This window comes from Lissotriton vulgaris, chromosome 12 (genome assembly GCF_964263255.1).
Source record: "Lissotriton vulgaris chromosome 12, aLisVul1.2, whole genome shotgun sequence".
NCBI lineage: Eukaryota > Metazoa > Chordata > Amphibia > Caudata > Salamandridae > Lissotriton > Lissotriton vulgaris.
Genome location: NC_141700.1, coordinates 352,062,429 through 352,134,517, shown reverse-complemented (window position 1 = coordinate 352,134,517; position 72,089 = coordinate 352,062,429).

Below are 72,089 nucleotides of genomic sequence, written 5' to 3'. Positions count from 1 at the left end.
CATTGAACCAAACAAGCCTGCCTAATTATAATTCAAAAGTTGAGATTTGGGTGGGGTCTCCTTTTATGAAGCTGCACATTAAAGGATGTCAGACTGCAATAAGCAGCAGACCTCTGAACCCTGCTTTCATTTTTGCATACAAGGTCACTGAGACTGCTGCATTGGCTCAGGACAGAGGATACATGCCTCAATAGATTGAGATTTGGGTAACTAACATTGAATCGTTCTAACTTTACAATGGTCCTAGGGGGTCAATCTGCCAACCATAGTTCAAGCAACAACAACCTCTTCACATTGCATGGAGATTAGGAACAAGCTCAACTTCAATATCGGATTGAACCCAAACAAACTGCCCATCAGAAACCACCTGAAAAGGTATCTGTTTAGATCAATCAATAAATTTGGATTTGTAAAGAGCTGCTTATCACCCATAAGGATGTCAGGTGCTGAGGGGTAGCTGCTGCAAGGCCTGGTCAATTGAACAACCAGGTTTTTAGCCTGCTCCTAAACTCCTGTAGGGATGGGGAGGTACAGAGGTGGAGGGGGAGGCCGCTCCAGGCCTTGGCGGCCAGGTGGGAGAAGGAGCGGCCACAGCTACTGCTTCGGTCGCAGCGGGGAGTGTGGACAAAGGAGGGAGATGTGGAGCGTAGATGTCTGACAGGTTGGTGGAAGTTCAGCTTGTGGTTAAGGTAGGCTGGTCCTTCGTTGTACAGGGTCTAGTAGGCATGGGTCAGCATTTCTAACTGGCACCTCTCGTGGATGGGGTGCCAGTGAAGTTTTCTCAGGTGAGAGGTGATGTTCGTTCACCTTAGGAGGTCAAGGACGAGCCTGGATGCTGTGTTGGTGAGAAGGGCCTGGGTGACGGTGAGTCTAGTGCTGAAGGTGACCACTATAAGATTTTCCAGAGCATGTGGAGAGTGAGGAAGCAGGTTGAGGACACTGCATGTATCTGTTTTTTCATGGTGAGCTTGCTGTCTAGTAGGATGCCAAGAATTCTAGCTATGTTCTGAGGGTTCAGGTGGGGGGCTGAGTTCTGCCGAAGATGAGTGCCTCTGTTTTGTCTGTGTTGAGTTTGAGGCAGTTTCTTTGCATCCAGCTGGCAACTCTGGTCATGCAAGTGTGGAAGTTGGCTTTGGTTTTCTTGGGGTCTGCGGATAGGGAGAGGATGAGCTGAGTGTCATCAGTGTATGATATGATGTTCATGCCGTGGTATCTGACCAGGCTGGCCAGAGGGGCCATGTATGTGTTGAACAGGGTTGAACTCAATGAGGACCCTTGGGGAGCACCACAGATGATGTTGTTTGGACTGAGGTGTAGGGTGGGAAGCGGAAGCTCTGGGTTCTTCCGGTGAGGAAAAATGCGATCGATTTGAGGGCATCCCCTCGGATCCTCATCTGGTTGAGTCTGAGGGTGTAGTGAGACACGGTTTTGAAGGCTGCTGAGAGATCAAGGAGGATTAGGGCTACGGCTTCACCCTGGTCTAGGAGAGACCTGATGTTGTCAGTGGCTGTGAGTAAGGCAGTTTCTGTGCTGTGATTTGAGCAGAACCCTGATTGGGATGGGTCCAGGAGGTAGTTGTTCTCAAGGTAGTTTGTGAGTTGCTGGTTGATTGTCTTTTCCAGAACTTTTTAAGAAAAAGTGAGCAGGGAGATGGGCCAATAGTTCTTGAGCTCTTCTGGGTCTGCGGAAGGTTTTATGAGTAGTTGCTTGACTTCTGCATGTTTCAATTCCACTGAAAAGGAGGGAGAGTTGATCAAGGTGAGTGCCTTGCTAATGGTGATTTTCCCTACGTTGAACATGTGCTGGGGCAGGGGTCCCTGGGTGCTCCTGAGTGTATGTAGCGCACAACGGTGGCAGTGGTCTGCTTTGTGAGATGGTCCCACGATATGATCCTTGGGTTTGAGTTGGAGTCAGTCAGGTTGAGGAGGCTGTGGATTCTGTTAATGGGTCGTTGGGGATTGAAATGTTCGTAGATGGTGGAGATTGTGATGTGAAAGCAGTCTGCAAGTGTGTCGCAGAGCTCCTGAGAAGGGTTGACGTGTTCTCGGATTCTACGGGGTGGGAGAACTCTTTTATGATGCTGAAGAGTTCCTTGTGGTTAGAGCTGGCTTCAAGGCAGGTGAACAAGGAGTCCATTTTTGCTTTTTTGTGAAATTTCATTCAAATGCGTTTCAGGGCGCGCAATGAAATTCCTTTTATTTATTTATTTGCTTACATTACTCCAGTCGGCCGTGAGCCGGAGTTTACTCCCCCCCACGCTGCCCCGCCCCACCGCTCTGCGGCACTCCCTCCATGAGCTGCTACTGGAACAGCTAAGGTAAATGTTGGCAAAAAGAGACATAAGTTAAGTTTACTGTTGGAAAAAAGGAGGCAAAGGTTACAATTAAGGGCCCGATTCTGATGAGGGTTGGAAAGCTTCCCGACCCATTCGGTTTGGAAATGGTTTCAGACCCACTCGGTTAGGGAGAGTCCGACTGACGGCGTACGATGCATCCGGATGCCTCCCGATACGATTTGGTTTGACTCCCATTGACTTCAATGGGAGCATATGTTCCTAACCGTGCATCATAATTGGCCATTCGGTCGAGAAGACACGTTCCCGATCCGATTTGGAAGGATCAAATGCCATTCGGAGGCCTTCCTAACCGCATCAGAATCAGGCCCTAGGTGGGAATGCTTTCCTAATTGCATTAGAATCAGGCCCTACGTTGGAAAAAGGAGGCAAAATTTAAGGTGGATATTGGAAAAAGGAGGCAAAAATTAAGGTTAATGTTGTAAAAAAGGAGGCAAAGGTTACAATTAGGTTGGAAAAAATGAGGCAAAAGTTAAAGTGAATATTGGAAAAAGGAGGCAAAAGTTAAGGTTAATGTTGGAAAAAATAGAAGGGAAAGGTTACAGTTAGGCTGGCAAAAGAAGACAAAAGTTCATTTAAATTTTGGGACAAGTTGGGAAAAGTTACGAAAAAGGAGGCAAAGTTACAGTCACGGTGTAAAGGGGAGAAGGGTCAAAAGATATCACAGATTGCGCGGAGGAAAAGCAAGGACATCAGAACTGGCAGCGTGGTACAGGTTCTAGTGGGGACACCAGCTTGCAGCATTGGTGGGGAGTTACCCCAATTGCCTGATAATGGCCATCATGTAACAACTGTGATATGAACCCCTTGTGCTGGACTCAAACTGGCTGAAGCATTCTTTAGATTTGTCACCCTCATTTCACTTTCTGCATACTTACTCCACTTCCATAAGCCTCCAATAGCATAACTCGATTCGATTCAAAGTCTTTATTCCGCACAATCATAATGGGCCCTAAAAGTACACAGAGAAACAATAGACAAAAGACAATAGATAATAAGGCATAACATGGATATACAATTTACGGAATTGAAACAATACAGTTAAAAAGAAAAATCCCGGGCATCAACCTCACACTGGCTGTTATATAATACTTAATATAAAAGTTTTTCAGATTCGAATCGCATCCCATATATAAAGTGCAGTGGTAAGGCATATAGAGGGAGTCCCCAAAGCACATAAGTATCGTAAAGCAGCATTGTGGTCCTGATATTCTGTGCAAGGAAAATCGATTTCAGATAATGTTTCATTAGGCCATCATAGAATCTGCAAAATAAAATGAAGTGCTGTGTGCTTTGCTTCGAAATGCCATCGCATAGGCAAGGGGTCATATCCGTAGACCATTGCTTACTAATAGGGAAGGTAACTAAAGAATTTACTAAGCCCAGCCACAGCCTGGTTAAAACAAAACAGTGCTGGGTATTAGTCACCCAAGACAAGTATGGTTGATATCCCACCAAAGAAATGTTCGAAATGTAGGAAACAACCATGGAATCTCCTTCTTATCAAATACTAACATGCGATATAGGTCATGCGGTATGGGCATATCAAACAATAATTTAACATTTTCTTTGATGTAAGAGAGCCAGAAGGTTTTAAAAGCCTGATCTTAAGCTAAACAACCTAAATAATTGATTTAGTAAAACGTGTTTCAGCTTTAGCCCAGATAGAATACCAAAGTAGTATAGGCTTCAACAAAAGTGAGTCCTCCAGGTAAGTTAGCCCAGCGCTCTTATGGACAATAAAGGCTGGTATGGAGGCCGGGGTACACAGCAAATGCTTAAGAAAAACACTCTCCTCAACCTGAAGGGGGCAGCTGGGTATAAAGCCCAAAAGGCCTCTGCCAAAAGTGGCAGTCACCAACGTTTTCCCCTTGTATATATTAATTATTTCTTTAACTTGTCGGCTGTCAAGTTTGTGGGAGAACCTAAAGACTCCTACTCCTTCACATACTTGGCTCATTTTTTAATGGGCATTTGTATCTTTTAAGATCATGAGACCATGAGCCATCATAGTGGTATTAAATTCCCAAGTAACAAAATGAATTCTCCATCTTGATCAGGGCGCCCCCCCCAATTTAAAATGTCCCACACTTCTGCTTTTTTCCCCACAGACCATTGTATACATTTTAGATTTATTGATCTTCATTTATCTGGCCTCCATAATATCACAAAATGTGTCCATCAGTTCCTGCACTTTGACTGGAGTCCTACAAAACAGCTCAGTGTCGTCGGCATACAACAACATGGGGGACCGAACAACCGGCATCCATGGGTGCATCAGCTTGCTGAGCCTGAAGGACACCATCCGATAAAAAGGGAAAACAAATAAGGTGCCAAAAGGCAAATCTGTCTAGTTCCCCTCTTATTTTAAATGAAGGCGGACATTCCCCATCAGGGGCGTCTCGCAAATCGGTTCTCATACAGCCAGGATAGAAAAATAACTATATTCTCAGGGACACCAAGAGAGAGCAAGATAGGCCGTAGAATCGAGTGGTCAACCAAATCAAAGGCGTTTCTGAGATCAGTTAACCTTAATTAAAGATACCCTAATTTAGCTTTAGTTTATTTCCCAATGAGAAGGTCAAGATTCACGTACTGTTCCACTGTCCCCAACCACCTCATGAAACCATACAGAGCATGTGACAGGATAGTTATCCCCTACCCACTGCTCTAACCTCTGCAGAAGAACCCTACCCATCATTTTGGCCGAGGAATCCAGGAGGGAGATGGGACGATAACACTTTGGGTCAAATTTGCTAAGCACTATGACTGAATCAGCCCAACTAGAATGTTTTGTGGCCTCAGCAGCCGAGTTAAGCACTCGGGTCAAAATGGGGCCCCATAATTCTCTCATTGCTCCAAAGGCATCAACTGGGACACCATTGGGCCCAGTGCCTTAACCCCGGCACTATGTTCTGTGACTAGGAGAACCTGATCCAAAATAATATCCAAAGGACTACAGCATATTTGGTTCACACTCCCTCCAAATACTGTTGGAGCGTTATCCTTAAGGGAGTCACAAATATCCGAAAAATGGTCGACCCATGCTTCTTTGGGAAACACATTAAGTAAATTCAGGAACAGTGTCATTTTTTAAGAATTGAACATTCACTATGCTCCAAAACAGTGAAACATCATTCGTCTTGGCTGCCTGAATCAAATTTGACCAGGCCTTCTCTCTTACCACATTATTCCTGGAAGAGATAACCACATTATAATTAATTCTTAATTGCTTGATAACTAAATAGTCCCTGGGGGAACTATGCTAGGTGGCCCCTAGACATTTGGATGCCCGAGTTTACAAATGATCAAACCAACCATGACTCCTTATAGCTATTCATCTAGAAGGTTCTGTAAGTAGAGTATTAAGGGTCCTGCCAATAGTTCCAAAAGCAAACAACAACCTATTGCAATCCACCTCACTACACAGGTAGTAATTAAACTTGGATGAACTCCTGGATACCAACCTCTGCAGCACGCAGTAAGGGTCGACCCCTGTCCATTCAGTATGGACATTGTTGGTCCTAACTGAGGTAACATTAACAACACAAAAAAATTCTGTAGAGCTCTCTGTATGGAGAAACATAAGTACAACTAATGGGTTATGGTCACTCACAGCAGTCAGAATAATTCTAGAACTGAGAACCTGGTCGTTAGCAGTGGAGGATATCAAAATATAATCAATGGTGGTATGGGCTTCTCTGCCAAAGAAAGAGGGAATCTGGTCATTACCCTCCATATTACCGCTGTCCAATAGAAAAAAATCACACTTAAAAAGTCAAACATTCAAAGATTTCCCATTAACATTAAGTGTAAAGTGTAATATTCCTACACCCACTATATCAGTTAGACCACACACTCATCTTGCTGGAAGAGGGCATTTCAGTATATTAAAATTGCCAACCCAAAAAAAGGCATTTATCACACATCTCAGGCCTACATGACAAGGGTCATCGGCTCATACCTATAAATCTGTCCTGATGATGGTCTTTTAATTAATTCAAACAAGACCGAAACGTCAACCTTCACGTCCACTCCTGCTATCATTGACACGTTGCATTCAGTATCTCACTGTAAATTCAACAGTAGTCACTGTATTATATGTAATAGCTGGGACGTTATTCTTTTGTACTATTGGATCAATTGATGTTTTCCCTGTACATTGGAATTTTGTATGTTTTATTCTGTAAACTGATGAATCAACCCTGACAATTTTCTATAAATAATAATAATTTGGATATCTAAGCATTTTTCGTGTTGCATCTTTTTCTTTTCGCTGTTTGGCTAGTGTGGTAGCTTCACAGAGTTGACTTTTGCATGGTCTAAAATAGCTTGACTGCAGAATACATTACAGCCACTGATGAATACAGTTAGGATCTATAACTCTATTTATTAGAGATCCTTTTTGCTGCAAACAATATCGTGAAACAAATCCCTTGCTGGCATCTTTTTGTGATACAACCCCAAAAAAAGACATTTATCACACATCTCAGGCCTACATCAAGGGCATGGACATTGTCACTAGTGGAAGAGTCAAAAGCATTATTGTAATAATTACCTACCATCAAATCAGATCCGCCCTTAAATGATAACCATAAAAATGTAAAGTAAGAAAAAACAGAAACAGACTATTTAATAGTGACAGGTAAATTGTAGATTAGAATCTGCAACCCACCTTTAGCCGGACCTGCTAAAGATGGTGTGGCTGCTGTAAAAAAGGCAGAAAATCTATATACATGAGTTGAATCCACGTACTTTTTTTTCCTCGAGGGAAATTACATCCAAAACTGCAATTATATTGTGCAAGTCCGGGGAACTTAGTTTACTTTGAAGCCCAAAAACATTACATGAAGTGACACATCCCTTCATAGCCTAGATGTTTTAACCTAAATGGTGAAACAGAATAGATTGGTAAGCCTAAATGAGTATGCTTTGATGGAGAATGGGGTTTAAAGGGGACCCAGCTATGGGACTGGATCGAGAAATGGAGGCTGGAAAGTGTGGTCAGTCAAAATATCCACACGGCTAGAAGAGGAGAATTCATCAGAGGTTTTAAGCTATCAATCTCCTGCAAAGTACTCAAGGCCTGAAACTTATTGGACAATGGGATGTGAGATAGACAATCAACAGGAAACGTCCTGATTGTGTTGTAAAACATTAAATGGTTCTGCCACATGATGTAAGAGATGAAGACCTAGATAAGGACTGTCCTGTGAACATAGGTTGTTTAAAATTAATAAATTAATGATGATACAGTCCCCCTTTAAAGATTGCTTGGTTGGTCCAATCCACCCAACCCTTTTCTTAGCAGAACTTGGTTAACTTTGGAGATCAGGAAAACAAACTTAGATTGGAGCCAATGGTGGCATTTATTCCTTAACTGGGCGGGTGATTCGATTGTGCCAGAGGGTAAGAGGGGCACATTGGCCATTGCTGCCACATAAGGGCAATAGCAGGGGTAAAATTGATGGTTACTAAATTAGAAAAGTCCCCCTCATTGCTTTGTCCCTTCATGTTTTCAGGGATTTGGGAGGGACCACTAAACAAAGATTCAAATGGTCAGAAATTACCAGGGTTTTCATGCCGCAGCATTAAGACGAATTGTTTGGGGCTGGCTAGTCAGAATCAACTCCCCCACTGGACTAGGAGGTTCTCTTCCACCACGCGGTCCAGGGGCTATTTCATTTTGGCAAAATTGGAGAGGGTCATGATGCGGTGCAGAGGGTGATGGAGCAAGGTTTCGCACGTAAAGAGACTTGCTCGATTCAATCCTCTCTAAATAACACAAAATGCATTAATAAACATGTTTCGTATTTCTAATAATGCACCACACAACATTTCTAGTATCTAGGGGAAGCTTTCCTATGTGATTTTACTAACAGTAACTCTAGTGATCTAAAATGGCCGTCACAATGTGGGATCTTTACTGCACATGCGTCTGTCACACTCATGTGACAAGACATACTCTCTGCTTTGGTGGGAAATCTTTGCTTCTGTGCACTAGAACTAAAAATGGCTGCTCTATGTTTCACATGCTAAATGCTTGCACTGCTGCTCGTACTAAACCCTGTTCGTCCGGCCTAATCACTACTGCTATAGTTAAAATAAAGTAAGGGGAATAGAGTAGAGATAATTGGTATACAGTGCATTCATGTATTAATTGTTCTAAAACTGTTTCTCTTTAATTTTGCTACTAGCTCGTATTGGGCCTGATGTTACCTCGCTATACTCCATTTTGAAAGAACTGCGCCAGCGCAGAAGAACCTAAGAGTCCTCAAGTCATGGCATTGAACCGGTGCCACCAACAGACTTGTCTGTAAAACTCATGAGAACTTCACCCTTCAACCTCTCAAAGGAAGCTCGGATGTACCTAAAAGTTATACATTGAATTTGTTATTAAAAAATCCATTGTTGGGTGGAATAAAAGTGCGTGGGAAAATAAAGCTAAGGGAGGGAACATTAATTTGAATATTTAAATGAAACCTAACTGGTATGGTATGATGACCTCTCCTTGCTTTTGACCAATCAAATTTAGGGAATACACAAACTTGCAACATTGTGGGGTGGTACACTGCCCTGGAAAATGGTATATCTAAGGTAGGCTTAGCTAGTTAGATTGTCCGACCTGTCCGAATAGCTAACCTGTCACTGACCCAACGTACTCAATAGGCGATCGAGAGCAGAGGTGCTGGCGGAGCACTCTGTCAGAAGATTCGATAACCCTATCGGGGTTCTGGGAAGGAGTTTGATAACCCAATCGGGGTCCGACTGTTAGCTGCAGAGAGGGGTGTGACGCTGGCGTTGCACTTTAGCTGTGGGTGCTGGTCCTGACCTGCGGTGGTCCTGTCCTGATCCAATTTGGTCCGTACTTGTCCTGATTCTGGTCTGCACCTGTCCTGTCCTGTTGGCACCTGAACTATCGGGAGTCCTGTCCTTGATTCCAGCCCGTGGCCAGGGTTGGTTTTCACACCATTCTTGGTAAAAATAAGATTATGTGGGTATGTTATTTTACTTTTTCCCTTTTCTTACCCTTCCTGGTTTCAATGCTTAAAGAAAGTCTTGTAATATTTTCACATCATCTTTGCTTTGATTATTTTCTTCCTAATTGAACAAGCTTTACTTGAATTGGCATGGACTCTGACATTTAAGAATTTACATAGATAAAGTGTTTAAACCGTTCCTGAGTCTGTGGTTATTTTATGAATACAAATGTTTATTTACTACCTATTATTCTAACTCCCTTGATCCCTTAGGACTCTAGGTTCCGGTGACTAGGATTGGTAAGTCAATGGTATAGGTCCTAAAAAGTTTAATTAAATCCTGATTAAGTGTAGGTTTACCTGTTCAAAGTGTGTATGTTTTATGGGCCCAGGTGAGTATGGTAAAATGAGCATGTGAGCCCGCGCTCTATCAAGGGGATGTTGACCGAATGACCATCTTTAAAACAGGTGATGGAAGGGTTTGGTTGGATACAAACATGTCAGAGACCAAAAACAGAACTGTTGAGTGTGTAAATTGAACCCCATCCCCAACTGAACCAACAGGGGGCAAGGTCTTAAAACTATGCAGAAAATCTTCCATCCACCCCAAATGTTTATTAATAGGGGAAAGTAGTGGTTAGGGTTTAGTTAAGATAGGTAGTTAGTCGTGTATTGTTTATTTGATTTGTACTGATTTTATATATTAACCAAAACTTGTTTGTATTTTTTTATGTTTGTTTGGAATCCCCGGGGGCAGAATAGCGGTGGTAAATGGAAGCCACACTGCAGTGAGGTCACTTGCCTAAGGAATTAAGTGTGTATAAAGTTAGGTAGAACTTGAAGCACTGGTTAGGGATTTTCTGTTTAAATGTGTGAATAAATTATAGCAAAACAGTTCGCTGGTGAGACTTTGGCCTTATATCACCTAGAAAGGGTACCAGGCTCTTTGATGCTTGTGTGAAGAATAAGCGGAAGGGATTTACTCGCAGGGTATGAAGAGTAAGCGGAAGGGATTTACTCGCAGTGAGAGAAATTATTCTTTCCTTTGAATTTAGTCACTTGGGCACAGTGGCGAATGTTTTCACGTTGTTAATTAATAAATATTGCATTTAAAAGTGAGAAGAAATACGTTTTCGTATTACCTTGCAAAGGAGGGTGTCAGTTGCGGTGCTGCGCTGACGTCACCAAGAGCCGCACTGGTATTGGTTGAGACAGCGGGTGTGCAGCTGAGGTAATAATTGTAAAGGAGGGGTGAGTGCAGGAGCGTGGGGAACTTGTCTCATGAAAAAAGCTGCGCAATTATTGGTCAAAATTTATTGAATACTAAACACTGATTGGTTCTTGAAAATTAGAAACGTGCTGGTATTAGTGAAGCATTTAGTAAACAATTGAGTATAGCTGCATATTAAATTTATCGGTGCAAATCATATGTGGCATAGAGATCCAGCAATTATAGGAAACAGCCCCGATCGGAGGTACTTAGGGTTTGCGCAAGAGCAATACATAATAGGAAGACCTCATATCATGTACAGAGGAAAGAGAAAAATGTCGCTTTTTAAGAAAATTAAGAATTTCTTTAAGAAAGATAAAACGATTAAAACAAGAGAAGAGATTATTATTCCACCACCAAATACGCCTGCATCATACATGATGGTAATAAGGGGTTATAACACTTGTGTGTGATTAGAAAACTGGATGGAGTACACTAAAGATGATGGTGTTTTAGCATTTCCAGAAAATTGTACTTTTAATGGTAGAATTTTGTATAATTTGAGAACACCCATGAATAAATTAGATCCCAGACCTACATTGACCCAGTACGAAGCATTAGAAGAATGGGAAACTGAGGCATTTGAGCGAGATAGACCTAGAAGTGACAGAAATCGGAGTACATTTTATCCTAGATTTCCTATAGAGACAAGAGATAAGCAAATGAGGAAATGGAGACAGTCTAAGTTAGTGGAAGGATGTTATCCCGTACTAACATTGGAAGAACCATCAGGAAGCAAGTGCACAGAAAAAAGGAAGAATTTAATGACTAGTGGTGACTCAGATGATGATTATCTAGAAGATTTATTAATGAAAAATCCACTAACTTACCATGAGGAAGCAAGTAGTGATAACCCTAGTGCCCCGTTCCTAACACCACCTTTGGATCCACGAGTGGTACATGAGCCTTCACTAGAAAAGGTCTTACAGGAAAGAGAAATAGAGGCAATAAATAAACATAGAAATTAATTAATTCAGAAAATTTCCCAGTTAAATACAAGTCCTGAAGCCTTGACTATACTGGTAACTATAAGTCCTGTTGTTCCTTTGTATTGAGATAAACAAATCTGACCTAAAACTCCTGTTCTTACCACACCTGCAGTAAAACCTAGAAAAGAAACCTTGATTATTGATGACCAAGCATGTGAGTTCGAATCAGTAGTATCCCTAATGGATTTACCTATAAGAGAACCCGGAAGGAGTTCAAACAGGAAAATACTCCCGGAAGCCATAGGGAAGTAAGAATGGAAACATCCTCAGGAACAAGAAGTGCTACTGTACTAACCCCAGAAGAAATAGAGAGGTGGTCTCGAGAAATAGAAAAGCCAAAATCACAGCCAAAAGCATTGGATATTTTCAAATTAAGGGTTGAATTGGAAGAATTGCTCTACCTAAAATCTCCACATCAGGGGGATCCCGCTATCTATCAAGTAATCAAGTATATCCTTCACTTGAATGAATAAGAGGTTCCGGCCGGCGGGACTAGTTTTTAATCATTGTCCCTTACAGGTAATCCACAAACTTTCTCTTAGAAACAAGACCAGATAAATAGAACAATACTAACAGATTACTTATATTGAGTGGTGGGGAGCCTATCCACATTCTCAATGTGAGAACAGTTTAAAGAACTGATCATTGCACTAAGTAAGACAATATGGACTCTGCCATTCGCCATCTTGTAAACCCCCTTTTTTCAAAACATGTTAAGGGTGATATATTTTTTTTAAAACTCTAATATCTGTATTTCCTGGAATTAAATTATCCTCAGACTGACTATATAATCACCCCTCAAATACAAAAAGACTACTTAAATACAATGATACAACTAGAATGAGATAACAAACTTGGCCCCATTCTCACTTTTATCCTTTATGATTCTACAGCGTGATAATTTCCTGTTTGGAATCCGTCCATCTAGGCAATAAGATACTAATGTCCTATCTTGACTAGACGTCGCCATTGAGCCTTACAAGTTATATCTACACATCATGTAAGTGTCTTATAATTGCTACATAATATATATATGTACATTAATGTCGCATAAAACTCAGATTAACATAGAATACAATAAATCTTTCTCTAGAATCTCGTTACCAGTCAGCTAGGACCGTTCTTTAAAGAAATTAAGAAAGAAAAGTATTTTCGATTCATCATTTGACAACAACTTTTGTAAGTATAGATTAGTACTACAATCTTTCTTTGCCAGTTTTGTCAAAAGGCCATTGATATTCAAATGGCTCTAAAGAAGGCTTATTGCCCCTATCCATTTCCAACCACAGGGTCTATTTAAGCAATTCTGTACTACTTGTCTATCTTAGTCAATATTACAAGGAAATGAAAAGTAGGAATCTTTCAACATTTTGTGACTATCTTAAATAGGAAGGTTTTATTTTTAATTTTAAGCTACTGTATAATCTGTAAACTACTCTCTTGCTGTATAAGTTTTTACCTTTGTGTGTATTTCTTATTTTCATGTATACTTATTCATTTTTTTAGAAAATCCTTGTGGCTACTCCAGAAGAAGGCGCTGGCCGCCAAAACGCGCGTAGAGTACCAATCTGCCACTCCCAGTGTTTTTTAACTTTATATATGTTTTCATTTGCATTGTGATTTATGTCATGTGATTATACATTGCTGTTTTAAGTTTCGTTTGTTCAACTACACTTTTTTAAACGTATATATTAAATTTGTAAATGTGATATTGTTCTTTTTTATCTTCAATAAATTGTTTACTGTATAAACATTTTGTAGCTTAATCCCCTTCCATTTATGAATATTTCTTTGATTGTCTCTTATGGTTGCCTAGATTGTTAAATATCAAACACTCCAATGAGAGAAGTGCCAGGAGAAGGGTATGTACATGACCTATGGTCCCGACAGGATATTTGATCATTTACAAATAATTTCCCGAAACTCAGAGAGAAACCTGTAGAGTGGTGCCGGCAAGTCAAAAGATTAGTAAAGGTCTCAAAAGTATTGTTGAAAGATTTAGATGGGTTGTTTGATATTGTAGTACCCGCAGAATTATGAACAGAATGTAAAATTACTATTGATTCGCCCAGTGACGAGTACCCCAGAGATACAAAGACAGGAGCACCATTAGATGATGTAATGAAAAAATACCATCAAGTCATAACCTTCCTGAAAGGGAAAGTACCCCCAAAAGAAACAGATTGGACAAGAATAGACAGAACTACACAAAATAAAGATGAATCAGTACATGCATATTATGAGCGCCTTTTACAGTACAGTGGGTTGGAAACCATTGATACGAAAGACATGGCACATTTTATTTATCGGTTTGTGTCAGGGTTAAAGCCAGAAATTTCGCAAATGATTAAAGATCATAAAATCTGCTGGCAGGCCAAGCCTGTTGATGAAATACTAAAGTATGCATAATATTGTGGGGATGAAATTGACCATAGACAAAAGAATTTAGAAGAAAAGGTAATGTGGGCACAAGTAAAGTTAGCAGAACAGCAAGAATTCCAGTTGAATCACTTGAAAAATAATCAGAATCAAGGAGATGGAAATGGAGGTAAACCGAGAGGAAGAATGAACAGAGAGGAGGGAAAGAAAAAGTATCCTTGTCATGGGTGCGGAAAAATGGGGCATTGAAGGAACTAGTGTAAGGCTGTACTGAATAATAATGTCCAAACAGACACCACTTACCACTTGTACCTATGCCAGATTCTGGGAGCAAGCTAAATACAGTGTGGATCCCACAAATTGGGAGGGAAGTAGAAGGAGAGACGCAGTGACCTCGCAATTTCTTTTGAGTGACGCATTTTTTGAGGAAGATAGTTACTGACGGTGCATGAGAGGGGAGGACGAGGAGTGCGTACTTGGCGCATCCTTGCCGGTAGATCAGTCAGGTCCATACATTGAGGGAAAAGTTGAGGGAAATGATATTACCTTTTTGTTGGATACTGGCGCTACCCGTTGTACTGTGAGAACAGCAGACAATCCAAACCTACCCCTCTCGGGAAAAACGATCCAAGTAGTGGGCGTTTCTAACAAACAAATTAGTACCCCTGTTACAGAACCTATGGAAATCAGAATAGGTCATTTTAAAGAAATGCAGAAATTTGTAGTGTGAGACTCCAGTCCAGTGAACCTATTAGGTAGGGACTTACTGTGTAAAATGAATTGCACAATCTTTTGTACCCCAAGTGGTGTTGAAATTCAAACCCCAAATGAAGATGGAGTTTATAAGTTAATGTTAGCCAAACAAGAAACTGAAAACAAAAATATGAAAGTGGAAGATCTCCCAAAAGAAATACAGCATACAGTGAATCCTGAGGTGTGGGATTTCACTGGAAAAGATGTAGGATTAATGGCAAATGTTGACCCGATAAAAGTGAAAATATTCGACAATACAAAGTGAGCCCAGAAATAAGAGCAGGTGTTGCAGCAGAAATAAAGTGTTTGGTTGAGCAAGGTATTTTTACAAGAAATTATGAGCAGTCCATGTAATTCACCTATGATTGGCATAATGAAACCGAGCGGAAAATATAGGGTCGTGCAAGACCTCCGCAATGTTAATAAAATTGTCGTCCCATGTTGTCCAGTTGTGTCAAACCCTGCAGTGATTTTGTATCAGATACCGTGGGGAGCTGGATGGTTCGCGGTAAATGATTTGTGCCATGCCTTTTTCTCCATACCATTACATCCAGAGAGCAAATTTATTTTCTAGTTCAAATTCGACGACCATGTTTACGTCTGGAATCGTGTCCCTCAGGGGTACACAGAGAGTCTATCGATTTTCAATCAGATATTGAAAAAATGTCTTGAATCTCTGGTTCTGCCCGGACAATCTGTCCTGGTGCAATATATAGGCGACCTGTTGGTGGCGTCTAAAACTCGAAATAACTGTGTTGTTGATACCATTGCATTGATGAATCATTTGGCTGAAGGAGGACATAAAGTGTCACCTGAAAAGTTACAATTCTGCACCACATCAGTAAAATATCTGGGGCACCAGATAGAGAGAGGTGTCAGAAGAGTTACTTCTGAAACATGAATCTATCTCACACACAGAAAGAAATCAGAATGTTTCTTGGAGTTGTAGGTTACTGCAGGCAGGTGATTGTGGGATTTGCAGTCCTAGCTAAACCCCTGATATAGATGACAACAAAGAGAGCAAAGGACTCAGTAGAGTGGAATGACAAAAGTATGATTGCCTTCCTAAAGCTGCGAGACTGTCTGTGCTCAGCTCCAGCCTTGGGGATGCCTGATTATTCAAAAGAATTTGCACTGTTCTGTGATGCATGTGACAATTGTGCATTGTCCATCTTGACCCAAACTTGGGGTTTAATGAGACGCCCTGTGGCATATTTTTCTGCTACACTGGATCCGGTGGCATCTGCATTGCCGGGATGTCTGAAAGCAGTGGGTGCAACCTGCATGAGTCTTGAGCAAAGTGAATCCTTCATCATGGAACACCCTGTAACTGTGTATGTCCCACATGCAGTAGTGATTCCATTAATAAGAACACATCCTCAATATTTAACTCCTAGTTGGCTGACTAAGTATGAGCAAATCCTTCTTGGTGCAGGGAATGTGACCATTGCCAGATGTACTGTCCTAAATCTAGCTACACTGTTGCCTGATTCACATTTTGAAGAAGTAAAAGGGGAAGTCGAGCATGATTGCATCGACCTCACCGAATACAGTAATAAGGCACTTCCAGACATAAGAGAAGAGCCATTGTTAAAATCAGAAATTTGAGCTATTTGTAGATTGCTCATGCATGAGACACGAGGAAGGAGGATTGAGTGCTGCTCATGCTGTGTGCACTTTGTGGGGTCCAGTTGAAGCATCCTATTTACCTGGAGTCAAGTCTGCACAAGTAGCCGAATTAGTTGCATTGATAAGAGCCTGCAAATTTGGTAAAAATTGGAAAGTAACCATATGAACTGACAGTCAGTATGGTTACGGGGTTGTGCATTACTTTGGCCAACTCTGGATGCAAAGGGAGATTCTGACTTCTTTGGGTACTCCTATTAAGAATGGACATTATGTAAAAGATTTCCTGGAAGCAATTCAATTGCCAAAAGAAGTGGCTGTGGTCAAGTGTGCTGCTCACAAATCGGGAAATGACAAAGTGACAGCAGGTAACCAATATGCTGACCAACTAGCCCAGCATTGTGGCAAACAAAAGTTGGCAATAAATGAGAAAATGGATGCATGTGGAAACAGCTGCCAACTTATCTTGCTTGAAAGAGTGAAAACATGGGAGAAAGTGAGAGATTTGCAGAATGAGGCAGAAATAAAGGAAAAGGAAGAGTGGGAGAAAATAGGATGTTGAAGACGGGTTGAGGATGGTGTTATTGTTTACCTTGATGGGAGACCTGTGTTACCAGATTGTATGCTTGGTCCTATGGCTAGGATGTACCATGGAGATTCACACATAGGTAGGGATGCGATGATTAGACTGCTTAGACTGAGTTGGTTCAATGTGAGGTTCAGGAATGTAGCAGAGAGTCTTTGCCAGAGGTGCATAACCTGCCAACAAATGAATCCTGGTAAGAGAACTGTAGTGTTGCCAGGAAAGATTGGAAAGGCAGAAGGTCCCTTCATACGACTCCAGATTGATTTCATCCAGTTGCCCCTTGCAGAGGACTGAAGTACGTCCTTGTCATTGCCTGCCTGTTTTCAAAATGGGTGGAAGCCTACCCTACTCACAGGAATGATAGCCTCACTGTAGCCAAGCTTCTACTTAGGGAACTCATACCTAGGTTTGGTTTTCCAGTAACCATTGAATCAGACCGAGGGTCTCATTTTAATAATGAAATAATTTGTCTGATCTGTGAAGAATTCCAAATTGAGCAAAGGCTGCACTGTGCATACCGCCCAGAGGCTTCTGGAGTGGTGGAACAACTGAATGGCCTAATCAAGTCACGATTGGGAAAGATGTATGAATCTACCCGATTGGAGTGGCTGAGGCTTTACCTCTTGTTCTGATGGGACTCAAAATCATCCCAGACAGGAACACAGGCTTGGGTCCCCATGAGATACTCATGGGAAGAGCAATGAGGCAAGCATGAGTACTAGGACACAAGGTGATAAATATATCTAATGATTTAGTAGTCGAGTACTGTAAAGAACTGGCTGACCAAGTGGGTTCTATCTCTCACCAGGTTAGGGAAGACACTGTCGCCAGACAATTAACTCCAGCACATGACCTGAATCCAGGTGACTGGGTAGTGATAAAAGAACATACTTGAGAATCTTGCCTAGCACCAAGGTGGGGAGAGCCACACCAAGTGATATTGGTTACCACCACAGCTGTGAAGTGCAGGGGAATTCCGAATTGGATCCATGACAGTCACACCAAGAGGGTGACAGAACCTGATGAAGTAGGAGCTGAAGGTTGTGCATCTGAGGGGTCTCAAGAATTTGATCCCGAAGTAGTTGATGAGGAACAACCGAGCACCAGTCAAGATGAAAGGATTCCAGTAGTCGACATACCTGCAGAATTTGTGAGAACCAGAAGTCAAACCTATCTAGATAGACAGAGTGATAGTGAGGATGAGTCAGGAATAGAAGAACGCACTCAGATTACAGAAATCCAAGCCAATAGTAATTCTGAGGAGGACCAGATAAGGAGAGATCAATGTGCTCAGACATTTGAAACTCCAGCCAGAACTCCTGAGTCTGAGGAGGGACTGATAGGTATTAGGACAAAAGCTCAGGCAGAAGACAATCAAGAAATCTAAAGACTTGAGCAGGACCAGATAGGTGTAGAAAAACGTGTTCAGGAAGAAGAAGGAGAACAAGGTCAAACTCAAAGTCAAAGTCAAATTCAGCAAACTCCTGCCAAGTCAGATAGAGAGGGATACAGAGGACAACATTGAAACAGATGTGCCACAACTGAATGAAAATAAAAGAGCATCTGAAGAATGTCAAAGCACAGTGCCAGCTAAAAGACTCAGAAAGAGAGATAAGTAGCCTTGTTTTGTCAAAAGACTGAAATGTTGCCTTAAAACAATAAATGAAGAACCATAACAAGTAAATGAAATATCAAGCCAACCTGGACCATCCACAGAGCAACCAAGAAGAAGAAGTCCACGTTTGATAAGACTGAATAACTAGTTCAAAGGACCAGAGTGGACCTAAGTCATACTTGAAGATTTTGAAAATCTAGAACTAAGTGATGATAAACTGATTGTTAATCAGACTGATGAAGAAGTGAGACCAACTTGAGAGAAGATTCACAGGTTAAAGTCTGTGGAAAAGTTACAAAGAGGGGATAACATCTCCTTAGTCTGCAATGGCTGGTTATAATGTTAATGGAAAACCAAAAATAAATTGTCTAAGGACATGTTGTAGAGTATGCACATGTAGTATATTGATAGTAGTTATAGTATGGTTTGGACTGACATTAGTTATACCTTACTTGATGAGCAAAGATATGCAGAATACCATTAATATACCTGAACAAGTAGATGCACCTGAGAAGTTAGACACACATACACATGAGAAAGCAGTTAGTCTCAAGCAACCTGGAGTAGATTTAGAAGCACCAGATGAAGTAGGTTTACATTATAGAAAAGCTAGAAATAAGACTAATGTGAATGTATGTGCTAATTTGTTATTACATTATGTAGAAGCTATGGAGATCAGTGATTGTTATGTGTACATAAAGTTGTCGTCAAGAAGGAGGGAGAGCGATCAGTTGATCAGACGGGCACCAATTACCATCCCAAAGGAGGGGTGGAAGGTCCAGTATCAGTGTGTGCCCGTGTAGAGAATATGTAAACAACAAGCGGGGTTTGCTGAACTGTTCCTAGAGTGTTTTAAGAAGGATTGGCTTTACCGAAGGTGTATATTAACACCATTGGGCATCCATTTTGTTGGACATGTTTGCCTCACACACCCCGAAGGATGTCATGCTTCATCATCGGCGGTTGCTCCTCGTCGGGGAGGCGGTGCAATCCCCGACGGGCTCACCTCAAAGAGGGGCTCTTTGGCGGAGATCTTTTTGTCCAGCTGCCTGTTGGTGAAGTGTGGGTATGTGGGCCAGGGTAGTCAGTATCCTGAAATGGAGGAGTGACTTAAAATGTAGTAGAGGGTGCCGGAAAAAACTTTATTCTGGGGGTCCTCCTACTACCATTAAAAGGTGTGGTTAGCTCGTTGGGTCACGGAGAGTTAAGTAGCGTAACCCAAAACAAGACTAAAGTGAAGGTCGGTCAACATGTTTCTCGCATGGGTAATTCCCGCGATTCGTCAGGACCTAGTGATGTGGTGAGTGGAGAGTTAAAAAAGAAGAAACCATGCTAGTGTCATGAATCTCATGTGGTTTACCTCAGGGGATAATCCTATGCCTGGAGGATGGAGAAAACAGAGAAAACGGTTAAGCAGGTATCATGTTTTCTAAAAACAGGTATCAATGGTAAAAGCCAATGTCGCAACTAAGTACAGTGTAGTGGTGGTGGTGTGTGTGGTATCACACATACACGAGCATGCCTGTGCTGTGAACACTCTTACACATAATGTTCGTGACTAGTGCGTAGTGAATTAAAACCAGTGGTTAAAAACGCAACTGCTATTTCAAAGAGAGAACTTGGGTCAGAAAATGGTAAGTCGTTGAGAGGTAACCTGGATTGTTGTGAACTCACCTATAGGTCTTGGACTAATGGCCACCTGAGTTGTCGGCGGGTCGGTACAACAGGAGTTGCCTATAAATCAGGCTAGGGGAAAGGGATTAGTGGTTGTGGAAGGTCTGGGTATATTGTCACCTTAATGAGAGGTTCGAAGGTGATGTTGTCTTACCTCAAGTTACCCGTGTCCGTGTAGAGTCACCTACCCATCACCGCCGAGCTCGAATAGGTAATGAACCTCGGGGGCGTGGGATACTTATAGGCGGTCTCGTCATAAGGTAGCGTCGGTCGACGCCCTCTGCATAGGTCACGTGTTATCTTTTTGAGGCATAGGCAGCCATGATGGAATGGTGTAAATAGAGTACGGCCATGGAGTCCAGTAACTTATATAATGTGGTGGTTCACAATGGCAGACCTCATCAGGGAGGAAATGTATGTTTCAAGTGCTGGGTTAGATCATATTCAGACAGTAAACAATGGATAGGCGATTGCTAGTTTACAGAGAATGCCAGGGAATATCTTCATTCAGCCCTTGCCTGTCTGTGGAGAGACGGTGTACCCACCTTTGTTCTTTACGGAACAGTGCATTCTTAGGACAATTAGGGCTTGACTCAAGGACAACCCACCTAATGAAGTCGGCGCTGTGTTGGTTTTCCAAATAGTGTTTACACATTTTGGTGTGTGTTTTCTTGCACCGAAAATTGCTGCGGTGTTCAGTGATCCTTGTCTTAATTGTACGGGTTGTCATCCCAATGTATTTGAGACCACAAGGACAAGTTAGCATATAAATGCAGTGGGTGGTGTTGCAATTGGTATGGCCCCGGATTTCCCATTTAAAAGTGTCAGTGAGTTGTATTGTTTTCTGGGGGGTAGTATATTTACAAACCCCGCAGTTGCCGCATGGGTAGTGGCCCGTGACCGGCGGCAAGTTCCATAAGGTCTGTTGGGAACTCTTTTTGGGAATCTTGGGTCTGGTGTTGATGAGAATATCTTTCACGTTCTGTGACCTTTTGAATGCTAACCTAGGTTGTTCAAAGGTTATATCGCCTGTGTTCAGAATCCCCCAATGACGTTTGATCGTGCTCTTAATGCTGTTGGATAGTGGGGTAAAAGTCGTGACACAGGTGATTGGTTGGTTTTCAGTGGGTGATTCTTCCCGTTTCTCCAGGAGGGCTTCTCTGTTATTATTTCTGGCCCGTTTCTTGGCTTTCATGACCTCTCTTTTGGGGTAGCCTCTGTCTAGTAGATTCCTTGACAAGAGGGTGGATTCTTTCTTGTAGTCTGCAATGTCACTGCAGTTCCGCCTGATTCGGAGGAATTGTCCAAAAGGTAAATTGGTTCGTAGAGCTTTGGGATGATGGCTATCGAAATGTAGCAAACTATTCCGATCTGTGGCTTCCTAAACATAGTTGTATGGAGTCTGCCCTCTAACAATTGAACTGTCAAGTCGAGGAAGGCAATCTCCTTCGGTGAGGAAGACATGGTGAATCGGAGGTATGGGTTGAGTGAGTTGACCCATACGAAGAAAGCCTCATGTGAGCTAGGGCGGCCAGTCCATAGGATGAGGATATCATCAATAAAGCGTTTCCACATTGTGATGTTGGCCGAGAATGGGTTAGATTGGTGATGGATGAATCTATCCTCGAAATCGGCCATGTACAGACATGCCACCGACGGGGCAAACGTGCTGCCCATCGAGGTCCCTTGGGTCTGGTGAAAATATTTGCCCTTGAACTCAAAGAAATTTTCGGTGAGTGCTAAGGTAGCGCAATCCATGATGAATGAAGGCGGGGTGTTTGAGTTCCATTCCTCCATTCTCAGGCGTGACTCAATTACCTCTAGTGTGGCCCTTTGAGGGATGTTGGTATAGAGGGCTTCAACATCTAGGGTAATCAAGAGATCAATGTGTCTCGAGTCTTGGATAGAGTTCAGAAGCCGCAGGACATCGCTGGTGTCCTGAATAAAGGAGGGGATGCGTTTCACCAAGGGTTGCAGAAAATGATCGCAAAATTTCGAGAGAGGTTCCAGTACTGAGTCAATACCCGAAACTATGGGTCTCCCTGGGACTGGTCTCGTTCCCTTATGAATTTTGGGTAGTATGTAGAAGTAGGGAACCCTAGGATCTTTTTGGTTCAAAAATTCTGCCTCCTTTTTACTGATCCATTGTTCGCATTCTGCAGTTTCCACTAGGCCTGTGATAACTGTTTGTAGGCGTGGGGTTGGATCACTGGGAATGGGGGTGTAATAACGGTGGTCATTCAATTGCCTGGAGCACTCAAGTTCATAATCTTTGGTGTTCATTAAAACAGTGGCACCACCTTTGTCAGCCTGTTTTATGGTGATGAGGGGGTCGTCTGCCAGTGATTTTAACACCTCCATCTCATTGCGAGAAATATTGGAGTGTCTGGTATGTCAATCAAGAGTATCTATGTCTTTCAGTACCGTCTGCTCGAAGGTGAGGACCTCATTGGGAACCATCCCATTGTGGGGTGTAAAAGTAGAAGGGTTATGCAGACCTGAATCTTGTGTCGGTTCGTTCGGTTTACCATCAAAAAAGGCCTTGAGTCTGACTTTTCTGAAAAATGATTGGATTTCCCTGGTCTGGTTAAACAGGTCGATTCTTGGCGTTGGGACAAAGCCCAGTCCCTTTTGGAGGACTTTCTCCTCATTCTCAGTCAAGATGCGGTCCGAAAGGTTGACTACAAGGCTCATTTTGGCCCTGACCTGTTCGTGCTCCGGGTGTCCATCCCGTGGGGGCGTGTGTCCTCCCACTGCACTCTCTTCTCTGAGGCGTTGTTTCGCTTTCGCCCGCGCCCTCTGCCCCAACCTCTGCCTAAAAAAGGGGGGCGTGCAGACCCTTGGGGTGCAAAGAATGGTGGGTATTGTGGAGGGAATGGTGGTTGGAACGGCTGAAATTGAGGATATTGCCAAAACGGGGGACCCATAGGTTGCCCTTGATGGGGAAAGTTAGGGTAATTGAGGAGATTCTGTTGTCCTCGACCCCTGCCCCTTTTGGCTCTAGGCGGTATGTTTGTTGTGTCATTTTCTTCGCTACTCTCAGAACCACTGTTGGAGCCTCTCCTAGAGGAGGTTGTACTAGAGTCTGAGTTGTAGTTGGTTCCTGGAGGTACGTAGTCGTCTTTCAAGTATGGATAGACCTTTTCCTTGGAGAACCTTTTAATGTCTTTTTGGAGTTTGGCCACTTTTTGGTTCATCAGGTACTCCTTATGTTCTGCCATTTCCTTATTCAGTTCGGCTAATTTAGTTTTGTATCCCGTGTTTTGGGCTGTGGTCTTAAGTGCTGCCTCAGCTTCCTGAATGCGGACTAGCAGAGCATCTGCTAGTCGTTTGGCGGTATTGACGATTAGGATCAAAAGGTCATGGGTGCATTTCCATGCTACTTGAGACCACTCAATTTTAAACTGTCCATCTTCCCAGAATATCCTAGGGAAGTTCTTGACTATTAGGCCATTTGGAGCAATTTTGGCTTTGAAGTATTGCGCCATCATCGCTCCATGTATTGTAATCCTAATCCATTCGCGTTTAAGGTCTGACAAGGATTGCCACTCAGAGGTGTTGCTTCCTGAGGCTGTTTCCACGTCTATACCAAAGAGTGATGGAGTTCTCATAATAGCAGCCGCGTCTTCTTCACCGAAACTAAGTCCCTGACCTTCCATTATTTTCTAGTCAGGGGACGAGGTTCCCGGGTGAAGAGGAGAAGTAAGTTACCCACTTAGGGTAAGTTGTGTGACTCACCGATTTGGTTAATCACAGGATGGGGGATATGAAAAATCTAACCCACCGGTGTTGAGCTCCCACGGTTTACACCGTGCAAAAGCAGTCGTCAAGAAGGAGGGAGAGCGATCAGTTGATCAGAAGGGCACCAATTACCATCCCAAAGGAGGGGTGGAAGGTCCAGTATCAGCGTGTGCCCGTGTAGAGAATATGTAAACAACAAGCGGGGTTTGCTGAACTGTTCCTAGAGTGTTTTAAGAAGGATTGGCTTTACCGAAGGTGTATATTAACACCATTGGGCATCCATTTTGTTGGACATGTTTGCCTCACACACCCCGAAGGATGTCATGCTTCATCATCGGCGGTTGCTCCTCGTCGGGGAGGCGGTGCAATCCCTGACGGGCTCACCTCAAAGAGGGGCTCTTTGGCGGAGATCTTTTTGTCCAGCTGCCTGTTGGTGAAGTGTGGGTATGTGGGCCAGGGTAGTCAGTATCCTGAAATGGGGGAGTGACTTAAAATGTAGTAGAGGGTGCCGGAAAAAACTTTATTCTGGGGGTCCTCCTACTACCATTAAAAGGTGTGGTTAGCTCGTTGGGTCACGGAGAGTTAAGTAGCGTAACCCAAAACAAGACTAAAGTGAAGGTCGGTCAACATGTTTCTCGCATGGGTAATTCCCGCGATTCGTCAGGACCTAGTGATGTGGTGAGTGGAGAGTTAAAAAAGAAGAAACCATGCTAGTGTCATGAATCTCATGTGGTTTACCTCAGGGGATAATCCTATGTCCAAGACCTATAGGTGAGTTCACAACAATCCAGGTTACCTCTCAACGACTTACCATTTTCTGACCCAAGTTCTCTCTTTGAAATAGCAGTTGCGTTTTTAACCACTGGTTTTAATTCACTACGCACTAGTCACGAACATTATGTGTAAGAGTGTTCACAGCACAGGCATGCTCCTGTATGTGTCATACCACACACACCACCACCACTACACTGTACTTAGTTGCGACATTGGCTTTTACCATTGATACCTGTTTTTAGAAAACATGATACCTGCTTAACCGTTTTCTCTGTTTTCTCCATGCTCCAGGCATAGGATTATCCCCTGAGGTAAACCACATGAGATTCATGACACTAGCATGGTTTCTTCTTTTTTAACTCTCCACTCACCACATCACTAGGTCCTGACGAATCGCGGGAATTACCCATGCGAGAAACATGTTGACCGACCGTCACTTTAGTCTTGTTTTGGGTTACGCTACTTAACTCTCCGTGACCCAACGAGCTAACCACACCTTTTAATGGTAGTAGGAGGACCCCCAGAATAAAGTTTTTTCCGGCACCCTCTACTACATTTTAAGTCACTCCCCCATTTCAGGATACTGACTACCCTGGCCCACATACCCACACTTCACCAACAGGCAGCTGGACAAAAAGATCTCCGCCAAAGAGCCCCTCTTTGAGGTGAGCCCGTCAGGGATTGCACCGCCTCCCCGACGAGGAGCAACCGCCGATGATGAAGCATGACATCCTTCGGGGTGTGTGAGGCAAACATGTCCAACAAAATGGATGCCCAATGGTGTTAATATACACCTTCGGTAAAGCCAATCCTTCTTAAAACACTCTAGGAACAGTTCAGCAAACCCCGCTTGTTGTTTACATAAAGTTGCCCACATCAGTAGCTGAAGGGTCACATACCATCACTTACCCCTGACCTATGGTATTTCATGTAGCATTTTAGTAACCCTGGGCGAAGCACTACGCTACGCTCACGGAGTTTGCGAAGTTTGCGCAACTTCGCACTACGCGAGCTGCACGTAGCACAGTGCGAACATGCGTAGTGCAGCGTAGCGTAGTGCAGCGCTCATTTTTTGCTTGTTCGTGGTCCTGAACGTCATGTTTGCGACGCGAACAAGCAAAATGACATCCCAGCGAGATTCTCAACGCGGGGAGGTAAGGTTTCTCATTGTGAGTGATTGCGCATGCTCGCAACCGCTCTCAATGAGAAACTACCAGTTCGCGTTGAGAAACCTGCAGCTCGAGTAATAATCTACTCGAGCAGCAGAAAACTACAGCTCGCACTGTGCAAGATGCCGTTTTCAATGATTGTACAGTGCTGGATGCTTGTCCGCACTGTGCAATCATTGAAAACACATCTTGCACTGTGCGAACATGCTACTACGTAGCTCGAGTAGTGCTACGTGAAGTTTGGGTAGGGCGAAGTGCACTTCTCGTAGCTTCGCGAAGCGCTACTTCGCGAACTACGCCCATTAGTCTGTTTTATAGAACTGGAAAATTGTAATATTATTATTCCAATTTTAATGTAATCTTTTCTGAAGTTCCTTTACGTAGAAATTTAAATCGTATTTCTAGCACTAGAGATTCTACACACTTCATGGGTGATTATTTTCTAACAGTAGGATCAATCGATATAGCTAAAGCTCACCAAGACAATCTAACATGCACATTACACGAGAGAGAAAAGATGTTTCTAGATTTAGTCGAGAAAAGAAGACAGGATTTCCATAGAAAAGCCTCTGATCAGAAATGAAAGATTCCTAAATTGGCTGAAAATAAAGAGTTTACCTCTAATGGCAAGACTCAAGCTGCTATGTTTCTGGATTTCGAAAAGAAAGGGAAACTCTGTCTCCATAAGGAGAAAACAGATTATTATAACAATATATTCATTGGTTCCAGTGAATGTGAACATAATTTCAAGGTAATTGGGGGTTGGGGTTTCAAAGATGGAACTGAACCAGTTTTTCCTGGAATTTACTATATTTGTGGGAAAAAGCATACTTTAAATGCCTGATCATTGGTATGGGAGTTGCTATTTTGGAATAGTATTCCCAAAGGTATACCATATAGAGAAAATCACTGGAAGCAATGAAGATACTAATGGACTAACACGTAGTAAAAGAGCAACGTTTGCTGAAATTGTAGGTGATATATTTAGTGCAAAAATACCTTCAGTCGGAGTGGTTCTAATACTCAAAGGATTTGCACATTGTCAACAGTGGTGGACCGCTTATCGATTGACACTGCTGGTGGATTTCTAATGATCAATACCGAACTATTTGCGGTAAGATCTATGGTTTTACAAAATCGGCTTGCTCTTGATATATTATTGGCAAAAGAGGGCGGAGTTTGTAGAATGCTGAGGACGCAACATTGTTGCACTTACATTCCAGACGAAAGTGTTGAAATTGGACAATATGCACGAAACATTACACATTTGAGAGAATAATTGAAACAACTGGAGGTTGACAGTGCATGGAAGAGACTAATTAGTGGTCTCTCTTCGATAGGTAGTTGGATTTCTAATGTAGGAGAAAGTTTTGTAGGTCGAATACTGATGCCAATGGTGGGAGTGGCCCTACTGATTTTAGGGATAATAATTTGTTGCAGATGTTGCAAGCATAAAAAGACAGATACAGTAAATAAGAAAAGAAAGAAAAGAAACTTCAATGAAATTGAGCTTGAAGAATTAAATGGGGATTTATACAAGAAAATGAAAAACTTTCATGTGAATAATGGGGAAAAGCCTAAAAGAGTGTATGAAGAAATAGAGCGGAGTAAATGTTGAAAGTTGGCATCTGTTTCTGTAATTTGTGATGATATAAAATATCATCAAAGAGGGGATTGATGGAGCAAGCTTTCGCACGTAAAGAGACTTGCTCGGATTCAATCCTCTCGAAATAACACATAATGCATTATTAAACATGTTTCATATTACTAATAATGCACCACGCAACATTTCTACTATCTAGGGGAAGCTTTCCTATGTGCTTTTACTAACAGTAATTCGAGTGATCTAAAATGGCGGTCGCAATGTGGGATATTTACTGGGAATGCGTCTGTCACACTCATGTGACATGACGTACTCTCTGCTTTGGTGGTAAATCTTTGCTTCTGCGCACTAGAACTAAAGATGGCTGCTCTATTTTTCACATGCTAAATGCTTGCACTGCTGCTCGTACTAAACTCTGCTCATCCGGCCTAATCACTACTGCTATAGTTAAAATAAAGTAAGGGGAATAGAGTAGAAATAAGTGGTATACAGTGCATTAATTTATTCATTGTTCTAAAACTGTTTCTCTTTAACTTTGCTACTAGCTTGTAGTTGGGCCTGATGTTACCTCGCTATACTCCATTTTGAAAGAACTGCGCCTGAGCCGAAGAACCCAAGAGTCCTCAAGTCATGGCATTGAACTGGTGCCAGCAACAGACTCGTCTGTGAAACTCATGAGACTTCACCCTTCAACCTCTCAAAGGAAGCTCGGATGTACCTAAAAGTTATACATTGAATTTGTTATTGAAACATCCATTGTTAGGTGGAATAAAAATACCTGGGAAAATAAAGCTATGGGAGGGAACATTCATTTGAATATTTGAATGAAATGATCTTATAACTGGTATGGTGTGATGACCTCTGCTCGCTTTTGAACAATCAAATAGAGGGAATACACAAACTTGCAACATTGGGGGGTGGTACACTGCCCTGGAAAATGGTATATCTAAGGTAGGCTTAGCTAGTTAGATTGTCCGACTTGTCCGAATAGCGGACCTCTCACTGACCCAACGTACTCAATAGGTGATTGAGAGCAGAGGTGCTGGCGGAGCACTCTGTCAGAAGATTCGATAACCCAATCGGGGTTCTGGGAGGGAGTTCGATAAGCCAATCGGGGTCCAACTGTTAGCTGCAGAGAGGGGTGTGACGCTGGCATTGCACTTTAGCTGTGGGTGCCGGTCCTGACCTGTGGTGGTCCTGTCCTGATCCAATTTGGTATGTACTTGTCCTGATTCTGGTCTACACCTGCCTGTCCTATTGGCACCTGAACGATTGGGAGTCCTGTCCTTTATCCCAGCCCGTGGCCAGGGTTGGTTTTCACATTATTCTAGGTGAAAATTAGATTGTGTGGGTATGTTATTTTACTGTTTCCCTTTTCTTACCCTTCCTATGTTTCAATGCTTAAAGAAAGTCTTGTAATATTTTCACATCATCTTGCTTTGATTATTTTCTTCCTAATTGAACAAGCTTTAATTCAATTGGTATGGACTCTGACATTTAAGGATTTAAATAGATAAAGTGTTTAAACCTTTCCTGAGTCTGTGGTTATTTTATGCATGCAAATGTTTATTTACTACCTATTATTCTAACTCTCTTGATCTCTTAGGACTATAGGTCTCGGTGACTAGGATTGGTAACTCAATGGTATAGGTCCTAAAAAGGATAATTAAATCCTGATTAAGCATAGGTTTACCTGTTTAAAGCGTGTATGTTTTATGGGCCCAGGTGAGTGTGGTAAAATGAGCAGGTGAGCCCGCGCTCTATCAAGGGGATGTTGCCAGAATGACCATCTTTAAAACAGGTGAGGGAAGGGTTTTGGTTGGATGCAAATATGTCAGAGACCAAAAACAGAACTGTTGAGTGTGTAAATTAAACCCCCATTCCCAAATGAACCAACAAGGTGCAAGGTCTTGAAACTATGCAGAAAATCTTCCATCTACCCAAAATGTTTATTAATAGGGGAAAGTAAACTTTCAATTAATCCTTTTACACTGTCCAAAAATCTTCCCTGAAATAAGTCCAAGTCCCCAGTAGAAGGTGCTAAAGAGAGGACAGGTCCTGTTGCAACATTGATGCTGTGTTTGGAGTCTAAAGGAAGATGTTTTTTCCTTGCTCCCTGGCGTATTTTGCGCTTAGCCAGAGGTGCCCTGTTATTTGGCAAAGATGGATGCAAACTAATGTCCTCCCAGAATCAATAGGGTTAGTAGGAGGCACAGTTTGTGGAGACAGTGATACTATCCCTAACAACACACCCTGGGTGGATGTGGGAGTAAAAATATTTGAAGTCTAGGTCACTGTCTCAGTGGGTGTTGCTGACCCAGGGGCTGCTGTGATGGTGGCAGATAGATGACGCTCAGCATTTTCAATCTCCAGGCATAAAGAGCTTTACCATTGAAAAATAAAACAGTACATATACAGAGAGAAAGATAAAACCAACAGTACCTTAACCCCTTCGCTGTGGCGGCTATTCCGCCGCAGCGCTAAAGCTAAAGGGGCGGGGCGGCCACGCGGCGGCCGCATGCTGGTGACGGAGCCGCTCCGTCACCAGCCGCGGTTGAGCTATGCTGGTGACGGAGCGGTTCCGTCATGACCCGCCCGCTCATTAGAACGCCCGCGCAGGCGCGAAATCAGCGCCGCGCAGGTGCGGCGGCTGGGCCATGACGGAACCGCTCCGTCATCAGCACAGCGCCACCGCAGCTGATGACGGAGCGGTTCCGTCATCAGCAGGGGAGGGGTTAAAATTCTCAGAAGGATAAATCAAATAGGGGTGGCCCAGCCCAACCTCCTCCGGGCTCTGATGGGTGCAAGATGGGCCTGCCCTTAGCCTGGGTTTTGCCCGGGCACATCCCGCACAGTGGGTTGAAGTGGTGCACCAAATAGCGCAGTCTAGATACAGGGCTTGCTCACCCACCTCTAGCATCACGTGGACTGAAATGCTGGTGTTTCTGGAAATCGAAGTCAATGTTGAGAATGGTGGCATCCCACGCAGTGGGTTGAGGTGATGCACTAAATAGAGCAGGCTGGATATGGTGTTTTGCTCTCCCGCCCCTTACATCACATGGCCTGAAATGCTGGTGTTTCTGGGACTCTAAGTTTCTGTAGAGAATTGCGCAGTCCATAACTCATATCCGATCAATAAACTGAATTTTTGCTTAAAATCTCCACCTAGAGCAGTGGTTCCCAAACATTTTAGAACCATGACCCACTTTTTGACCAACAAACGATTGGGACTCACCTAGCTTCAACTGACATGAGGCGGGAGATTTTTTAATGTAAGTAAAGCATTGTGCGCGTGCATTGTCATTAACAGACAGCACGTTTTCTGTTGAAATGCCACTAAATTTGCACAAACATACAGTTTTACCAATAAAACTATAGAGCACACAAATGATAATATGTGGAAATCGGGTTCCTGTGAATATTTAGAATTTGTGCATCACCAATTACGTGTCTTAATTTATTTTGAACCTGTCAAAATCTCAGTTTCCAGCATATTTCAGAATTACTAAAAAGTGTTTCACTTTTGTTTTATTATTACTGAACGAATACAGTTAATTTACAGGTATTTATATTTTCACATAATTCATTTTAAAAACTCCTCTCACGTTGCAGTCATCAAAAGAAAAGTATATATCAATCATCACGTCAAAAAAATAAAGCAGCCTGGCAATTAACCTATTTCTCGGAATCACTGCAATTGTGACAAGTTAAACACAGATTTCAAAGGAAACGGTGTGGCAAGATGGCCTCCAGGATGCAGCTTTGGGAGCTCCCATTCTGGCCCGTTTAAATGCGGCAGCACGCTTACCTGGAGCTGTTTCTGGAGCTGCAAAATATATCACCACTGTGGCGGGCCCGTGGCAAACGATTTGCTTGGCGGCGGGGAGAAGTTATACCCAGTGCCTGCGAGGGACATCTGCGACCTTGCAATGCCCTGTTAGAACCTGGAGCCAAGACAACGCCAGATGGGCCCGAGATGAGTGGGGGGCCCAGTTGCCACCACTTCCTGTGGCAGAGACAGGGTCAGCTGCCTGGACTGCTGCAGAGAGTGCAGCAGTGCCGTGATAGTACTGCCTGCGAAGATGACTCTGCATGCCGCTGATGCCAGGCGAGGCCCTGCCCTGGGGATGTCAGGAGGTCTGAATGTGCCTGGAGCCTCAATTTGTTGCCCCTCTTGTGGAGACATTGGTGCCTTTGGGAGTGATTGACGCCTTTGGGGGGCACTGCCATGGAACTGTTGTGAGGCTGACGGGTCTACGCCCTGAATCCCCTGCCCTCTGGGGCGCTGTAGAAGCCTTTGTTGGATGTGGCCGGCACCCTGGGGGAATTGTGAGGCCACCCGCAGCGGGATCTGAGGTGCATGTTTGGGAATACCATGTACCCAGTGACGGTCGGCCGGTCACCGTGAGCTGAGTGCAGCACCCTGCTGGTACCATGGTCGATATAGTGGTGCCTGGGGGGGCACACTGTGTGCCTCTGCAGTCCGTGGTAACTGGGTTGCTGAGAGGTGGAAAGGCCTGCAGCTGTTACCCTTCAACTTGGTAGACTCCGATTGATAGGAAGCTGAAGTTGGGCCAGAAGAGGCCTACAAATCCTCTGCTTCCACCCCTGCAGGCAATTGACTGGGTGTGCACTGGGGGATATTGTACTTTGGAGGGCTTGCCAGTGGGGGTCCCGCTGCGGGGGGCAGCCCCCTCCAGGTCACTAGTGGTGGCGGACACGACTGGTGCCAGCTCAGAGACAGACCCTCCTATGAGCCAAACACTGGGAAGCACAGTGCTGTGAGCACCCAGCGGAGGTTGCCAGGAGACTAGTTGGTGGCACCATCATCCTGGTGATACCCAGTGGCTGATATGACCAGGATTCTATCCCCCCCCTGCAGGGGGTCAGAGGTCTACCTAAGGATGAGACCTACCTGACTCTGCCACGTGGGAAGAAGCCAGTGAGTGCTGCAGTTCCCTTGGAAGTATGCATGAGGGGCTACTGGGGGTAAATTCTGGACAAACCGAGTGGAGTTCACATGGTAGGGATCTGGCTTTCCTACCCCCTGGCATGATGGGATAAGCCAGGCTACAGCATGGGCCCAACAGACCAAATGGACCAATTCAAAGCCTCAGGGACTGGCACAGTGGGGGCCACCACACCGGCAGATTGGGAGGTAGGTCTGCAGGAGTTGCAGGGTCCCACCACTGCTCAGATCATGGTCTTAATTGAGACTTCAAGTGCAACTGCTCAAGCTAAGATAGAGGCTGTACCATGGGATGTCATCCTTCTATGGGTAGACCTTGGTAAGGTCGCGCAGAGGTTTCAGGCCTTAGAGCAAGATGTTCCTAAGCTTCAGGAGGTGGTCGCTGCTTAGCAGGTAGAACTGACTGACCTCTCAGCAGGAAGGCTACACTGGAGGGCAGGGCTGAGGATGTGAGGGAACGATCCAGGAGCTCCAATTTTCGGTTTGTTGGTTTTCTGGAAGGTGTGGAGGGGCAGATCCCAGAACTTTTACTTGAGCCCTGGGTTGCATCTACAATCCCATTTGCAAAGCAGTCATCCCATTTTCGTGACAGAAAGGGCACATTGTCCATTGGTGCTAAGGCTGACTGTAGGAGTGCCCCACATACGAGAATCGCAAAAATACTCAACTACAGGAATAGAGATGCCATCCTGTAGGCGGTCCGACAGGCTGTAGATCCTGTTTCCGAAAATCATGTGATTTGCATTTTTCCAGATTACACTCGAGAAGCACAGAAAATGCGACTGAATTTTGGGGGAGTGAAGCAAAGGTTGAAAGCACTGGGGCTGCAATACATGCTACTCTACCTGGTGAATATGAAAATACTCCATTATGACCGCACACATTTCTTCATTACACCTGAGAGGGTGTGGGATTGGCTGAAGATATGTGCAGATGATCGGATCCCAGTGCTAGTCCCCTGGGGCTCCAGAGACTGCATCCAGGGTGCATGTCGCTTTGGCCGGCAGGGAGATGCAGGTGGCAGGTTGGGGACCTCCCAGTCCTCCGCCAGTGTTGTGGTATGTCAGAATGGCACGTTAAATCTGGAGCGACAGAGGTCGGAGAAAGAGGAGGCGAGAACGCTGGTGGAATGGTGCCCACCCCCATTTCTTATGACAGTGTCACAGATGTGTTGGAGGAAATCCCGGAAATGGGGCGAACATGTCGCAGTTCTGGCTCAAAGTGAGACTGGTACCCCTCTGCACCGTTTGAACACTGTGTTGACATTTCCTGATTGGACAGCTTCATGTTCTGGCTCCATGGAACATGAGGCCTGAAGGACCCCTGGGAGTCCCTCTTGCACAGATTGGCAATTTGGGGTGTATGTTATGCAAGAAATATGGTGTGTGACGCTGAGCAGCATACGCTGAGTAAGCAGGAAGGGCTGCTCCCTCTGTAGTTCTGGTTGTCTGGTGCCCAGTGTGTGTGGTAGGGGTGACTGAGTGTTGTGGCATTGCAAGTGTGTGGTTGAGTGTGTAGGTAATGTGAGGGGGTGTTCAATGTCCTGGAAAGTGTGGGGTTAGTTGCGCTCTGGGATGGCTGCTTCTGTGGCTGGCACTGGGCAAGCCTTCCCCCAAATAATTACCAAGAGTGCAAGCTATGTTGGAATTTAACACTGCAAAGGTTACATAGGATTAATGCATCAAAGTCTGCCGCATGTCCCAGATGTGGGTCGGATCCAGCGTAGTTCCTACATATGACGTGGGAGTGCAATAGGCTGCAGAGATATTGGGAGGGGATGCTGCAGGCTCTGTGGTGAGCCACACACGTACAGTTGGGTGCCTGCTAGGAGTGCTCCCTACCTCCAAATGAGGGGCTATAATGAGGCACAGGCTGCTTAGCCAGTACCAATCCAAGGATGGTGAACATCCTTGGATTGGTACTGGCTAAGCAGCTCTTTGCCATCCACTGGAAGCAACCCAGGCCACCCACCGTCCAAAAAATGAATGGCCAACATGCACGAATGGGGGTGGCAGAAGAACGATGGTTACGGAGAGTTTGCACTGGTGAGTATGCAGACAGGGACCTGGAAATGTGGGGGCCATGTTGGAAAATCTGGCAGCTGTGGAGCCGCTGGAGGATGGTTGAGAAGTGGAGAAGTGTGGCTCAATGGTTAGAGCGGCAGACCCTGATGCTGAGGTCTGGCCCGGAAACAGGGTTCAATTCCCGCCTCGGCGGGTCTTGGGCTCAATTTCCTCGGACCTGATAATTCTCGCCTCGGTGCCTATTCTAATCATGCGTCCCACTCTGCAACTCTGGGCAATAGCTTGCTTAATCTCCATAACAGCCCCAACAGCACTGTGATGCCTAGCTTCATCTTAGGGGTGCCCAGGAGTGGACATTTCACAGGGAAAAGCCAGGAAGGGTTCCACAGCGGTATGCGTACAGCGCCAGGAAACCCCGGTTGGGGTATAAGTGCGCTTTACAAGTACATATTCATTCATTCATTCATTCATGGTTAACCCGATGCCACCCCAAATCTGGAATCCGGGGTACACACTGTGACAATGTAATTTTGAGGGTAACTGGACATATGTGCGTACAGTTATGGAGGTGCTGCCCACCTTCCCCCCTTATCCTGCTTTCCCTCCCCCTCCGCTCCCCCTCCAGCGCGGCCTGGGGGTAAAATTGCTGCCACAGAGGTCCACTATTGCTGCTTTATAGAAGTTATATAGTTGGTTTGACAACAGTTTTACACAATTTTATGTCATGTGATTACCGTGTAGGCTTGGTGGCTGCTGAGCAGACTACTAACTGACCAATATGCTGACCCTTGACAGCCATTACGAGAGGAGAGGCGGTATCCGACCCCCGAAGTTGCTGTATTAAAGTCTTCTCTCCTATAAGGGGTGACCATCGGTTAGTAGCAATGTATGTATCAATGTCGACTGAGCCCTATTGCCATATTTTGTAATGTGCATATTCTCAATAAAGACATGTTTAAAAAAACACAGATTTTAATAGCATCTTTATTTATTGCCCTGACATTCACGACCCACCAAGTATCAGCTGCCGACCCACCGGTGGGTCGCAACCCATAGTTTGTGAGTGACTGCCTTAGAATGTTTTTTGTTGCACTCATTCAAACTATTGACAAGAATCGAATTAAGCTACTTCAGCAGACTCTGTAAAGTTCTCTAACATCCCCTGGGACTATAACTGTGCTATACAAAAAAAAACAATAAAATAAAATGTATATAGTTCATCAACTCAAGCAACCCGTGCTAAATCTACACACAACGAACCATGAAGTGTCCTCAGTGTAACATATGTGGCATTCCACAAACTTCAAAAGAAAAAGAAAATACTTCTATAAACGTACCATGAATTCCCTTTTGCCTTACAGCATGATCCGAGGGCATGGGTACATGATGATGATAGCCACGTCTATACGAGGCATGCCCGCCCACCCCTGGAATTGTTCGATATTCTGAACTCGGGTCATTTAAGTTCTTGTTCCCATGTGTGGATCTTTCCAAGATGTTTTATTCACTCCCAGCAGATTTGCATTCAAGGTGCATCTGATTTCACGCTGAAGTCGTTATGGTAATAGCAAGCACTTCTCGCTAGTAAACAGCTCGTTTCCGTTTCATGTTTCTCATTAATCCTCGTCTACTGCAATGCCATTTCGGTTCTGAAATGCCTTGTACCTTTTAGGATAGGGTAACACCGTGCTGTGTTAAGCAGTGACAGAAAGAATGTACTTCATAATAATAATGTTTAATTTGCTAGGTTTCTCAACTCTAAAACAATGCATCAACTTTTAATAGCATAGTCCTATGAATACCTGGGTGGTAACTTCCACGTTTGGCACGTGGGCTGCTCATTGCTCCTGAGTTTAACACAGACAGAGTCGGATTGGTAACACGGGCACTTGGGCACTGCCCGAGGGGCCGGTGTCCTAGTTCCAGCTGTGGGCTGCTTTTTTGAGCAGTCTGGGGGAGGGGGGGGGGGGGCGATCTGGGTGGTTTCTGCATTGTTCGGATACCGCCAGCGGCCCAGTGGGTGCACAGAATACAGCGTTCAGGGCTGGGTACCTGATTCTGGACAATTTTGTTGGAACGCCCATCACCCATCCCCGGGTGAGGGGAGGAGTTGCAAGTGTGAAGCACTGCTGCTTTTGTTACTAGGTGCCAATATTGCACTACCACTTCAAAACCGGGCCCCAGTAACAAAACCGGCACCCACCACTGCAAAACCAGGCCCCACCCTTCCAGCCTCTGGGAAACGCCTAATGCCCGCTAAGGCCAGTCCGGCCTTGGCAGTGTTGTGCCTGCGCCTCCCTGGAACAAAACTGCTTTGTCTGCAGCACATAAGCTATTTCTGTCACACTGCACGCAGTAGCAGTTCGCATGACTCGCGGATGGCTGGGCAGGAGCAGGTGCAGGGGGGAGAAGAGGGGAGGCAAGGGAGTGTGAGGTTGCGCGATGTATAAAAAAATATATTATACACCTATCTTGCTGCCGGGTCCCGCGTCTCTGCTCCTTTATCCTGCTCTCCTCGTGGGACAGAAAGCCAAGAAGAACAGCCAGGCTCCCATAACTGATCACAATGCTGCAATGCAGCGTTGTGATTGGTAGGCACCTAGGCTCCCCCGGCCATTTCACAATGGTCCTGATGAAAGCCATCACACTCAAGAGGCTGGCTGAAACATGTACACCTACCCTTACGATATTTGAGTCCAAGCTTCAAACTCTACACATATCCGCATCTCTTTATGTTTAACCCTGTCATAGGGCCCACAAATGCAATTAATTCACAAAAGGGCCCTATAGATAGTTTTAACATCATACTCACTGTACCACACTGCACAAAAAACCCCGCTCTGCTGTAGTTCAGACGTCGCAGTACACCCAGAGTGCACTCAGCACCGTGGGTTGGATCCGATGATGAAGCATGCCACCAACAAGGTTGGTGGGTGAAGGTTTTTCTTAAGAAACCTACTGGTTTCTCACAAACACAAACTTGAGGTTTTAAACTGCAAGCCAGTCCTTCTTGATTACATTTATACCGGAAACCTAACCTTTGAAGCGATTGCAGTTACTCTCACAATCAATGAGTTAGTGCATGATCCAGATGCGTTTTTTTTTTAATGGGTGCCCTGCTCTGATCTGTGCAGGACTAAGGGTGAGGTCCAGGGGCTGGATTACATACAGTGTCCAGGGGCTCAAAGGGCATGTGCACCCCTTTACTGTGCCCCGGGGCACTGTAGTATTAGAGAAGGAGCTGTCGACCCTTGAGTGGCCCTATGGTAATAAAGATAGTACCAGCACTACTTTGTGGGGAGTTATCTCATTTGCATGGGGGCACAGCCCCATGCAAATGACGGAAACACATTGCCTCTTTGCCCGTGCCTTATTACGGACATAGGCACATAGGAAAAGAGGCCTTCAGGAGGCTCTCTGGCTGTGTACCACAAAGAGGTGGCGTACAATCAGTGCACCCATTGAGGACTCCCCCCTGGAGGGAGGAAAGGTGGTCCCGTCAACCCTCCTGACCCTGCACTGCAGGCAGATGCGGTTACTCAATGTACCCTCCTGTAGGGGGATCTCTGCCCCCTCTGAAATACAGGTGAGTACTACCTGCACAGTAAAAATACAGAGCGCCTACTTCAATCAGCCATACCAACTTTCACTAATGCTCTGCCGCCAGGGCACCGTGAATGTGCACATTCATTGATTGTAATAGGACTCACTGTGTTTGTGCCTGGCGCACCTGTTTTAAGGTTGTGCCACATTGCAAACAGAGACCATGCACCTGTTACTCAATAAGAGCCCAGGTGTGCAAAGTGTGATGCACTAAGAGAAGGGTAGCTAAGCTGGCTGGGGCAGAGCGGGCCAGGTTCAGCCAGGCAGATTGTGGGGGTCAACGTTTTTCAGTCCTTTCCAAGTATTGTTAGCGTTTGGAGTTGTGCTTTACCATGAATGTGTGTGCAACCTCAAAATGGAGGTTTGTACATTACTGAATAAGCTGCAGATGTCACACCTAATAAACGTGACGAGGCAACCATTGCTCTACTTCTGGGACCACCACTGATAGTGCCCTGTAATCACCTACTGCCAACAAAAAAGTTCTCAAAATGTCTGTTTGCATTAGACATGTAATCTTGATATTAATGAGTATATAGAAACAGGCTTAGTTCCGTTACTGAGTGCTTTAAAAAGAAAGTTGACAGGACACACAAAAAGTGGGCAGACTGCACCATTCCCAAAACAGATGAGTCTCACTAGACGTGATATCGAAATCCAGCTTTATCAGTTTCTCAAAACAAGCAGTGATCAAATTTGGACAGTCCCCCTCAAACAGTACACTTTTATTGTGCCCACACAGCAAGAGGTTCCCGGATTGTACTTTTGTTTTTTCCACTTGGCCAAATTATTTGATTTTGGAGAAACCATGTTCCTTCCTATTGCCTTTGAACTCTTCTTTAAATTTATGTGAGCACTTGTGAACAGTCTTAATGCAGGAAATTAGCAGCATTGAGAAATTACCAGGTCAGGACCCCAGCATGTTTTGTATTCATACATGATTTTATCAGAGTTTCATGGGTAAATGTGTGTAGTACATAAGATGACCAAATGGTGCACCACTGTTGCTAATGTCAAGATATGCCATAATGCACAACTTTGTTTTCAATTTATGTCCTTGGCATCATATTATGTTTAGGTGTGGCAAATATAAAACTGCCAAAACATCCTCGAGTCCTGTAAAATGGTTTCCAAATTTTTATGAAGCAACCTAGGTATACAGGTCCACAGAGTAAAAGGGCTGAAGGAGTACATTATTTGTGTACACAGGAGCCAGATACATACACAGCATTCACAGCGTCAAGTACAAACTGAGTGTCAGCAGCGGGTCATGCCGGTAAGAGCAGTGGGATGATGGGGCTTTATTTCGACAGATGACGAAGGAAAATGAATTAGTTAAATATTTTTTCTTTAATGTCGTCTGTCGAATCACCCCCCCCACCCAAACCGGCCCCACGCCCACACGCTCTTATCTGCACAGGCCGTTCCTGCTGAGTGCTCACGTTGCCCAAGTGCCCAACCAGTTCTCCCAAGGCCAGTCTGATGCTAGGCTCTCAGACACACACCCTGAGCTCCCAGGGTCCAGGAAAGGCCCAATCACATTAAACAATGCAATCGGAATATACACTATGTCGTCTGTCCTCAAACTACTATCTACACAGCTCTGATCTATATGCTGCTGTGCCCCAAGCCTTCTACCAGTATCTAGGGATTCAGGCGGTGATAGGCTCCAACGCTCCATTGATGATTAAAACTGCAGCCTTTAGGGTGGCGAACCTAGTTTGTCGAACCACACGATGGCTGAGGCTTGTGGGCGTGAGCCCACGATCGGTGATGTCCTGGCCGCCCTATGTTCTTTACGTGCGGCCATGGCCCTCGACGCTGTTCTGCTAGACAGCGGTTCTGCCGCCATGCCTGCTGGCCTGTCCCCCCTGAGTGTGGCTCGACTGATGGTGTGTGCTGATTCGCTCCCCTCGGCTGCTGCGAAGAGCGATGCCGTCGTGCACCTACAAGACTGTATGTCAGCGGCCCCGAATCTCCAGGAAGCTTTGGCTGTAGCGACCAGGAGCGGGGGCCCCACGTTGAGACCTGTCCATGCCGGTCGGGCTGTGGAGCCCGGCGGATGTTTGAATCGAACTGCTTTAGTGGGGTCCCGTGGCTGCCTTACAGGGGTTACCTCGTTGTTTTGGACGGCGGGGCCGCACCCAGTCTGTTTTCTGCTCCTGATATTGCTACTTGACGATCTGGTTCATCGCAGCCACTACTTGCTTTGCTGTTTGAGACTGGGGTCCTCTACACTGCACCCTTGGCCTGCCCTGTGTCGATCCTGTGTATACTCCATGCCGAACTGCTTGCTGCCTACCACCTTTTTGCGCACAAAAGCTATGCTCAGGAAAGTACAGGGGTGAGACAGGATTGCTTCGGCTATCTACTGGTTAATGTACGTGGACGAGGACTACCCGTAGTTGGGGCAATATGGCCAACTCCTTTTCCTGTTCCTGATATTTGAGGTGAGGTCTCTCTCGCTTTGCTGTTGGTTTCAGCTGTGTTAAGGCGGGGGGTAGGAGCTGAATGTTCGACTGCAGATCTCCTCTCCCACTGGATTCCTTTCCCCTCTCTCTTCTCTTCTACTTTTGGTCTGGTGTGTTCTTTTCTTACTTTCTGATTCTTCTATATTTCGGGTTCTAATTAGGGCGACAGGCACGCTGCTGGGGGGGTAGGCCATAGCCTTCTGCAGGGGTGCAGGGTGGTGTGGGAGGGACGGGACTTTTCTGATGTTGGTTTTCTTTTTCTTTAGTTCTATGGCTCTTTTGTATCCCTTTATCGAGGCCCGGTATCTGCGCGCGTCTTCCATGGAGCGCTAGCGGGTAGTAAGGAGTTGCTTTCCCGCTTCTGCGATATTGACTGCACGTACAATATGTTTTATATGACTTGCCCGGTAGCGGGTCCTCCAGCTCTGTGTGCTTTACTCGCCGTGGAGCGAGTGCAATGGCGCCGCGTTCTTTCTTTCCCTCTTTCTGACATTCTCTTCTCTACCCCTTCCCTCTTTTTTCTTTATTTGGGTTAGTATAGTGGATGGTTATTACGTTGCTGCTCTGACTCTTCTGATCCACGCCAGCTCGTATTCAGGTGGTAGCGGGTTTGTGGCGGGCCGTGGTGGGAACTGATCTGAAATGGGGCGATCATAAGTTGATTTCTGTCACTTGCTGCTAGTATTTCCATTTATCAAGGCCCTTTGTATTGATGCTTTGCCTATAGTCCGCCATGGGAATTTAGACGTCGAAAGTCGCTACTGATCCTACTATACTTCCTTTATATTAAAAAACGTAACCTTATTTAATCCTGCTTCTAGCGGTTACACTCGGCTTCTTCATCTTGGATTACTTGCCTATCTACCACTGGATGACTGCTGGGGAACTTAAATGTTGACTTTTGTGCGTTCATAATGTGTCGTGGCCGGCCTGATTGGTTGTAGGCCCGTATTTGTATGCTTCTATTCGCACAATAAAGGTTTTAAAAAAAAAAAGCTGCAGCCTTTACATGCTCACTGATCCTAGCTAAAGCCAGGGGTGGCTTTAGTTAGGGTGGTGCGACTGGTATGGACACACTGGGTGCTGACCTGGAGGCGGGGCACTGACCTGGGGGGAGGGGAGGGGGCGTTGTTAGGATTAAAAAGTTCCTTGTGTGTCCAACTTGCAGGCAGCAATATAAAATCTGAGATAACTCTTGTGATTAATGTTCCTGCTGGAAGAGGGTAGTTTTGTCTAGTGGCAGTTGTGACTAGCCATAAAGTAGCCACAATACTGAAATCAGGATCGGGTCTAATCATATACAATTGGTTGATATATAGAATTTATTTGCAGAAATTAAAGCTAAACAATACATGAAACATTGAGTGAGCAGAACGTGACGGGGTTTGAGGAAATCAACAGATTCCCTTACCGTGCAGTTCACAGAAACATTTGTGTACGTTTATGCATTTTCAGTTTTCTCAATACTGCATTCTACTAGTAAGTTTACCAGTGTGTAGACTCCGCAGTTGGGGTGAAGAACTCCGCACATAAAAGATAGACCAATCCTATATTTTTATGTGTGGAGCTCTCTACCCGATTGTGGTATCTCCGCACTCGTAAACCTACTATTAGAATGCAGTTTTGTGAATACTGAAAACGTGTAAACCTACACCAACATGTAAGTTTGCCTTTGTGAATCAGGCCCAGTGTTTCCAATGGTTGAGCTGCCACTGGCATTGCCATCAGAAACATGCTTGTGACTTAGACAACACCAATAGAAAGCCAGCAGACGGTCCACCCAATTAGGGAATACCCTTCAAGGCCATTGTGGCTGGCTACCTTTCTACCTGGGGTTGGCACTTAAGAAGTCCAGAGCAGAAATACTCCTGAAACTGACCATGCTGCATTAGGGGACATTTGTTGTGTTATTTTTGAAGATCAAGCAGCTTTGCCTGGGTCTGGTGATTTAGGGCCATATGTATCATAGTTCCGTTTTGCGATTCCTAAATAGCGATTTTTAAGGAATCGCTATTTAGGAATCGCAAAATGATATGTATGAAGAAATTCGCTTTTTTTTAGCGATTCCTTAATCATCCTTAATTGCGAATTCGCATTTTGTGAATTCGCAATTAAGGAATAATTTCCAATGCATTCCTATGGGCCAGGAGGCCCATAGGAATGATTGCGAAATAATTCTCAAATTGCGAATTCGCAATTTGCTAATTGCAATTTGAGAATTATTGCAAGGGTGCAGGGGTGTCTCAAGGACACCCTGCTGCACCCCTGTAAATTACATGTGTGGGCATATGGCGCACATACATGCCCAATGGGCATGTATGTGCGTCATATCCCACCCTCACAAATGCACAATTGTGCATATTTACAAGAAATCGCAATTTACCACCAACTACAAGTTGGTGGTAATTTGCGATTTCTAAACCTGAAATCGCAAGTCTAAAAAGCTTCATACATAGCATTTAAGGAATCGCAAAATTGCGATTCCTTAAATGCTTAAGCAAAATAAGGAATCGCAATTTTTAGCGATTCCGTATTTTGCTAATGTTTCTTACATTTCAAAATCGGTAAAAAGGCCGCTTGTGATTCACTAAGGCCGAAATTCTGCGAATTTCGGCGTTAACGAATCGCAAAAGACTTGATACATATGGCCCTTAGTGGACTAATGCGTCCACTGTCAGAGCCTGTGTTTGACCTCATGGTCACAGGTGCAAATCCTGGTAGGTCAACTCAGCCTTTCATCCTTCTGAGGTCAATAACATGAGCACCATTGAGTTGGGTTACAAAACACATCTATTATTCAGCGCCAAGGTACCCTTCTGGGTGAACGTGTGCTTTACAAATTGCACATGTTATAGAAGGTGTAATAGAAGTATAGCTTATCATACATCACAGCTGGTCTAAGAGAATAATGTCTGCCACACAGCAATCAATTGTATATGGGGCCCTTAGTGTCGGGGGCGGATTAGTTATCTGTTTCTCCTTTGACTTTACCTATATTGCTGAAACGCCTGCTGACAGAAGGGGTAAGGCGGTAGGGCCTGCCATTAGGATACCTTGGGGGTCATTAGGATGGCAGGCGGACATGTCCCTGGGGGCCCGCAACAGGTCCCCGTAGGCAGACTCTGCATGCCTTTCCGCGGCAGCAATGCCGCCACGGAAAGGCATGTCCCAGCACACATTCTAATATGGCTGGCGGTGTCAAACAGACACCGCCGCCATATTGAAGCCTTTTCTGCAGAAAAGCAGCAGACGGTCTTTCCGTCCTCCACTGACCCCCAGCCATTGTAATATGGTGAGGGTCTTTGATGCAAGGATGGCGGGCGGATCGCCCCCGGCAGGGCCGGCGGTGACTACCGCCGGCCCGGCGGGGGCGATCCACCCGCCATAATGGGGCCCCGTGTGTATGTGAGGGGTGAGCGGTGAAGGTTTAGTTACAGTGGGCTTTGCATGTCTTGAAGCTGCCTGCAGAGTCTTTGAAAAAAGATGATGGCCAGGCCCTGGTGTAAACTATGCATCACATACAGCAATGTCGCATTTCAAAACGACCCCAGACTCGTAATCCCAGCAAACAGAGTGAACAAGTATTGAGATTAAAGCACCCATCTGCCATCCTCGCAAACAGGTTTCAGGCGCATTCACTGCCACTGTCAAAGCTCCATTTGATTCATGACTAAAGAAATCCATTAATTTTCCAGTTCTGTTGGCTTGACACGCTGCCTGTGAATGAAAGATAACACGCACTTTTAAGAATGTATAGAGAAGTGGAAAGCAAATCAAGTCACAGGTACATATACTTTTGTTAGTCAGTCCTTTCACATTATCCATCATCCTTTGAAAATAAAGTAGATTTCTGTACGTTCCCTGAGGAGAGAGAGAAAAAGACTTCTATTCACCTTTTAGAAGAAGAAATTGCACCACGTACCCTTGTACATTGACTTATGCCCCGTGAGCAATAAGTATCAGGGCACAGTTCATCTGTACTTAATAACTGATGCTCCCCGGTGCACTATAAAGTTCAAACCTTGCTGAATTGCAATATGTTATTATATATATGCACCTCGCGTTGAGGGGGTCTGCTTGCTGTTCTAGCACACTGTAATGCAGAAATACCTAAAGATGCAATGTATTTTATTTTGCTGCATTGTATTGTAGCTCTTAAGTAGAGCTCCGTACCCCTATGTGGGCCACCAAAGCACGTGCAATGTTTGATGTTTAAATTCAAACTTTCCTAATAATGCGTTTGAAAGAACCTGTCGTTGATTTCAATCTAACGGCAGCTAAGTTGAAGGAGAGTACCTTATGTGTAGGGCTCCCAGTTTTCAGTTTTTACTGATTTTTACACATAAATACAAACAGAAAACAATGCTTCCTGCCTGTATATATTTTTAAAACGAGAAAAATCCTGAAAATTGTGCCTTTGTAAAAACTCTCCATGCTGTATTTGATGAATTCCAGACAAAAGCTGAGCAGATAGACAGAATGGGGAGTTACAAGACAGGATCAGATTTCCTTAAATACAGGCATATGTTAACATATATTGGTAGTATACCCCTAATATGGATCACTGAAAAAATATCGAGGGTCAAAATATCGACTGGCAAAAATATCGTGGACAAAATATCGACAGTCAAAATATCGAGTTTGTATCTACAAACAGGTAAGTACAAAAATATCGAGTACAAAATATCGTTTACAATAATATAGTTATAAAAAATATCGACTTTGTTAAAAACAGTGTTTAATTAAATTAATATTAAAATTTAATTACTAAAATATACTTAAAAATACTTAAATTAAATTATAATAATTAAATAATAAATAAACGTAATAAAAAAATTTTTTTACAATCATATTTGGAAAAACATATATATATAATAACATACTATAATTAAATAGGATACTATTATATTAGCGTACAATACCAGAAGTGTAAAAAATACTATTCCCACTCCAAAGAGTAACGACGGTCACATTATCGACTTGCAAAAATATTGTTTAAAAACTGAAAACTGACCCTGAACCCTAAAAATACCCCTTTACCCAAAAACCCAAAACTGACCCTGAACCCTAAAAATACCCCTTTACCCAAAAACTGAAAACTGACCCTGAACCCTAAAAATGCCCCTTTACCCTAAAACTGAAAACTGACCCTGAACCCTAAAAATACCCCTTTACCCAAAAACCCAAAACTGACCCTGAACCCTAAAAATACCCCTTTACCCAAAAACTGAAAACTGACCCTGAACCCAAAAAATGCCCCTTTACCCATGAACTGAAAACTGACCCTGAACCCTAAAAATACCCCTTTACCCTAAAACTGAAAACTGACCCTGAACCCTAAAAATGCCCCTTTACCCAAAAACTGAAAACTGACCCTGAACCCTAAAAATACCCCTTTACCCTAAAACTGAAAACTGACCCAAAACCCTAAAAATGCCCCTTTACCCAAAAACTGAAAACTGACCCTGAACCCTAAAAATGCTCCTTTACCCAAAATGTATCAATATTATTTAATTACCAATTAATTATTAATTAACAATAACAATAAAGTTAATATATTAGCACATTAGCTGTAATTATTTTAATAATTAATATTATTTTTTCCCAATTAATTACTTAAAAATAACACAAAATTATATATATTAAAAATGTACTCTGATTAATGTAATTAACTAATTACAATTAATTAATTACCAATTAATTACTAATACAAAATATGTACAAAATTATAATAATTAATTAACTAATTAATATTAATTAATTATCAATTAATTATTAATTAAAAATATTAACAAACATATATTAATTAATTAATTATTATTAAATTACTTCCCACCCTATTCCCCTATAAACCCACAACCCGCTACAGAATTACATTACGCAATTATTATGAAAACAAAATTCATTTAATAAAATATTTTATAACATTAATACACACTTTTCACACATATTATTACATAAAAATACACTATAAAATATTATATATTATTAAAAATTCGATATTTTTGCTATCCATATTTTATACAGTCGATGTTACTTCACTTACCTGAAAAACGATATTTTTGTAGTCGATATTATGTCCAGTCGATATTTTGTCCAGTCTATATTTAAAACTCGATATTATGTCCAGTCGATATTTTGGAGTCGATATTTTGTCTGTACACCCCCTAATATATACCTGTGGGTGTAGTGTTTTGTTATATGTGGCTGCCTAGTTTGCTAAAATACAAGAGGATTCCACATATGAGTGTACGGATAAATTATAAATAAATGTGGAAATATACAATTTTACAACTCCATTTATTCTCAAAACACAAAATAAACATGGATAAATACCAATAAGATGGCCCAAAAATAAATATGGATAAATAGAGATGGACATGTTAAAAAAATAAATACCATAAAAGCTGGAGCCCTACTTATGTGTCATCTAGTCCTGTAGTGCTTGGCCATAAGTCCTTGAAATGGAAGTCAGGGTCACTGCATCAGGCACCACTCTGAAAGCTACAGAACTAACACCCCTGTAAGTATTGTTTTCCTCTTTCCTCTGAACTCCTCACAGCACCTATCTCTCGAGTGCAGTCCTTATGGTAAGGTAGCAAGTGAGTTTTAGTACAGAGTAGCCTGACTGTATCATTGATACTTGAGGCTAGATTTGAACTTGAATCAGGACTGCATTGCTGATCTCTGAGGGCTGCACCAATTTAAATGGAATACTGTGATGTTGTTAGCAATACGCGCTTTTCTGCTTGTCCTGTGATTGCATCCCCGTCCACATTGCAGTCACCACATAAACCCATTCCCGCAAGGCCTAGGTACAAGGGAAGAGGTGGCATCTGGAGATTGCAGGAGTGGGGAAAAGGACAATGGGGACTGTAGCCCATGGCGAAGTGGTAGCAGTGGCGGCTCCTCCACTATGGCAGAAGAGCGTTTCCCCACTGCTTTCTCGCAGTACGAGAAGCAAAAACATAAAATTGTTTTAACTTTTAGTTATTTCCATGCTATGGTTCCTTTGCGGGCGGGCGGGTGAGAGGGGCTGCTTTGCTAACGGAGCAGGGCAGGGCAGGGGAGGAGTGGTGTGCCCACTCCTATAAATGCAATGACTGTGTGGTTGGCCCTCTTGGGCCCCCCAAACCAGTCATGCACACTTCCCCCTTCTGCAGGCAGACTGCATCACAGCCTGCATGGAGGACATAGCCACCCCTCCAGCCCCTGGCTGAGCACCTTTGTCATTGCAGCATTGTGATTGGCTTAGGGGAGTGAGCCTGGCTGCATGCTTCTTGTTACTGACCAAGTCTGAGTCAGGAAAGCAGAAGCAGAGAAGACACGGGACCCGGCTTCAAGGTAAGAATTGTTTTTTATACTTCCTCCCATGCGACCTCCCTCCGTAAACCCCTGCACGCCCCCCACATCCGCGAGGCATGCCTGCCGCAACTCAGTAGCAGTCCACAGAGCAAGGGGATACACCAAAACCACGCATTGAGCCTCTGAGCCAGAGCCACTTGTAGGCAAGCTCTGCTTTTGTAGTACGGTTTACTCTGGTAGACCCTGCCCTCACTCAAACATACCCAGCCAGGAAAATGACTAATCAGCTATAGACCCCTAAGAAGTCCCAGACACAGAAGTGGCCCATCATCATTCTCAGTATGACAGACGACTAGCTAAGACTGCTCCTGTTGACCAGGCCTTCTCCACCTTTCTTTCCTTACCCCTTTGTGTATTTAAACTGGCCTGTTCACTTTTTCTGCCTTAATTACCTTCTCCCTTTTTTTAAAGTTCTCTAAATGTTTGTTCATCCTGTTTTGGACCCCCCATCTTCATCCACTCCTCCCCATAACTATTTTGACTCATTTCCACTCCTGATCCAATGAGGCTAGATTTCAGGGTGTCCTCACACTCATTATATGGACTTGTGCCAGTTTACAACCATTCATCAGAGGGATTTACCATTCTTTCTCTGAAGTTGCTGCTTGGGTTACAGATTATCAGCAGCAAAACATTTTGGATCAGGTAGGTCATTTTGGAAGTCTTGCAGTGGCCGAGGGTGAATTACCAAGAACATATTCTCACATTGTACTTGACATGTTACACATTATTCCCCTTGTCTCATTTCAGGTCCATTGGTATCACTGCTATCAGTTGCCATACCACTGGGGAGACTCTTTTCTGTCTGGTCTCATATACTAAGGAGCAGTGGACCCTAAAAGGGGTAGGGAGGTGCCTATTTGGATCCACTTCTGGTTGTCAGCTGCCAGAACTAGACAGATGTACAACAACAAAAGTGGATTGGGCACTTTGAGTTTGTTTACTACTGGTAAACGCAATCGGTTCTACACACGTAACTTCCTACAAGCTTCCCCTCTATTTATTCTTTAAACACTTAGGGGTTCATTATGATGTCGGGCGGATTGCCTCCGCCAGGCTGGCGTTAGCCACCGCCGGCCTGGCAGAGACAATCCGCTCGACACCTATGCCTGGATTCCCCCCCCGCCGTATTAGGATGGCGGGGGGGGAGCGCGGCAGAGGGAAAGACCGTCCGCCGCTTTACCGCCGCGGTCGCCTTGCGACCGCGGCGGTAATGGAATAATATGGTGGCGGTGTCCAATGGACACCGCCAGCCATATTACAATGGCCACATATAGGTGCCTTTTCGCCGCGGCAATGCCGCCTCGGAAAGGCAGGCGGTGTTTTCTGCGGCTGCCCCCTGCAGGGCCCCCAGGTGATGCCAGATTAGGGGGGGAAGGGGGGTTCCTATGGTACCCCCCCACATTTGCATATGCAAAGCGCCAGGCACCGCGGGGTGCCTGCCACTTTGCACATGGAAATACGTTCACAAGTGTTTTGCATTGTGGCGGGCGGTGCAGAGTGCATCGCCCGCCACAATGCAAAACATGGAGGACGTGCCCGCCACAGTGGCGGGCACATCCTAATTTCCCCTACGGGATCCCCGCCCTTATGGCGGGCGGTCCCGTTCTCTGTTAGGGTGGTGGGCGGACATCCTAATGAGCCCCGTAACCATGCAAATTGTAAAGATTCAAATAGGTTCTGATTTGCAACATGCAAATATATCCATGAGAATGAAAGAGACTTAAAAAACTGGTAGACAGACTAAGACAAAGGAAGAAGAGCCATAAAAACAGAACTAAAAGCTGGAATATTAAAAGTAATCCTAATAATGGAGAATATAAGACAAAAGAGAGAACTAGACAAAGCAAATTTCAATAAAAATTCACTGAAACATTAAGCAATGGCAAGTGATTAATAGAAACAGAACTGATCTGACACTTGCCAAAAGGAAGCATCTAGCATAGAAACAAAAGAACTGCTAAGCAGGTGATCTGGAAACTGAATTAAATTCACTTTTACATGGAATTCAGGGTATGTAGCAGGACATTATACTGTTCTGGTGTCCTGATATTTGGGCTGTGGGGAATCTGTGGTTGCAAGTTTTCCTCTAGGATGTGCTGATACTAGTCTTGCTCTTCTGCTCCCCACTTCTGGCACCCATTGTCTTTCTATCTCTAACCATCTACCCTCTTCTGTTCCAAGCTGCCTTTCAAGCCGACTATTAGATTGAGCCTTGCAGAGCATTAGCAGCTCCAGCACAGTGCTCTGCATCTCATGTTGCCAGATGCATGCAGACGCCTTGTAGACCTGGCTCCAACCACTGTGCATCCATTGATAGTCTTGCCTGCTAAATCCCTCAACTACTACAGAGCCACCAAGCTGGGCCAGCAGTCAACCTGAGTAGGAGAACGAGGGACCATCCCATGTGCATTAACTCATCATACAAACATTGATTCTGCTTTAATGTCATGAGGTTATAGGACAGAGCCTGCACAGTTGAAAATCATGAATTATGCAACAAGTATATCACGCCTATATCAAATTTGTGGAGGAAATGGTATTCAGTCAAAATATCGAGTTGGAAATGTCGACTTACACAAATATTGACAGCAAGAATATTGTGGTCAAGAATATCAAACTTAAGATAAGAAAATATCGGTTTAAAAAATATGGAAGTCATAATTATCGTTTGCAAAAATATAGTTGTTTAAAATATCGATTTTTTAATTGGTGTTATGTATTTTAATACATATTTTAAAAGTAGGTGATGTATTTTTTGTATAGGTATAGTTTGTGGTTTTTAATACTTATTAAATTTGTAGTAGTAATTAAATGTTGCATTTTTTAGTTCCATAGCAGGTTGTGGGTTTATAGGGAAACATGGCAGGAAGTGATTACATTATAATAAATTAATGAATATTTTTTATTTAGTAATATTTATTTGAGATTTTATAATGTTAATCATGTTTTTAATTTTTGGGGTAAATTTTATGTGTTGGTTATGTGGTTTATAGGGATATAAGGTGGGAAGTAATTTATTTTCAATTAATTATTAATTAGTGATTAAATAATATTAATTAATTAATTGATATTTAATAATGGTAATTGTGTAATTATTTTCGGTAGGATTGTGGGGTGTATAGGGGTAAAGGGTGGGAAGTAATTAATTTTTAATGAATTAATAATTATTTGATAATGAATATACATTAATTAATTAATAATTAGGGTCATTGTTTAACTATTTTTTGGTTGTGGGCTTTGGGTTTATAGGGTGGAGAGTACATTAATTTTACTTACTGTATAATTAGTTGTTAAATTGAATTAAAAATAGATTTTAAAAGTGTAATTAATTTCTTTACAGATTAATTTTAGGTGTGGGTTGTGGGGATTATAGGGGTAAAGGGGGGAAAGTTAATACATTTGTATGTGTTTTAATTTGTTTTTTAACTAATCATTTTTGTTTAATCAATAATAAATTATGTTAATCATGCAAATATTTTTATTTTATTTTAGATGTGGGCTGTGAGTTGTGTGGTGTTATAGGGTAGGAAGTAAATAAACTAAATGTATGTAATAATTAATGGTTTTGTTGATAAATAATTTCTAAAAAAAAATTATTTCTTTGGAAAATGTGTATTGTATTTAATAAAATATTTGTAAGTATATGTGAAATGAATGTAACAATATAATACATTTGAATTTTAATTTTTTTTAATATTAAATATATTTTTATTTGTAACATATTTATATTTTTTTATTTTCTTTTTAAATACATATTTTTTTATTTTGTGGAGGATATTTTGTTTGATTTTACTTTTATACTGACTGGAGTGGGATTAGGAAATGTTACCCCTCTGCAATACAACACTTTCCATATTGATGCACTGACTGGAGTGGGAATAGTAAATGTTACCCCCCTGATCCAACACTTTCCCAACTGTTGCACTGACTGGAGTGGGAATAGTACATTTTATCCCTCAGCTATCCGACACTTTCCCTACTGTTGCACTCACTGGAGTGGGAATAGTAATTTGTACCCCTCCGCTATCCAATACTTTCCCTACTGTTGCAGTCATTGGAGTGGGAATAGTAATTTTTACAACTCTGCTATCAAACACTTTCCCTACTGTTGCACTGACTGGAGTGGGAATAGTACATTTTATCCCGTGGGAAAAGTAATTTTTACCATTCCGCTATCCAACATTTTCCCTACTGTTCCACTGACTGGAGCGGGAAATTTAAGTTAAATATAGATTTTATGTTATTGGTACACATATATATATATATATATATATATATATATATATATATATATATATATATATATATATATATATATTCAATGGATCTCATGTGTTCAAGGACACGTTTCTTGGCAGGGAACATTGTGCTCCCTACGTATTTCCTTGAACACGGGCATGTCAAAACATACACGCAATATTCAGATAAGCATGTTAGGTGTTTGTTAATAGGCTTTTCAACTGCTTCAACAGGAAAAAAGACTTTCTTGATGTTATGACTATACCTGCAAGCTTTGCATTTCATGCAGGTATAGAAGCCCTTGATGTCACTTGATTTAGTTGTGTTCATGCTTACCTCATTTTTGCTCAGTTTGTCCTTGAGGGAATGTGCTTTTCTGTAGGTCATACTGGGATTCTCACCTAGGACTTCAATCAGAGTGGGTTCCGTTGTAAGGACATTCCAATGGCGTTTAAATGTATTAAATACTTGCCATGATTTGGAATGAAAAGTAGAGATATGCCTTACTACTTCTGTTGTTTTTGCAGTTTCAAGATTTACATTAGTTGTTAGCAGGGATTGGTGGCTGACTTCACTGGCCTTTTTAAAAGCAGCATCTATGATAGAGGATTGATATCCCCTTTCAACAAAGCGCTTCCTCATACATACACTTTCAATCATGAAATCTTCTTCCGTACTACAATTCCTCCGAGCCCGGAGGAATTCCCCAAAAGGAATGCTTTTGATCAAGGTTTTCGGGTGTCCACTGTCCGCGTGTAACAAAGTGTTACCCGCAGTTTCTTTACGGTATAAGGAGGTCTTAAGTTTCCTATTCAGCACTTTCACATGTAGATCCAGAAATACCATATTCTGGGTATCCATGTGACCTTCCAACCTGACATTAAGATCATTTCTGTTTAGGTCTGCCACAAAAGTTTCTGCTTCACTCTGTGTCCCGTCCCAAATGATGAAGAGATCATCAATGTAGCGCAGCCACATTTTCACATGGCTGCGGTACATTGGATGAGTCCTCTCTACTTGCTGCTCCCAGTTCGCCATGAAAAGATTAGCAAAACTGGGAGCAAAGCAAGTTCCCATCGCCGTCCCCTGTCGTTGTCTAAAATAGACATCATTGAAGACGAAAAAATTGTGTTCCAGACAAAATCTGATCATTTGGATTATCATCTCAGAATGATTCAGATAGGAGATAGATCTGGTGCACAAAAATTTCCAACATGCTCCAATGCCATCTTCATGTCTAATAGACGTATACAAACTGCATACGTCTAATGAGGTGAGTAAATAGCCATCCTGCCATTCAAAGTTGGTGATTTTATTGATAAAATCCCTACTGTCTTTTAAGTACGATGGTACATTCTCAACGAATGGTCTCAGAAAGAAGTCAATGTATCTTGACGTGTTCTCCAATAGAGAACCAATCGAAGATACTATCGGCCTGCCGGTGGGGTTTTTTGGGTCTTTGTGTAACTTAGGCAGTAAATATAAAACTGCTATTTTCGGATGTCTGTTTAACAAAAAGGAGTATTCATCCCATTCGATGATGCCATTTATACGCCAGTTTGTTAACATTTCAAAATACTTGTTATTGCTTTCTTCAATCTGCTGTAAAGAAGAGACTTCATAACAATCTTTTTCATTCAGTTGTCTATTACCCTCATTTATGTAGTCATTAACATTCAACACAACCACATTCCCCCCTTTGTCAGATTGACGAATGACAATAGAGGGGTCCTCTTCCAATGATTTTATGGCTACTCTTTCTGCTTTCCTCAGATTGTCTCTAAACCAGCACTTATTTTTAGCCAGGTTTTTAAGGTCATTTATGACAAGGGTTTCAAAGGTGTCAATGCTACAAGCAGGTATAGTTGGATTAAAGGTCGATTTGGATTTGAAATGATTTGGACAATTAAGATCTGTTCTATAACCCAAGGAAATCGCATCATTGGGGGTATTTTCAGGTGTACCAAACTCCAAATCCTTCATAGCAATAAGTGTTTCTACTTCACCAATAGTTTCGCTAGCTGGTTCTACATTTGAGGCAGTCATTGGTGCATTTTTCACTTTAAGTTTGTTCCATTTATGCAAACGCAACTTTCTAGTGAACTTGAACAAGTCTATTCGTTCCTGAGAGTAGTTAAAATTAGCCGAGGGGCAAAAGGATAAGCCAAACTGTAAAACTTCATATTCTACTTTAGATAGGATATGAGATGAAAGGTTTACCACATTGCGTTGATTCATTTTCCTCGTGTTTTCTTTTGACCCCGTGTTTCCACTCCCACTGGGGTTGTTGTCAATCCACTTGTTCCAGCCGCCCCTCCTGACTGGCCGTCGTTCTTTGTTGTATTTTCTCCAGGCTTGCCTCTTCCTCTGCCTTTTCCTCTGAATCCTCTTCCTTGTCCCCGGCCTCTGTCTATTTGCCAGTTTTGTTGTTGCGTGGTTTGATTCATCATCTTGAATTCCACCCGAAAATTTGAAGCCTTGCTGGAATTTTTTGATGCATCCTTGGGTGCCTGTAGTTGACCGTCTTCTGAGACGTCACTCTCCACAACTTCCTCCTCCGAGACTGGTGCCCCAGCACCTACAGCATCAATGTTGGCTTGTACCCCCTTTCTTTGTAAATTGTCATATTTACGACTGAAGGTAAATATGCGGCCTTCTTGGTAGTCAATTTTGTCTCGTAAGAATTTCCTTTCTTTTTTTGCCACAATGTCATCTTCGTGTTTAGTCATCTTCTTATCAATTTCTTCCATTTTCTTTGTGAAACCTTCCGTTGTGTCTTCCTTCGTTAATTCATCCTTTAGATCCGCAATAAGTTTCAACAGTGACATTCTGTCCTTCCATGCATGTTTAATTAAGATGGATAACATGCGATTAGAACAGTCCATTAAGTTCTCAGCCCATTCTTCTGCTAATTCAATGTCTGGTTCTTCATGTGATGGAGCTATTAAAATGCGCAACCCTCTGGGAATTCTCTTCTCTTCCTGATACTTCTCTAGAGTGATTGCTTCCCACCAGCGAGAAATCTCTTTACGTATCAGCTTTTCTAGTTTCTGGTATTTATTTACTAATCCTTGCCCAGATGGTGCTGGCTCCTTGCTAGAAGAACTGTTTGCAGTTTGTACAAACATGGATTGCGCCCTTAGTCTTCTTCGTGCCTCCGCTTCTTCTTCCATGCTTAAAACTCATGTGGGGATCCCCCCTCTTGCCTGCATATATTATTATTCGTATTAAGGAAAATGCGCACAGTCATTCAATAGATTTTGTTGTGATTCCCTTTCGAGGGCCCTCGCACATTGACCTCCAGATTGTGACTCTACTGGCGGTCCGGCGTGGGGAAGTCGCGGCTACTCAGGAACGAATAGACTTGTTCAAGTTCACTAGAAAGTTGCGTTTGCATAAATGGAACAAACTTAAAGTGAAAAATGCACCAATGACTGCCTCAAATGTAGAACCAGCTAGCGAAACTATTGGTGAAGTAGAAACACTTATTGCTATGAAGGATTTGGAGTTTGGTACACCTGAAAATACCCCCAATGATGCGATTTCCTTGGGTTATAGAACAGATCTTAATTGTCCAAATCATTTCAAATCCAAATCGACCTTTAATCCAACTATACCTGCTTGTAGCATTGACACCTTTGAAACCCTTGTCATAAATGACCTTAAAAACCTGGCTAAAAATAAGTGCTGGTTTAGAGACAATCTGAGTAAAGCAGAAAGAGTAGCCATAAAATCATTGGAAGAGGACCCCTCTATTGTCATTCGTCAATCTGACAAAGGGGGGAATGTGGTTGTGTTGAATGTTAATGACTACATAAATGAGGGTAATAGACAACTGAATGAAAAATATTGTTATGAAGTCTCTTCTTTACAGCAGATTGAAGAAAGCAATAACAAGTATTTTGAAATGTTGACCCACATGAGATCCGTTGAAATCATGGATCAAACTTCCCCCATCGCACGTCATTTCGAGGAACAACACAAGAGCAACAGAAATTTGCTCAGGTTCTTCGTTATTGACAAGCTCCCTGCCATGAGGAGAGGTGGAGACAAGATCCGCAAATTAAGACAAATGGAGAACAGGTACATCATTGACCTCGACACCCTGATGCCTAGGGGTTTAAATTCGGAGGAAGAAATGAAATGGCATCTAGGTGATTACTGTAAATTGCAGTCTGGATATGGTTACCTATGTATTTGCCTTGGATGTTACTAGAACTGCAAATTGGTTTTTAGCCCTTAGCCTGGATAGTGCCTTCAGCTGTTTTTTTAAATGTATTCTGTAATTTTAATTTTGTTTCATCACTGTCACTCACTTAGTACAAAACTCATAGCTAAATTTATTAGTCTCTGCTTATGCATGATATAGATTCTGACTGGCACCTTTCTGTTGTGTTTCACTTATAGGTACTGACTGTTATGATGCACAGGGAGAGACATCCGTCTAAGACTATATATACTTGGATTGATACGAATGACTGCCTTATATACTATATCTCACTTGGGATTCCACATGTAGCATGCAACGCACTGAACGTATTGGGCACCTTTCTGTTAAGTCAACTCACAGAAGTTGGACAGTGAAATGTTTCATAGAACTGATTAATAATCAAATAGAGACCAAGAATGTATGTTGGTTAACCCTTAAAAACTAATACGACAAAATGCAAAACCTCACTTGGGGCTTATACACTTGAGGCTACCTCATAATTGATGTTTGGAGCAATTTCGTTTGAAGTCTTAATTTAAATGAGAATACAGAAACCGGATGTTTTTCTAAGTCATTTAAGATGTCAACGGGAATTTAGAATGTGCATATAACGTTTCTTGTTATTATTCCCTTTGCTTGTCAGGACATCATATAAGTGGAAATAATGGGCTTATTTATGCCAAATGCTTTTTTGATTTATGATTAGGTGCCTTTGAACCGTATATTTATTCTTTGAAACTGTGTGACTAATATATGTGTACTCCATTCAAAGATGGCCACCATATACGAGCTATGAGTCCTTTGTTTATGTTGCACTCATCACATGAAACTTTATTTAAATGTTTGTTTATTGGATCTGAAACTACCTGTGATCAAGGCGAGTTTCCTCGCCGAAACGCGTTGGGTTTGTGATTTCATGACTTATCACGATGCTGCACTTTAAATAAACATGGATTTTGGGAAAAGCGCACTTTGCTGAGAACTTTTTGATTCCTGATATTTCGAGGGGAGTGCATTTCACGTAGCGTTGCTACGTATTGTGGACCTGCATATATATATATATATATATATATATATATATATATATATATATATATATATATATATATATACAAAAACACCTTTCCACCAACTGTCGCTCCTCTTGTCCTCGGGTGCCTCCTTACCGCACGGTGGAATCCGTATATTATTATCAAACACACAGTTCAAATCCTTCAGAACGGCTCCTCAATTAAGGACACTCCAGCCATTCTTTGTAGTCCCATTGCCATATTTATTCATAGTGTTTCACATATGCCAAGTCAACAAACGCGTTTCGGCGTTGCCGCCTTCGTCAGTGTTGACTGACTGAGACATTTTGTGTGTTTAAATAAAGTTTCTCCATGACACCATGTCACGTGATTAAAAACAAACATAAAAGAAGGCATTTCAATTTCATTAATTGCTATGCAGAGGCCATCTTACAATGTCTAAGTACTTCATCTTTCACGTATATGAAAAGCATTATTCACATTACATTTCATACGTATGTGGCTATTTGACTCGATGTCTCATTATTCGTTGGTATTATATCATACTCACAAATTAATATTTAGCCCACAATCAAGCCCTGAATGGGCTTTCAGCTTCTCGTTCATAACGTTATTGATGTACTAGTGTTTGGCCTATATATTGATGCCCATTCTGTCACGTATGGTTGAATGATAATGCCCTGGATGGGCTATTTGATGCTACTTATGTTACGTGACCTATCAAGACTAGGGAAAGAGTTTCTCTGCAGGGCGAATTTAGAGAATTTCCTTAGGGGAAGCAAGAAAGGGAAGAGGTAGAAAGGGAAGGGAGAAAAGGTTTGGGATGTACGATGACCGGTATTTCCCTACTGTAATTGTAAAGTTTGGGAGACATTTCTCATTTACCCAATGTGCACCCACATTTCCTCTTCATTGCTCAACCCTACAGGATTCTTCGTTTGGAGCATTATGATGTATTTGGATTCAAGGGTTCTCAGTTTCTTAACCCAGTCACCCCCTCTCTCTGTTCTCACAAGCTGATCCAAAATAAAAAAGCTCAGCAGATTGCTGTTGATTTTGTGCATTTTCTCATAATGCCGAGCCACCGGATAACTTTGGTCTTTCGTATTTATGGCTCTCATATGTTCCAGAATCCTCAGTTTTGTTTGCTTTGTGGTGCTGCCCACGTACTTTTTGCCACATGGGCACATCAAACAATATACAGTAAATTCGGAATTACAATTCAGTAATTTCGAAATTGTCATCTTCTGAAATCTCCCTGGTACCTCAAATTCTTTGACTTTCTGTGAGTTTCTAAAGGCCTTGCATTTCATGCAGGGGTAAAATCCCAAAGCAGGGACCTTTTTCCTCTTCTTCGATTCATGGTGGCTATTTACTAGGTGATCTCTCAGAGAGTTGCTTTTCCGATAGGTTACTAATGGATACTCGGATAGCAGACTGCCCACTACACCATCTGATTTTAATATGTTCCAATTTTCCTTCAAAATCTGAAACATCTCATGCGATTTGTCATTGAAATTGTAATCAATCTCACTTTTGTATCTTTGTTTGTGATTTTGTCAATGAGCAGTTCATTTCTGGTCCTGGCATCACTTCTATGCTCAGCTTCATTCAGAACACCTTTGCAATAGCCCCTCTCCTCAAACGTCTTTCTAGACTCTGCCCTGGCTCTGATATATTCCCCTTCCGTGGAACAGTTCTGCTTAATCCGCAGAAACTCTCCAAATGGAGTGTTATTGACCACACTACGTGGATGACAGCTACCCGCGTGCAGGATTGTGTTTCCCGCCGTTGGTTTTCTGTATAAGGCTGTCTGAATCTTGTTGTCCTGTATGTACACTCTGAGATCGAGATAGAATACCTCTTCCTTGCTGATATGGCTGGTGAACCTAAGGTTCTGTTGGTTCTCATTGAGGATCCCAATATATTCCTCAGCCTCAGTCTGTGTTCCATGCCATACGATGAAGAGATCATCTATATAGCGGGTCCAGAGTATTATCTTTTCCACCCATTTTTCATTGGACTCCGCCCAGGCCACGTGCTCCTCCCACCAGCCAACGAATAGATCCGCGTAGCTGGGGGCGAAGCACGTGCCCATCGTGGTCCCCTGTCGCTGTAGATAAAGTTGACCTGCAAACAGGAAAATATTATTTTTCAGACAAAAATCAGTGAGGTCAATTAACATATGATTATGTGTTCTATACTTCAGGGCCCGTCTGTCCAGAAAGAATTGCATGGACTTCAGGCCATCCTCATGTCTTATAGAGGTGTATAGGCTCATGATATCCAATGTTATCAACATTAAGTCCTCTTCCCATGCTACCCCTTGTATTGTCCTTAAAAAGTCCTTCGTGTCCCTTAGATAAGAACTTAGGTCTTTCACCAATGGTGCAATGAAATTATCAATATAGATCGAGGTTTTTTCCAAAAGACTATCCTTAGCTGATACAATAGGACGTCCTGGTGGCCAAATTTTACTCTTGTTGACTTGGCATTTGTGAAACGCTATGAATAAATATGGCAATGGGACTACAAAGAATGGCTGGAGTGTCCTTAATTGAGGAGCGGTTCTGAAGGATTTGAACTGTGTGTTTTATAATATATATATATATATATATATATATATATATATATATATATATATATATATATATATATATATATATATATATATATATATATATATATATATATATATTCACTGAAAAAACCATAGGTTTGACACCAGTTATAGTTAGCTGGAAATTTTACTGACATAAAACCATTGAAATTCCCACGTTATAGTTAGTTGGACTCACTATAACTTGCACATGTAATGCACTGCTGATGACATCACATATTACATCACTCATGACATGGTCAGTGACATCACTCATGACATCACTGAAGACTGAAGACACCATCCAGTGAATGTGTGTCTTTCTGAAAAAGAAATATGTTTTATATATGTATATGTAAAGGTCGATGGAAGAATAAATGTTTAAATAAGTGTCTTAATGGATGTTTTTTAAAAAAGAAATTGATTGGTTAACTGGCTTATTAAGTGTATTTTAGTGAATACATATATTAGCGAGTATTGTTTAAATATTTAAATGTTTGTATCAGTGTTTCACTTTGTGTATAAGTGGCTGCATGGGTTGGTGAGTAGCTACATGTGTGTGTATATGGGTTATTAGATTTTTTTTTAGTATCAGTATGAGTGTCTGTATGGTTTGGTGGGGGTATTACTTAGTGCATAGATGCATCAATGACTGACTCACTGTTTGTATGTGTTTGGAAGACGGCATATGTGCAGGACTGTATGGATGGATGAGTGTGTATATGTGTGTGTTAGTAAGTGAATGACTGTCTCACTAGTGTCTTTATCAGTAACTACATATGTTTTAATCTAGTATATGTGAGTATTGATGTATATAAGTGAGTATATGTGAGAGTGAGAGATTGAAAGAGTTCTTGTTTAAATAAGTATGTGTTGCTATAAGTGATTGTTTAAGAGAGTAAGTATGTGTAAGTTTCCTTAGAAGTAAGGTGGTAGTGTGTGTATAGCTGTATATGGAAATAAATGGATATTCAATAGTTTATTTGCATGTGTGAGTATGTGTGTGAGCAACTTTTGGAAGACTGTTGGTGTGTTACAGGATGTATAGGTGTATGACTACATATGATGAGTGAGTATATGTATGAGTGACTATATAGAACTGTTGATGAATGAGTGGATGTGTATATAAATGGTGGAATTACTGAATTGGTTGTTGTAACTGGTATGGGTATCTCCACTTTTTTGAAAATGTTAGTTTCTATTTTTGAATATGTGTTTCAAGGGTTGCTTTACAGTGAAAGGAGGTCTGTCACTCTGTCACAAGGATGGTGTCATCAGTGATGTCATGAGTGATGTCACTGACCATGTCATGAGTGATGTAATATGTGATGTCATCAGCAGTGCATTACACGCGCAAGTTATAGTGAGTCCAACTAACTATAACGTGGGAATTTCAATGGTTTTATGTCAGTAAAATTTCCAGCTAACTATAACTGGTGTCAAACCTATGCTTTTTTTCAGTGAATTTAATAGGTTTTTTAAATGCTAATTCCTAACTATAACTGATCTGAAACCTCTGGTTTTTTCAGTGAATTTCATAGGTTTTTTAAATGCTAATTCCTAACTATATATATAAGGCCCCAAACCTATGTTTTTTTCAGTGAATTTCAAAGTTTGTTAATAGCAAATGTCTATAGCTATGAAATGTAATATTTCTTTTCTTTTTTTTTGCTCTGGAGCGCACCGGAAAGCGCACTTTTTCGGTGCGCGTCCCATTAGCGCTATTGCCGCGAACGAAAACATCATCGTGACGTATCGCGTAGCCGCGTCCGCGTGATACGCACGGCATAAGCGCACCTGGAAGCACTCGAGCGAATACGATCGCGCAACGTAAGCATGCGAAGCGCTTACGCGACGCGCCCCAGGGCGCGTAGCGTAAGCGCGTCGGGTCATGTGACCTAAAAATAACACTTTTTATTGGTTCAGGACAGTTTTGGTTTCAAAATGATCAAAGCCCTGGTCATGTGTCCTTAAAATAACTCTTTTCATTGGTTGTTATCAGTTTTTTTTACAACTAATGAAAACCCCACCCATTTCCTTCATTTCTTCTTTCACTTTGGAGACAGCAAGACCTGGTTTTTTCTGTCCTACCATTTTGTGCAAAGAATGGCAGCTAGACCATCCAGCAGTAGTGAGGACTCAGATGGCTTCATTCAGGAAGAGCCTCCTCAGCCCAAGATCAAGGAGCATTTTATTTGGAATTTTTTTTCAATACCTGAAGGATTTAAAAAGGTGAATGCTCCCAAAGTAGAATGCCAAATCTGCCATACTGTGCTTTCCTGAGGAGACCCAAAAAGGAAGTACAGTTTTGGCAATTCGACAATGATTCGCCACGTCCAACGCAGGCACCACCAGAACTATGCCTGGGAGAGTGTCCGAGACCTGGCACGTAATCCCCCAAGGGATGGTGCCTCTACATCTTCAGGAGGACCCACAACATCAGGGAGAGGACGTGCAGCGGAATTGGAGATGATTCCGAACATTCAACCTGTTTTTAGTGACATTACTATAAAATGCAAGCAATGTGATGAACTGCTTTGCTATGGTGAGCAGAGCATCAAGCTCATTGTACGAAAGAGGCAAGAACCCCGCTGCCTTTCCCAGCCCAAATTTTTCCCCTTTTTTTTGCTTCTGTTGAGCAGTTTTGTTTTTGTACTGAAAAAAACAACAAAAACTACCTCCAAATTATTTAAAAAAGGCTACATTTTTTAAAAACTCTGTCATTCTTTTTTCTCCATGGTACGCTCCCCGGTGCGCTCCCCGGTGCGCGTACAGGGCGCTCCCCCCGCAAAAATAAAAAAAAATTAAAATGTTTTGGGCCCCGCGGGGCCCTTTTATGGCCCGACATCAAACTAGGGGGTCAGGGGGGGTCTACTCTGCCCCCTTATGGTCATTTCCCCCTTTGTTTTTTCACCTCTTGTGTCTCGATTCTACCGAGACACAAGATGGCGGCCGCTCCCGACTGTTTCGAATGTTTACAGACACCCGAGAGCCAATCAGCTTTCCGTGCGCAAGACGCGTAGCGCGCTCGGTGCGCTCCCCGGTGCGCGTACCGGGGCGCTGCCATAGATATATATATTTTTTTAACCTAAATTACTAAAATCCACTGGAGCACATATCTTGAGACATAGCAAAGGCACATAGGGCTACCAGTCCCTACAATTTTGCCATGTTTGGTCAAAATCCATTCAGCCGTTCGGGCTAAAAGTGATTTCGACCGCCCTATGGAAATTAACATGGGGAAAACACATTTTGGGACCCCCCTTTTATCTCTGACCCCGCTTGACGAATCCCCCCCAAACTTTCAGGGAAGGACCGGAGCTCAACAAGGCAAATTTGAGGAAATTGTCAGGCAGATTCGTCAACCGGCGCCAAAGTTATTCCAAATAGAATTCTGAGATTTTGCATCGAAAAAAATCCTAACTATAACTACCTACTGGCGACCGCCATTAGGTTATATATATATATATATATATATATATATATATATTCAAACTGCGTTTGTCCCCAGGGCCTCCCGGGTCCAAAACAAAAGAAGCCGCCACTACAGTCAAATGCGTTTTTCAGAAACCAGTAGATTTATTATTTAAACCTCTACAGCATGTTGTCACAGCGAAAAACCAACGTGTTTCGTGAGCTCCCCACTCACTTGATCACGGTTGTTACAAACACTGTTTGCTGAGAATAATTTAAAAGGGAGTTCCTCCCCCCATCGGTCACATGATTCCGACCATGTGTTTCTTTGACACTATGGCCTTCTGGGACTCGTAGTTTTTACTTTATAGAATGTCATTTCATGTTGTTACAGAAAAAACAAGTTATACACCCATTCCCTACTGGTTGACAGTTTTTAAATCATAAATTCCTTTCATGATATTTACATGTAAGGATTTCTTGTGTACCAGAAAAACACAATCATTATTTTTTCATTAGAATCAACTTTTCAGATAAAATGAATGAAATGAAAATAAGGGCCCTCAAGTGGGCTGACTCCGTCATATAATTACTACTTATAATTTGCTGGAGGTTTCTTATACCTTGCAAATTTTGTGTTTCCAGCACTTAAAATTCAATGATTTTCAACATATAATTTTTCAAAAAATAAACAAAAAGACAACAATAGGGTATTTTGTCCAGGTCTTTTTTCCTTAGACCTATTTAAAGCCCTCTGGTGGGCTGACATTGACTAGGGTGTTGGATTATGTCACAAGAACTGCCCAGATTTGGGTTTTCATGTATGTTTTGCCGTGGTTTTGTGGAGGGAAAAGTTAATTATGGAGTACATTCAGAGAGGCTTTTCATTGTTATTAAATATGTACATAAAGTTCTTCGGACTGGTTCAGACCATAAGGGGTCATTGTTCGAAAGTTCAAGATATGGCGTGATTCCTTTTGGCGCAACAATTTCTCTCGATGTCCCCCCCGTTCCGTTGGGGCCAATGTTTCCAATCCTAGGAATTTCAGAAGTCGCCAATTGCTATCATGATTTGTCTCCATGTGTTTGGCCACTGCATTTCCTCTGTCTTTGTTAGTTGTGGCCCTAGTGTGTTCCAAGATACGCTTCTTAAGTTCACAGATAGTGCTTCCTATATAGCGCAGCTTGCACGGACATTCAATTAGATAGACAGTATACTGGCTTTTGCAAGTGATTAGTTCTTTAATCTTCCAAGTTTTGCCATTGGCCATTTCAATTTGTTTAGTTGGTTTCGCTATCTCGCAAACTTTGCAGTTGTGGCATTTGTTGAATCCAACTGTTTTGAGCCAAGATGTTTTTTTGCGGTTCATAAAATGGCTATGGATTAATTGGTCCTTCAGATTTTTGGTTCTGCGGTATGTGACCACTGGGTGATCACCCATTTTTTGACCAATTGTCGGATCCAATTTCAATAATTTCCAGTTTTTTCTTAGAATTTTAATCACTTCTTTTGCTTCTTTGCTATAATCCAGTATTAGTCTTATGGGTTCTTCCGTTGCTTTTTCTTTGATTTGGGGTTTCAAACATTCTGCCCTCGATTTTTCGTTGGCTCTTTCCCAACATTTTTTCGTCAGGTTTTTACCATATTTTCTCTTGCGGAATCTCTCCATTGTTGTTGCACTATGCTTCTCCCATTCTGTTTTTTCGCTACAGATTCGTTTGACACGGAGGAATTCACCATATGGTATACTTGATATCAAGGCAGGTTGATGAAAGCTTGTGGCTTCCAATGTTGAATTTGTAGCTGTTTTCTTCCTGTGTAAGGTCGTCTCCACTTTGTTTTTTTGGATATAAACTTCTGTATCCAAAAAGGATATCGATTGCCTGCTTATTGTGTAGGTGAATTTCAGACCTCTTGTGCTGTTGTTCAGAAGTTCAAAGTATTCTTCAAATTCACTCTCACTCCCCCCCCACACTATAAATAAGTCGTCAATGAATCTCTTCCATTGTACGATGTGTTGGGTATATTTGACATTTCGTTGATTCCAGGCAATCTCTTCCTCCCACCACCCCATTGCTATGCAAGCATAGCTTGGACTGAATGAGAACCCCATTGCCTCGCCATTGCGCTGACGATAGAGTTGTTCTCCAAAGAAGAAGATGTTATTTGAGAGTAACAACTTGATCATTTCATACAACATATCATTATGTTCCTTATAATGTATGTTGCGTTTTTCCAGGAAGTATCTGCAAGCCATCAATCCCAAATCATTGTCAATGTTTGTGTACAGTCCGATAACATCCATGGATATTAGCAAATAGTTATCCTGCCAGACCAAATCAGATAATGTACACACAAAGTCTGTAGTATCTTTCAAATATGATTCCAGATTCTCCACATAAGGTCTTAAAAAGAAATCAATAAAATTTCCCATTGGTTCCATCAATGAACCGTTTGCCGATACTATCGGTCTTCCTGGTGGTCTAGTGGGGTTTTTGTGAATTTTAGGCAGGAAGTACATGGTTGCCATACGTGGGAAATCGACTGTTAGGTATTTCCTTTCTTCATAGTCGATTAAATTGCTGTTTTCCCATATTAAGAGTTTTTGGTCTAGCTCTCTCTTTAGTTCGTCTGTTGGGTTCTTCACAAGTTGTTCATAATACTCGGTGTTTGAAAGTTGAGTCATAGCTTCCTCCGTGTATAGATCCTTGTCCCAAATCACCACGTTACCCCCCTTATCTGCCATTTTTATTTCCACATTTTTGTCATTGATGAGGGTTGTCAGTGCTGCTCGTTCTTGCGGGGTTAGATTGTCTTTGAATTTCGTTTTTGGAATATTATATAATTCCTGTATGACCGCCTCCTGGAAGATATCGATTTTATTGCCTGGAGTGAGTTGTGGATAAAATTTGGACTTGGCCTTCATTCTGCTTATCCCAGCTCCTAATTGTGGTATAGCTGTGGTCAGAGTTATTTCATTTTCTTCCTCTGTATTCAAATTGAGAAGGGTTAAATACCCGTCTGCGTCTTTCACTGTTAGGTCTGAGAATGGTTTCATTGGAATTCTGTGAATGAAACCATTCTCAGACCTAACAGTGAAAGACGCAGACGGGTATTTAACCCTTCTCAATTTGAATACAGAGGAAGAAAATGAAATAACTCTGACCACAGCTATACCACAATTAGGAGCTGGGATAAGCAGAATGAAGGCCAAGTCCAAATTTTATCCACAACTCACTCCAGGCAATAAAATCGATATCTTCCAGGAGGCGGTCATACAGGAATTATATAATATTCCAAAAACGAAATTCAAAGACAATCTAACCCCGCAAGAACGAGCAGCACTGACAACCCTCATCAATGACAAAAATGTGGAAATAAAAATGGCAGATAAGGGGGGTAACGTGGTGATTTGGGACAAGGATCTATACACGGAGGAAGCTATGACTCAACTTTCAAACACCGAGTATTATGAACAACTTGTGAAGAACCCAACAGACGAACTAAAGAGAGAGCTAGACCAAAAACTCTTAATATGGGAAAACAGCAATTTAATCGACTATGAAGAAAGGAAATACCTAACAGTCGATTTCCCACGTATGGCAACCATGTACTTCCTGCCTAAAATTCACAAAAACCCCACTAGACCACCAGGAAGACCGATAGTATCGGCAAACGGTTCATTGATGGAACCAATGGGAAATTTTATTGATTTCTTTTTAAGACCTTATGTGGAGAATCTGGAATCATATTTGAAAGATACTACAGACTTTGTGTGTACATTATCTGATTTGGTCTGGCAGGATAACTATTTGCTAATATCCATGGATGTTATCGGACTGTACACAAACATTGACAATGATTTGGGATTGATGGCTTGCAGATACTTCCTGGAAAAACGCAACATACATTATAAGGAACATAATGATATGTTGTATGAAATGATCAAGTTGTTACTCTCAAATAACATCTTCTTCTTTGGAGAACAACTCTATCGTCAGCGCAATGGCGCGGCAATGGGGTTCTCATTCAGTCCAAGCTATGCTTGCATAGCAATGGGGTGGTGGGAGGAAGAGATTGCCTGGTATCAACGAAATGTCAAATATACCCAACACATCGTACAATGGAAGAGATTCATTGACGACTTATTTATAGTGTGGGGGGGAAGTGAGAGTGAATTTGAAGAATACTTCGAACTTCTGAACAACAGCACAAGCGGTCTGAAATTCACCTACACAATAAGCAGGCAATCGATATCCTTTTTGGATACAGAAGTTTATATCCAAAAAAACAAAGTGGAGACGACCTTACACAGGAAGAAAACAGCTACAAATTCAACATTGGAAGCCACAAGCTTTCATCAACCTGCCTTGATATCAAGTATACCATATGGTGAATTCCTCCGTGTCAAACGAATCTGTAGCGAAAAAACAGAATGGGAGAAGCATAGTGCAACAACAATGGAGAGATTCCGCAAGAGAAAATATGGTAAAAACCTGACGAAAAAATGTTGGGAAAGAGCCAACGAAAAATCGAGGGCAGAATGTTTGAAACCCCAAATCAAAGAAAAAGAAACGGAAGAACCCATAAGACTAATACTGGATTATAGCAAAGAAGCAAAAGAAGTGATTAAAATTCTAAGAAAAAAATGGAAATTATTGAAATTGGATCCGACAATTGGTCAATAAATGGGTGATCACCCAGTGGTCACATACCGCAGAACCAAAAATCTGAAGGACCAATTAATCCATAGCCATTTTATGAACCGCAAAAAAACATCTTGGCTCAAAACAGTTGGATTCAACAAATGCCACAACTGCAAAGTTTGCGAGATAGCGAAACCAACTAAACAAATTGAAATGGCCAATGGCAAAACTTGGAAGATTAAAGAACTAATCACTTGCAAAAGCCAGTATACTGTCTATCTAATTGAATGTCCGTGCAAGCTGCGCTATATAGGAAGCACTATCTGTGAACTTAAGAAGCGTATCTTGGAACACACTAGGGCCACAACTAACAAAGACAGAGGAAATGCAGTGGCCAAACACATGGAGACAAATCATGATAGCAATTGGCGACTTCTGAAATTCCTAGGATTGGAAACATTGGCCCCAACGGAACGGGGGGGACATCGAGAGAAATTGTTGCGCCAAAAGGAATCACGCCATATCTTGAACTTTCGAACAATGACCCCTTATGGTCTGAACCAGTCCGAAGAACTTTATGTACATATTTAATAACAATGAAAAGCCTCTCTGAATGTACTCCATAATTAACTTTTCCCTCCACAAAACCACGGCAAAACATACATGAAAACCCAAATCTGGGCAGTTCTTGTGACATAATCCAACACCCTAGTCAATGTCAGCCCACCAGAGGGCTTTAAATAGGTCTAAGGAAAAAAGACCTGGACAAAATACCCTATTGTTGTCTTTTTGTTTATTTTTTGAAAAATTATATGTTGAAAATCATTGAATTTTAAGTGCTGGAAACACAAAATTTGCAAGGTATAAGAAACCTCCAGCAAATTATAAGTAGTAATTATATGACGGAGTCAGCCCACTTGAGGGCCCTTATTTTCATTTCATTCATTTTTTCTGAAAAGTTGATTCTAATGAAAAAATAATGATTGTGTTTTTCTGGTACACAAGAAATCCTTACATGTAAATATCATGAAAGGAATTTATGATTTAAAAACTGTCAACCAGTAGGGAATGGGTGTATAACTTGTTTTTTCTGAAACAACATGAAATGACATTCTATAAAGTAAAAACTACGAGTCCCAGAAGGCCATAGTGTCAAAGAAACACATGGTCGGAATCATGTGACCGATGGGGGGAGGGACTCCCTTTTAAATTATTCTCAGCAAACAGTGTTTGTAACAACCGTGATCAAGTGAGTGGGGAGCTCACGAAACGCGTTGGTTTTTCGCTGTGACAACATGCTGTAGAGGTTTAAATAATAAATCTACTGGTTTCTGAAAAACGCATTTGACTGTAGTGGCGGCTTCTTTTGTTTTGGACCCGGGAGGCCCTGGGGACAAACGCAGTTTGAATAGGTTGCGGTTTGGTTCTACCGCGTGAAGGGACGCACTTGCAAGCAGCGCCAAACACAAGAGGAAAAAAACGGAACCATCCTGGGAGCATATATATATATATATATATATATATATAAATATAACTCCCAGCATTCCCTCACCACCTCCAGTCACGGCAAAATAAGGGAGACGGGCCACAAGGTTCTTGGCAGAAAGGTATTTATTTCTGTCTTTCCGTTCTGCTGCGACGCGTTTTGAGCACAGCCGTGGTCTTGATATATATATATATATCCTGCTCAAAACTTCCTCCCCGGCAAAAGGAAAGAATGGCCGCACTCACAGGGTCGTTCTTGTGCTAAAAGTTATTTTTTCAACTGAAAAATCGCACAGGACGCGTTTCGGCGTTCGCGCCTTCTTCCTGCTGTATTAAAGTGCATACAAAGTAAATGCACTCATTTTATCTTGAATCCCCACAGTGTTTCCGGCTCAATTCATTAACATTAAAAGCAGACTTTGCAGTGACGTTCATTTCACAGAGGCGCCATTATAAAGCATGTTCATTCGTCATGTAAGTGTTTGTTTGTCTTCAATTCATGAAAAGAAATTCATTAAACTTAATTAGTAGATTTGTTTGACTATATATATATATATATATATATATATACATATATATATTATATATATATATATATATATATATATATATATATATATATATATATATATATTCACTGAAAAAACCATAGGTTTTAGGGACGGTTATAGTTAGTTGCACATTTCTCTCATACAAAACCCGTACAATTCCCCGTAATAGTTAGTTCAGCTAACTATAACTCGCGCCCCCGCAATGCACTGCTGATGATGTCACATATTACATCACTCATGACATGGTCAGTGACATCACGGATGACATCGCAAATGACTTCACTGATGACATCACTGATGACATCACTGATGACATCATCCATTTGATAAATTGATGCATATTCTCACACCTTAATATAACCTTTGACATACCCACTCTAAAATACAGACGAGTGGAAAAGCAATCTGGTTTGGTTTTTGGAAGCGAGAGCAGGTTCCCTGCTCTCTCTTCCAAAAACCAAACCACAGTTTGCTATGGGAGGGTGGGAGCCGCGAGGCTGCCGCCCTGCCATAGCAAATAGCAGTGTCCCAGGGGTGGGCAACCCGGGACACTGCAGGAGCCGACCCTGGGGTGTGGCGTCCCAAGGGCCATCACTGGCTCCAGGAGGGGGGCTGCGCGCCCCCCCTACCACCTATAGCACAGCCCTGGGGAGGTGGTTGAGGTCCCATGGGATCCATAACGGACCCCCGAATTTGTATATTAGTGGCCCGGGGCGGTGGTGGTCTCCAGGGTGTTTGGGGTGGCTCGAGCCCCCCACACAGGTAAATAGGACTTATTTGCATATGGCTGGGTTCAAACTGGAATGGCATGGTGAGCAAATAAATTATGGATTGAGGCCCTTATCTCTTTCCTGGGGGGAATGTATGACATTGTTCTGCCTTCTGTCGATCAACTGTTGTTTTTGCATCTGTCACCCTGAGTGGAACGGGTATGCTCAGATGTGAGTCCCGTGCTCTTCATGCCACTGGAATTAAGCTCTCCTGGCTGATGAGGTCTGAAAGCCCGATACCGGTACTAGAATGCTTGTTTCCAGGCAAGGGAGGACCTGGCTTGGCAGTTCGGGCCGGACTGTTCCCATGGGGCACAGGATCAAGACTGATTTGCGTATGGCTGGGTTCAACTGTAATGGCATGGTGAAGAAAAAAACAATGGATTTAGACACAGATCTCTGTACTGGGGGAATGTGCAACATTGTTCTGCATTCTGTCCATCAACTGGTTTTTTTGCATTTGTCACCCCGAGTGGGACGGGTATGCTCAGACGTGAGTCCCGTGCTCTCCATTCCACTGGAATTAAGCTATCCTGGCTCGCTCCTCTCCCTCGGGCTGAGTGGTCGCTCCCAGTGTCCCTGGCGACATTCAGTATCGTTGTGCTGCGTTGCTGATTCTGCCTAATAATCATTGCCTGCTGTCTGCCTGGTTGCCGCTTTGCGTTATATGCACTTTTTGCCTGATAATTGTAACTTTCATGCTGTTTGCGCGTTGTGCCCCAAGCGCTCTGCTGTGCTGAACCCCACGCTGCCATTTTGTTTGTTGTTGTCGTCCTCTGGAGCCCGCCCCGCCTCCCAGCTGAGACGCCCTCCCTCCCAGCTGAGCCGCCCTCCCACTAACTAGAAACAGCGCTCCCTACCTAAAAGCGCCATGACTCGCTCCTCTCCCTCGGGCTGAGTGGTCGCTCCCAGTGTCCCTGGCGATATTCGGTATCGTTGTGCTGCATTGCTGATTCTGCCTAATAATCATTGCCTGCTGTCTGCCTGGTTGCCGCTTTGCGTTATATGCACTTTTTGCCTGATAATTGTAACTTTCACGCTGTTTGCGCGTTGTGCCCCAAGCGCTCTGCTGTGCTGACCCCCACGCTGCCATTTTGTTTGTTGTTGTCGTCCTCTGGAGCCCGCCCCGCCTCCCAGCTGAGCCGCCCTCCCACTAACTAGAAACAGCGCTCCCTACCTAAAAACGCCGTGACTCG